The sequence below is a fragment of the Mizuhopecten yessoensis genome, unplaced genomic scaffold, assembly GCF_002113885.1.
Source record: "Mizuhopecten yessoensis strain PY_sf001 unplaced genomic scaffold, ASM211388v2 scaffold357, whole genome shotgun sequence".
Taxonomy (NCBI): domain Eukaryota; kingdom Metazoa; phylum Mollusca; class Bivalvia; order Pectinida; family Pectinidae; genus Mizuhopecten; species Mizuhopecten yessoensis.
Window position 1 is genome coordinate 509,076 of NW_018403506.1, and position 72,089 is coordinate 581,164.

Genomic DNA, 72,089 nt, shown 5'->3' on the forward strand with positions numbered 1-72,089 from the left:
CTGTTCAACCGGTTTTTTCATAAAATCTGTTATTATAATGCAGGCCAAATGTACAAGGCCTGATATTAATGATGCTGAAGTTATCAAACAAAGCATTATGACGTGTTTATGCGTGTCACGAAACACTTTTTAACATAACTTTTTAATGGTTGTGTGTAATTGTCCCAAGCGTATGTGTCATTTCGCGTGTTAACTCAAATACACCTGTAAACGCGCAGATATTGATGTCATTTCGGAAGCGCTATCAACAATTTAGTGTATTCCTTGACTTGACGATAGGTAAAACTGGCTATTATTGGTGGGCTCGTCAGTTTCCTTCCAAACTCGTTTGTAAGTTGTGTTTGTATTGGTCTATATATATACACCACTCTCTTGCATACCTGGAGAGAGGTAGATCCACAAAGCGCCAGGTAAACGATTACTACGCCATTGTGCGTGCTCGGTCATGCGACACGCCTAAGGGTCACAGAACACAGTCGACTGGAAACAGGTACGAACGGTGACAATCTGCCTCGTCTCCACACTTTTCGTTTCGGACCAAGCCCCCCTGCCATTACCTCGCGTTTGTCGGATTGAGAAACACAACCATCGTCCAGCCATGGGGGACAGAATGTGTGCCAAAGTCATGATGGCTTTAGCTACCATCATGCTTCCGATTGTGATTGTGTTCATGGCAGTGTCGTTTGCTACAGACTATTGGCTTGTATACACGGTAGACAGGACGATCCTCAGGGCTTCCGACAACGCCTTATATACTAGTTCTGCCACAAATTTGGCTGATGGCAAATATTCCCACACCAGGAGGAATGGTCTTTTCAGAACCTGTTACCCTGGTAACGACACACAGTGTAAGTAGACGCTACTTTTCATATTTATATTTTCATGAAACCATTTGATGAAAGGTATTACCTCTGCCCCACCCAGAAACAGTCAAAATGGCGACCAGGTGGGCCGGCTTATATTATTACACGTACTTTACATACAAATAGTTGATGAAGATTTAGTTCAGATGTAAATTATGTAAATAACAAAATGTCCGTCGTTAGAAACATTGGCTTGTATTCTTGAAACTTGTAAACTGGATTGGGTTGACAGATGTTTACATGTTGAATGTGAACATCCTGATCAATCGATTCACTTCCTGTTCAAGGAAAATAATATGAACAATTTTCACATGAATTAAAACCGGTCAGTGATAAAACATGATGTGGTGTGTTTCCCGGGGGTGGGGACTAGTTATATGTACAGGTGTTGATCATGTCCTTTCGTTGTTGAGGCAGCCAGGCGTAGCTCGCGACATAAAGCTGTCATTAACGCTCATTGCCGTAATGTCTGACATTCTAGAGTGAGGCGACATCTGTTTGTACTAATTGTCAATGTTAATACATTATAAGAGACAATGGCCCATGAACATTGAGTTAACAGCTTATATACCGATGCAGTAGTACTGTAATATTGCAATCGATTGTTGGGATCCTGTTCACCATTTTTATCCTATCCATTGGTTGTTAACCCTTGTGGCCCCTTTTGGTACCTTCGTCCTGAAGCCTGCTGTCTTTGTAGGTGCTAAATTCATGAAGCCTCCTGTCCTTTTGGTAATCACTTTCCTAAATGTAGCCTTCCGTTCATTGAAATTGAGTTCTTGATTCATGAAGGTCTTTTTGTACCCGTATTACTGACTCCTTATCATTTGCTGAAGCCGTCTGATCGTTTGGGTACCTTACTGCCGAAGCCTTGTCCATCTTGCCCCTTATTGCTGATGTGTTTTGCCCTTTTGTACCTTACTCATGAACTCTTCTGCTTTTTTTTACTACCTTTAAAAAATGTGTAACTATTCCTGAACCCAGCTGTCCTTTTTCCATTCGGTGCTTTTTGTACCTTATTCCTGAAACCTTGTGCCCTTTTGGAACCTGATTCCCGAAACCTTGTGCCCTTTTTGGTACCTTATTCATGAAACCTTGTGCACTTTTTGGTACCTTATTCATGAAACCTTGTGCCCTTTTGGTACCTTATTCATGAAACCTTGTGCCCTTTTGGTACCTTATTCATGAAACCTTGTGCCCAATTGGTACGTTATTCATGAAACCTTGTGCCCTTTTTGGTACCTCGTTCATGAAACCTTGTGCCCTTTTTGGTACCTTGTTCATGAAACCTTGTGCCCTTTTTGGTACCTTATTCATGAAACCTTGTGCCAATTTGGTACCTTATTCCCGAAACATTTACGTTATTTCTGAACCTTCTTTGCCCTATGGGTTCCTTAGTATCGAAGTATATTGCCCTCTTGGTATTGAAGTATATTGCCCTCTGGGTACCTTGGTATTGAAGTATATCATCCTATGGGTACCCTGGTTTTGAATTATATTGTCGTCGGATACAGATGTCTGCCTCTAATTGGGTCAATGGTTTTTTTAAAGTTGAAGTATATTTCCAGACTCGCACTGACGATGAACCCTTTTGCCCATTGTACCATAATGTCCTGCAATGAAGGAGGTTTTATTTTCTTTTTTCTATGCTATTTCCGACTGGCTAGCTTGGAGCCGTATTTATTTGTTCACCGTATTGTGGATGGGGCCGTATTTATTTGTTCACCGTATTGTCCACGTTGTGTTTGTGTATGAACTGTATTGACAATTAAGTACCGGACGGTTATTGCTAGCTGTAGCTTGTTTGTATATTCCGGTGCGGACTGTCAGATCGATGGCTTGGACGGTTTGACGTAACAATGTTCCCATTCGAATACTGTGTGTGTAGGTCTACTGAGGTCAGGGGTTCACTATGCCAGCAGCTTATGAGAAGTAGCTTTTTGTAATAGACGTACCTCTTTGATAAAACGTACATGTATTGCCCCAAATTGATAATATCATACGATCGGTATGTGAAAAAACAACATTTGTCAAATGTTAGATGCGAGATGTTTCTCCTCTCTAAATTTAGCACAAAACACTTCATCAAAATAAATGTTGAACGTTGATGTTCAGCCCGAAACCCATCTTACAGTATACGATATCGGGTAAAAACCACAACTATCGACGATCTGTGTGTCAAATCTACTGATGTGTGAAGATAGATGACCTCATTCCTGTGGAAAATTATACCAAATAAATACCAGCACGGTTTCTATTACCCCGGTAACCTAAAACCGTATACAGACGCACTACAACACGTAGATTGGAATCAGTCATCCGTGACATGTCAAGTCTTCTCTTTCTGGACCGAGTATTACCTGTGTACGTGAATTTGACCCTTTGGTTTCGCTGAATTCATTGACGCCCCTCCTTTCCTCCCAACCTTACATTTGTAAGTATCCCCGCCCCGTACTACTCTTTGAAACTAAGGATGCATTGGGTACTTTTTTCTCTCTCTCCGGTATGGTATGACTATGGTTTTGATAGAGCATTTCTGAAATTAAAAAAAATATGCGGAATTATGTTAAAAATAATACAAATGAAATAAACCGGTCGCACTACACTTACATTCGAAACGAAATTAAGGGGAGATTACTGTATGTATAAGAGTGAACTTTCTAGTGTTTTGCCTTTGTGGGTACAGCGTACAGGTGTCCTTAAAGTAGAGGCAGGTATATATATATAGACTTGGGTACAACGTGGTTCAAAATTAAAATAACCACCTTGTGACTAGTGCATTTTGATAGATCTACTTGAAAGTCCATTTTGATTTTAAAAAATGACGCTTTGCATGCAGCGTATTTGTTCTTAAATTTCAGTTTAGTACAAATGACAAGAAAGTATTAATATGGCCATTCTGTTGTGTTAATATATCGTTCACCGATGATCGGGTTATAAGTTCTACGTCACTTGGAGTGAAAACCTAGGACACCACAATATAGTAAGTTGTGTTGTCCAGGTACCGCTCCGGTACGTAATTCTAGCCGGTTACCTGATCGGTTGTTACCTCGAATGAATGCCGTATTTCATAAAGAGTTTCCCCGTAGAGTGTAGAAGATTATCGCTGAAGATAAGTTTTCCCATGGTCAAGTATGGTTAGCTTTATGTATCAGCTTGATTAAATTCGACATGGTTGATCGTATTCATCTTTCATAAAAAAAAAATAGATAAAAACATGGAGTGCTTTGATATTCAAAATAATGACGATCAAAATGTGTAGTCGTAATCTTCAACAATTTATTTAGCGACGCCCTGAGAAAATCGTTTTGGTCACTGGTCATTTCCCCCTGAGCTCGAATGGACACGTTCGGGCACCAGACAGTACATGTCTTTGTCCCTGGTCTTTTGACTGACCACGTGGTTTCAACATTTTACTCGGGCTCGTCGGAAGGCCGAATTCCTAGGGGGAAATCAACTTTAAAATTGACGTTTCAAACGTCCCCGCTTCGGAACACGACACCCCTCATCCTCAAATACTGTTCTGAGAGGAATGTTCCCGACATTCCGATCATTGCTATGATAATAAGGCAAACGAAAGCTAAGTATTTTTCATCAGAACTTGCAGTATACCTATACCTACTTCTATAATTGTGTTGGATCTAGATCAAAATTGGAACTTTATGATGTAGAAATTTTACCTTTTTAAATGCGTTGTGCTAGAAAGTTACAAATAAATGGAGAGTATCGGGCCGTTTTTGTGAGATATTTATGAAAATGTCACATTATAATTTTATTGTAAGGTGAGGTTTTTGATCACACAAAGCTCTCTTTGCCTACAATTGACAAAATTACACAGTAGTCTTTTGTGTAAAACGCGGGGAAAATTTGGTTCCACCCAGCCGTGTCGTTGTAGTGGTGCCGTAAATCGTCAGGTGCACACCGTAAAAATGTGTACACTTGTACCTAACTTCATTTGAGAGTTTAGACAGTTTAAACGGTAACTTTGATCTGATCATACAGTCAGATTTGCCGACACCTGTGTATAATGTAGTTGTGAAAATATATTGCGTGTTTACATTTCAGTACTCAATGTCACACCTACAAATATCACTTTTAGCAATTTAATTAGTGAGATTATGTAACTTAAGTCTAAAAAAAGCTAACAATACTTCAACGACAGCTTTGACGAGAGGAGACTCGGAAACATAATACGACACCCTGTTTCCAATCGTATACACTGTACAAACTCCCACAGACGCTGCGTACTCATAATAAGTTGTCAAAATTGAAGTTATCCACCCTTATTAGTCATGAAGACGGATACTGTACAAGGCGTGACCACACCCTTTAGGGCGTTAGGAATGACCTCTGTTAAAACCTTTCTAATAGATCATCATATACCTGTAACATAAAGGCCGAACGTGTCGTATGGAAAAACAAACTCTACCTAAAGCCCAAATATTATTTAAATTACGCTGGACGCTTTAGTTTCGATCTCGCCCACGTATTGCGTACTTACTTAACCGGTGTGTCAACACCTACTAGATGTATACACATACAGTATACAAAGTATAAAATCTATATATATATGTATGTATCTCAACATGTACGCGGTTTTCTCACGTTTTCCTACATAACAACTATCCCGTAATGAGATTCCCACAAATACATAAACTGACATTATGTCCCAATCACCTGTTCGCCTTCTAACATTTTCCCAGCGCATTCAGGATGCGATCATTTTAATGAAATTCATACGGTTTATGCAAATTATTTTCACCTGCAGTAAGACGACCGGGGTTCTCATTTCGATTGATCTTTTTAAGGATCCCCTTACCACTAACAAAACTGAATCTATGATATGGATTTTCATGATTCATTTCTTAAAAGAACCTCAATAGCTTGCGGGAAGCTTATAAATAAATAATTAAAATTGCAATAATAAATAAAACAAAAATCCACAATACTCTTTTGTGGAGAAAAAAAAAAAATGCATCTGAGCCAGACCGGGATCGAACCGTGGACCTCCTATTGAAACACGGTCGCTATTTAGGTTTTTTTTAACAAATGAGCTACCTGGGCATTGCTAGTGTCCTTGTCCAATCTTTGAAGCTATACCAAAATGAAATTAAGGGGAGTTGCTGTAGGAATATAAAAATAAAACTTTAATATATATTATAAAACTTTAATATATATTGTCAGTGTTTTGCCTGTTTTTGGGACAGGGAGTGAGCCTTAAAGACGGACACTATATATAGCTATACTCCTAAACCAGGTCCTGAACACCCTTTGCTTGATACGTTATTTCACAAACATATACATGTACATGACTGTCTCCACCTGTTCATTGTCAATGATTTACCCATGATGGGCCATGATCCTATTCATGGTGACAGTTGACGGCAATGATGTCCAGTTTATATCTGACCAGCGGCTATTTGCTGTCCAGACCACATCCCGGACTAGGGCAGGACTAATTTGTGTCTGACAGGCGCATATTTACATTTCCTGTGTAAATAAACCGACCAGTCGTCATTTTTCTCTCTCACAAACGACAAGAACTGTTACTCGACTTGCTAACACATGTGAAGCAATATCGACTGTTTCTAAAAATAATACAAGTTACAATGTAAGCATGTCAACAGACAACTATTGACGTCGGGAAATAGTTATATCTATTGACTGAACTGAGTAACCAAACAACTGTTACCTTGTACATGCGAATGTTTTCCAGTCGGAAAATGTCGCTAATTGGGATCTAATCATGTCATCTCATTAAATTCCAACTTTGACGCAATTTTCCGGATAGTTTCAAAAAGACACTTGTCGCCTAACGGGAATGTACGGTACCAATAAGAAAGCCCAACCTTTATATTCCCCCAAAAATATGTGCTCCTCCCCACCCCTCTACGAAATTGCGTATTTTCTTCTATGTCGCCTGCTAAGGGGACATTGAAGAAATAACACTTTATAGACTGCTCCCATTTCCAACCTTGGTATTCATGTTTTTCTTTTCCACGATGTCGCCCTCGGCACTAGTCTTCATCTCATCTTCTCTACTATGAGAACATTAAGCCCATAACAAGCAAACAAAAGTCTGTTTGAAATGTATCGCAAACCAAAAACAAACCAGACAAACTGATTAAAAAGAAATTGTCTGTGTTGTTTTGAACGTGAATAGAAGGATTGAAATGTATATTGACATTTCTGATGGTATGAAACCCATTTGACTGAAACTTATTCCATGATGCCGATTCCAATCGTGAAATAAGACATGGGCTATGCTGTTAGACTGCCACACACTACCGGCACTGGACTAGCACCAATACACCATCACATGAATTGTTTATTTATAGGTACATATTGCATTACCTATTTAGGTGACTTGCACAGTTTGACACCGAGATCGTCCACAAACTAGACTGTTGTGAGATGGCCTTCCGCGGGTTAAGTGAAAAACCGCGGAGAGACACATCTATAAATATCGGTAAACCGGTCCTGTTCGACCGGTTGACGTAGAATTTGTGCAAACACATGTATACAAATAAAAATCGATCCATTGTAACTCGTGTATAAATATGCTCTGTAGACTTAACGAGCACAGGTTTTCTATCAAAGGCGTTTCTCAAAAGACTCGATCCTAACAATTGGTTTCTGACAGAGAGTGGGTGCATTCACTAAGTAATTAATGGGAGGGTCGGAGATCATATACCTGTTCTATTTACATAAAATTATATAAAAGTATTTTGGCATTCATTGCACGTATCGCTGATTATATGAAGATTTCGATAGAATACATAGTATTGATACAAAACAACTCGGAACCTTTTACAATCCAAGTTTCTTCACCCTGGTCTTGTTGGATTTAGTGTTGTTTAACGTCCTATCAACAGCTGTAAACATAAACATTAAAACCACGTATAACCTCGTAGAGCATACGATTATATAACAATCGTGGTAAGAAAATTAGTTTTAAGTCGTACTGACAAAGAAAGTGAAAGCGATTCACATGCATATTCACAACCACGTTTCCTTGAATAGACAGATACATTTTACAACTTGAATTTATTTTCCGTCGAGACGTAACTATTAACGATAAGAGAACGAGATCATTTAATTCATAGAGGTTGGAGAGTGGCTGGCAAGTTTGAAAATCGCGGAATAAATAATAGCTAATAAATAACGCTGTTTATTTTCAAATCAAGCCAGAAAAAAATATTTTCACACAATGAAATAATGAGTTGTAATAATTCATTTTGATCTATTGCCTGACCTGTCAATGGATCAATATGAAATTATTACAATGATATACTTTTGATTTCTCGCGATCATATTTTGAGACACTCCTTAATTGTACATTAACCACCCCACTAAAATTCCCCTTTTCATTAAATATTCAAGTTGCTTAAATTTCCAGGTAATATGTTGCGGGCGTTTGAGTCATACTTTGAAACATTTGCTAGCAATCCAGACACTTGCCTCCTTATGACAGGATACAGACACCGCCGGTTCCCCTTAGGACGCAAATAGATTTGCATTTGACCGCAGTTCGTTGACCTGAGGCAGACGACTCCTCGTCAAAGCACTCTCCAATGACAAATTAACTGCGCTAGGCATTATTACACTAGGTTCATGTAGCTACTAAACGAGACTGGCCTAAACGGACGGATGAGCAATATGGGTAATAAATGTTTACATGTTCAGTTAGAGCCTTCAGCGTGCTACACAACGAAAAGAACAAACGCACAAACACAGACCAGGTTACGTGACTTCATTATTAAATATTCTTTTGCTCACGTGCATTAAGCTACGGAATACGCGTGATAAAATAAACGGAACCATATGTATGGCTATCATTACTGTTACCATACATGGCTGTCGTACATGTGACTATGTATCATACGGGTGGCTTTCGTACAAGTGGCTACCATGTATGTGACTGTTATACGAGTGGCTATAATACAATAGGCCATCATACATGACCATCATACATGTGGCTATCATACATGTGACTATCATACATATGGCTATCATACATGAGACTGTTATACAAGTGGCTATAATACAATAGGCCATCATACATGACCATCATACATGTGACTATCATACATGTGGCTATCACACATGTGACTATCATACATGTGGCTATCGTACATGTGTCGATCATACATGTGACTATCATACATGTGACCATCATACATGTGACCATCATACATGTGACTATCATACATGTGGCTATCATACATGTGACTATCATACATGTGGCTATCATAGATGTGACTATCATACATGTGGCTATCGTACATGTGTCGATCATACATGTGTCGATCATACATGTGTCGATCATACATGTGCCTATCATACATGTGACTATCATACATGTGACCATCATACATGTGACTATCGTACATGTGACTCTCATACATGTGACTATCATACATGTATGGTAGTCACATGTATGATAGCCACATGTATGATGGTCATGTATGATGGCCTATTGTATTATAGCCACTCGTATAACAGTCACATGTGGCTATCATACATGTGACTAGCGTATATGTGTCGATCATACATGTGACCTTCATACATGTGACCATCATACATGTGTCGATCATACAAGTGACTATCATACATGTGACTATCATCCATGTGACTATCATACATGTGGCTAGAGTACATCTGACTATCATACATGTGGCTATCGTACATGTGGCGATCATACATGTGTCGAGCATACATGTGTCGATCATACATGTGACGATCATACATGTGACTATCGTACATGTGACTATCATACATATGACTATCATACATGTGACTATCATGCATGTGACTATCATACATGTGGCTATTATAGATGTGACTATCATACATGTGGCTATCACACATGTGACTATCATACATGTGGCTATCGTACATGTGGCGATCATACATGTGACTATCGTACATGTGACTATCCAACATGTGACTATCATACATGTGACTTTCATACATGTGACTACCATACATGTATGATAGTCACATGTATGAGAGTCACATGTACGATAGTCACATGTACGATAGTCACATGTATGATGGTCACATGTATGGTGGTCACATGTATGATAGTCACATGTACTCTAGCCACATGTATGGTAGTCACATGTATGATAATCACATGTATGATAGCCACATGTATGATAGCCACATGTATGGTAGCCACATGTACGATAGTCACATGTATGATAGGCACATGTATGATAGCCACATGTATGATGGTCATGTATGATGGCCTATTGTATTATAGCCACTCGTATAACAGTCACATGTGGCTATCATACATGTGACTATCATCCATGTGGCTATCATACATGTGACTATCAAACATGTGACTATCATACATGTGACTAGAGTACAAGTGGCTATCATACATGTGACTTCCATACATGTGACTATCGTACATGTGACTCTCATACATGTGACTATCATACATGTATGGTAGTCACATGTATGATAGCCACATGTGACTATCATACATGTGACTCTCGTTCATGTGACTATCATACATGTGACTACATACATGTGACTAGAGTACAAGTGGCTAGAGTACAAGTGGCTATCATACATGTGACTTCCATACATGTGACTATCGTACATGTGTCAATCATACATGTGGCTATCTTACATGTGACTATCATACATGTGACTCTCGTTCATGTGACTATCATACATGTGACTACATACATGTGACTAGAGTACAAGTGGCTAGTGTACAAGTGGCTATCATACAGGTGACTATCATACATGTGGCTAGAGTACATCTGACTATCATACATGTGGCTATCATAGATGTGACTATCATACATGTGGCTATCGTACATGTGGCGATCATACATGTGACTATCGTACATGTGGCTACCATACATGTGGCTATCATACATGTGGCTAGCATACATGTGGCTATCATACATGTGACTATCATAAATGTGACTATCATACATGTGACTACATACATGTGACTAGAGTACAAGTGGCTAGAGTACAAGTGGCTATCATACATGTGACTATCATCCATGTGACCATCATACATGTGACTATCTATGTGACTACCATACATGTGACTATCATGCATGTGACTATCGTACATGTGTCAATCATACATGTGGCTATCTTACATGTGACTATCATACATGTGACCACCATACATGTGACCATCATACATGTGACTATCTTACATGTGACTATCATACATGTGACGATCATACATGTGACTATCATACATGTTGACTATCATACATGTGACTATCGTACTTGTGTCGATCATACATGTGACCATCATACAAGTGACCATCATACATGTGACTACCATACATGTGACTACCATACATGTGACTACCATACATGTGACTACCATACATGTGACTATCGTACATGTGGCTATCATACATGTGGCTAGCATACATGTGGCTATCATACATGTGACTAGAGTACATGTCGCTATCATACATGTGACTAGAGTACATGTGACTAGAGTACATGTGACTAGAGTACATGTGGCTATCATACATGTGACTAGAGTACATGTCGCTATCATACATGTGACTAGAGTACATTTGACTAGAGTACATGTGACTAGAGTACATGTGACTATCATACATGTGACTCATACATGTGGCTATCATACATGTGACTATCATACATGTGACCATCATACATGTGACTATCATACATGTGACTAGAGTACATGTGGCTAGAGTACATGTGGCTATCATACATGTGACTACCATACATGTGACTATCGTACATGTGGCGATCATACATGTGACCATCATACATGTGACTATCTTACATGGGACTACCATAAATGTCACTATCATACAAGTGTCTATCATACATGTGACTAGAGTACAAGTGGCTAGAGTACAAGTGGCTATCATACATGTGACTATCATACATGTGACTAGAGTACATTTGACTAGAGTACATGTGACTATCATACATGTGACTATCATACATGTGACTCATACATGTGACCATCATACATGTGACTATCTTACATGTGACTATCATACATGTGACCATCATACATGTGACCATCATACATGTGACTGAGTACATGTGACTATCATACATGTGTCGATCATACATGTGACCATCATACATGTGGCTATCATACATGTGGCTATCATACATGTGACCATCATACATGTGTCGATCATACAAGTGACTATCATACATGTGACTACCATACATGTGACTATCGTACATGTGGCGATCATACATGTGACTATCATACATGTGACTAGAGTATATGTGGCTATCATACAAGTGGCTTGAGTTTTTTGGGTTTTTTTCGAAATGACAGGAATATTTTTAGACTTATTCAACAAAAACACCTACTTTGTCAACGTACGTATATTCATATAAAGTTTAAAAACACATCTTGACGGGCCAATACACGAGTTGACGTTAATTATCTATAAACTCTATTATATATAATTTTACTACATTGACCTAAAGTGTACATTTCATTGTACATGATTTCTGTCATGTTTACACATTGTTCAAATATTGCTAGAGATTTAAATAAAGTAGGGAACACTTAACTCTTGTTTTTTGGTGACCGTGTGCGTTGAGTTAGATCTTAAGCCGAATTCACTCAAGTAAAAATATTTATGTCGGGTCTGTGATTTTATGTACTTACCCTTCCACGATATCTCATAAAAACACAGACGGAGGCAATACACATTCTATATTGTACACAATAAACAGGAATACCATATAGAATTGTTATCTTTATGATAAATTTATTGATTAAAACTAACAATGCTGATATTTTTCATAAACATCGATTATAAAAAAATGTATTGAAATTTTGTGTAAAGGTATTAGAAATAGCAGAAACACTCAAAACAAAGTGTGTAATTTCCATGTACGTCTGATAAGGTAATCTAGCGTTGCAGGCTAACAGACGTTTATATCAACTGGACCATGTACGACCCTAGGTGTGACACGTTTGACTGGACACAGCACATAGTACAATCAAGTGTTGACTGATTGGACAGGTTCTTCGCTCTGCTAATAATGCATCAACGATTTCCGTTTTTGATACAACAGGCGCCTGTGTACAACACGGGCGCTTGATACAAAATAAAGCGCATTTGCTTGATATAAACGCAGGCGCTTGGTATAGTTTAACACAGGGTAATGGTACAATGTAACACCGGCGCTGGGTACACGTACGATAAGTAGCAGGAGTTCGAATCTATAATACAGGCGCTTTGTGCCATGCGAAACATCGAAGAAGGGGACGTCTGATGTGGGGACCTTTCCAATACGGCATTGATTGGGAGGGGGATGGGGTGGCGACTGATTATGATCAGGAAACCCCTCCAGTAATTAAGGCGTTGGTTTGGAGTTGGGACAGGGTGGGTTGAGAGATTGATGTGGGAACCCGTCCAAGGAGGATTTGGGACGGGGTGGGGGTAGTGCTGATGTGGGAACCCCTCCAGGAAGGCGTTGAGTTGGAGTTAGGACAGGTTTATTTATTGATTTCAATCCAACAGGCCATATGGCCAACTTACAAGTTTATAACAGGTTGTTAAGGGTGGGTTAGATGTGGGAACCCCTCCACGAAGGCGTTAGGTTAGATTTGGGTCTCGGTGATTTCTGCTTATGGGACATTGGATATTGATAAACGGAAACAGGAAGTACATCCCTAGTTGAAAATCCAATGTAGGGAGACAGTATCACAATTTCCGCATATTCTTTTGTTTAATATTAAATTGATGAATATTGTATGTTTATTACTGACAGAACAGCGTGTTCTCTCTGCAATATTAAAGTATTTCAAAGCAATCCAGGCATTAATTCAGGTGGGTTTTTTTATCAATGAGTCACATGTGTCCATTTTTCTGTACTTCAGGAAACCGGCTACCTATTTCACTACTGTGAAGTTTTTCAAGAAATATAACTCTTACATGCAATGTGTATATGGTTTTATCATAAAATGTCAATTTTTAATCGTTTCAAGATAATTTATTTTACACAATTTCAGCATTTATTAAATTGATATACATTAATGCAATACTAATCTCTGTCGGTACAAATGTATCATTTTTATTGACATTATTTTGCAAAATATGAAAGACTTTTTCTAAATTCCCTCCATTTTACATAACATTTCATTTAAATCCTTAAAATTCTGACAACCTATATCTTTTTTGTGGCAGAAAATTTTCTTTACTTCAAAGCAATATAACTACAAAATTTGAAGAAATTCTACTGAGAAATGGTGACACAATCCTATTACCTTAATGATCTGCTAACCCCATTGCTATACTTTTGAGGCCTCTATTTTCCCCTTCGGTTGTGTCCTCGAGAAACCCTTGGTTAGCTCCTTGTCGTCTCATAAATCTTTTACGAAATCCTTTGAACGAAATACTGAGATAAAGTAATCGATTATTATTCAGGTTATAATCAAAGAAACGAAAAGGACTCGTCACGTGACGTTTGTTCCACGTGATTGATTTCTGTTACAGGTATACACGTGTGTACATACTATTGATCATCCTCGGGGTCAATCATATAAACGCCAATATATAAACGGAATACATCTTTATTTATCATGTATTTATTGTCACAGAGAAATGAGAAGTAAAGATATTTAAAAAAATATTACAAAGTGAACACCATTACGTCAACATTTTCTCACTTAAAACCATTGTTTCATTTTGTATGCATACATGTGATGTGTTGTGCTAATAAGATTGATCACTTACTCAAGAATTTTCGTATCGTGGCATGCATATCTAATAAACCATCAATCACCAAATGACTAAGCTCATTTATATACATACGAGGATAAAAGTAGTGTCGTTTGCTCGGATAAGTTAATAAGAGTTATGACCCTTTTCTTTCCAGTCCTGGATGGAGCTGCCAATTTGTTGGACCAGCACTGTTTCCATTTGTCGTATGACATGCCGCAAAGTACCAGTTCTTACACCGAGAACTACATCACGAGGATCCGTACGTATATACTATACCATTCAACTGCCAGGACGATCAGTTGTCAAGTTTTCCAATTTCTTGTCCTCAAATCGTATTGTGGTCCTTTCTTTTAAATGTGAAAGGCTGGTCTTATCAAACTAAATCGTTGTAACGTGTTAGTGAAATGATTTCGATGGGGGTTTTCTAATAACTCAAATGGATTCTGTTTGTTACATCTGCCAGATGCCTTGCTAAACATTATATGGTTTCATTTTAATTCCATTTTTTATCAAACTCGATTGAAATTTTGAGGCTTAAAGATTTACAAAATTATCGCAATTGTGGAAGACACATTTTGACAATGATATTGATATTGATAGTTATTGCAACCGGAAGTTGTCAGAATATCATATTTTAATTCATTTTAATTATATTTGGTATATGGTATAACCACTTACATTTGTAACTTAAGGACAGGAAAAGTACTGGTATTATTTTTGTTTTTATATATAGATCTGATCCGATGCTGGTTGGCCTTTTTCATCCTGGCCCTAGTGGCCTTCCTTACAGCCTTTGTGTTCGGCCTGATCCTAATCTGTGTAATACGTCACAAAGCGCGCTGGGCCTATTTCGCCTCCCTCTTCTCCTTTATTGCAGGTAAGTTTCATTATATTGTCAGTGTGGTTCATGACACTGGATACCTTGAAGTTTGAATTTAATATAGCTATGATTTTAAATATTTGATAAAAGAGAGATTTTCTTCAAAGCATTCCTTATCAATTACTTCTTGCTATGTATTTTGCAAAGATAGAATTGTTCAAAAAAATATTATTTGAAAACAAAATAAAAAATAAACACGAAAAAGGAAAGGAAATACAAAAAATACCATTATAGAAATTGGGATCTATATACTGAGAGATAAACAACTTGCTAAGAAAATCTAAACCAGAAAAATCCTCTTTGTTTATTCATCTTTCATGTAAAAGGGAAAATGCTAATACTCAGAACATGAACTCATGCAATGCAACTGTTCATTTTTAACATTTAGTTGTGTTTTAAGACTGATAACATGCTTGATATATATATATTAATATTTTTGATAGCGTTTTCCTGTGCTGCATCAATTGCTTTCTTCCACGGCGCTGAGTACATGGAGAAGAACAAGATCTCGGACGCTTCTGCCCACTTCCCCTTCACATGGACGGCTGTAAGTCTCGCCCTCACTTTGACATTAATGAGTACCCGCACCAAATGTAATATAATTTAGCAAAAAACGCAGGATAGATGGGGCAAACTTACTGGTATAACTGCCTTATGTGTCTGGTAGTGTTTTAAAGAAAGTACACAGTATGTATATTATTCATACTCTGCAATTAGCGGTGGCGTTAATGCTCCATAAAACTCATTTCTTTTAGAAAGAATAGTGAAGGGCATTGCCATACCAAATAAAAACACGCCAGACAGTGATAATTTAATTCACAATGAAATTGAGTTGTTAAATAATTCCATCGTTTGATTTGCAGCCCTTGAAAAACGCCACTAATCGTTCTAATTGTATCTTTAAATATTGCAGCACCTGACGAATGTCACTAGTAGTTCTATGATTGTATCGTTAAATATTGCAGCCCCTGACGAATGCCACTAGCAGTTCTAATTGTATCGTTAAATATTGCAGCCCCTGACGAATGCCACTATTAGTTCTATAATTATATCGTTAAATATTGTAGCCCCTGACGAATGCCAATAGTAGTTCTATAATTGTATCGTTAAATATTGCAGTCCCTGACGAATGCCACTAGTAGTGCTATAATTGTATGTTAAATATTGCAGCCCCCGACGAATGCCACTAGTAGTTCTATAATTGTATGTTAAATATTGCAGTCCCTGACGAATGCCACTAGCAGTTCTAATTGTATCGTTAAATATTGCAGCCCATGACGAATATCACTAGTAGTTCTATAATTGTATGTTAAATATTGCAGCCCATGACGAATGTCACTAGTAGTTCTATAATTGTATCGTTAAATATTGCAGCCCCTGACGAATGCCACTAGCAGTTCTAATTGTATCTTTAAATATTGCAGCCCCTGACGAGTGCCACTAGTAGTTCTATAATTGTATCGTTAAATATTGCAGCCCCTGACGAATGCCACTGCTCGTTCCTATGGTTACTCCTACATACTTGGATGGGTCGGTGCGGTTATGGCTGGTCTGACTGCAAGCTTCTACGCCATTGCTGGATGCCACTTCGATGATAGTTCCTACGAGAGGAAAGAGCCGGTCGCTAAGGATGTCTACGTTCAGCCCGAGAATGGCTACTACCCGTCCGGCTACAACTATGGTTATTCCGGGTATGGTGGACAAGAAATGTACGCCCAACAGCCCTACATGGTCCAACAACCGCGCTACCTACCTGTGACCTACGGCGACCCCTACTGGTCCGCCAAGTAGAAACAACATCAAACCATTATATGCATCTTACAGGTGACAAAGACGGCCGGACCTTATTTTGAGGGAAGCTAGCTGTTGAAGCTTATCCTAAATTTACTATCATAATCCAAATTTGCTAGCATGGATGCTTCCACGAAATGCATAATGTCTTCAAATGACGTCATACTTTAAAAAAAAAGGGGGGGATGTGATCAATTGAGTCAAAGTCCCAGTATTTCTGTTAATTGTTTTCAGATGGTAGATTTAGAAATTTATATATATATTATTGTGTTCATATTTTTCATCTTCATCTTATTAAGATACTCATTCAACTAGAACGGTTGTACCAATGTGCTTGGAAGAGATTTGTGCGTTTGTATACACAAGATTTTATTAAAGAGATTGTAATTTTCTCTCGATACTTCTCAGAAATATAAAACTACTAACATGTAGGTATACATTCCATAACTTAACCCAGGGTATACCGAAGTTGGCCTCTGAGAATTATTGCCAAAATGTTGACCAATATTTGGTTCAAAAGAGACCGACGCGAAAATGACTGTCCGGAACTGGGAGACCGGAACCGGAAGTAACATTTGTACCCTTCTCTATTTACGCAACCATGTTCATTGCATCAAGTCTCACTATATTCGATGTACATATAATATAGAAATGTATATACCCAATTATGTTTTTATATAGATTATACAAAAAAAAAAGTATATATGTTTTCCGTTCTGAACAAGACATTTCATGTTTTGGTAGTTTGAATTTATTCAAATCTACAGCGTTATTTTTACATCACTATTATTCTATGGGGGTAATTCTTTTACAATGAAAGTGTAGTTTGTTTACGATTTAAGTCTCCAGCATAAACGCCTTAATAGTAGCTATCCATGCAAAGCTTACTATTAATACAAATTTTATTGTTAACATATTAAAATGTTCAGAATCGTCTCTCAATAAAAAAATAAAATAAATTGATGGGCATAATTTTGTAACCTTGTGATGATTTAACTTGAAATACGTAATATTTGACTAACAAATTAAAAAAAATCCATTGACCATGTGACAAGAACAACATGTCCGTTTTGCAAATATATACCTTGTACAAATGTCTGTGTTCAGTTTTTTTTGTTTCAATTTCATATATTTACGTTTCCACTGCAAGTTTCTCTCGGCATTACCAGAAAAAATCTTTCATGCTGGTATGAGCATTGAAGAAAATACGGCGTTTAATCCTTACTTTTACATTTAAAATATCTTGTTATTGTTGACATGAATATAATTATAAAATCCCTTAAATTTTCGATATTTTAGTGGCTATGTCATCAGTCGAAAGACGATTCCTGTATCGCCCTTACGTCACCAAAATGTTTGATTTTAACGGTTTTCTCACGTTAGTCGAAGCGGGAGGGGAAGCTTCAAAATGACGCTGACCAAATTGCGTTCATAGCTCTATCAACGTACTGCTTATTTAGGAACCTGTAGAGGGAATGTATATATAGGACTATGAACGCAATTTGATCAGGGTCACTTTGAAAAAGTTGACATTCAATAAAATAGTGAAATACATTCTCACAAAGATGACCACAATTACAAGATGCACTCTCAACAAGGTTAACTCTAAAAAGGTCATAATAACTGCACTGGTGTCGGAGCTTAGTATGCAAGATATTAAGTTTACGATTTCCGATTTTAAAGTAAATAGGTGGACTTGACTGAATATTTGATGTTAAACAGGATTTGAATGAATTAATAGAGGGTAGGGATCGAACCGAATTGTCTAAGTTATTCCAATAGTGAAGAGTAGAAGGTAGAAAAGAAGAATTAGTAAGAGATAATCTGAAAGGAGGAATCCTATAGTTATTATTGTTACGTAAAGCGTAACGATTATTTTCTCCAGATAAAGGCGGCAAAAGATGATTGAAGTAATCGGGAGTTAATTTATTATGCATCTTCTGCGATTAGATAAAGTTTCAAGACTAGTTTCGTAATATAAAGTATACACTGCCAAAACTGAAACTATGCATCGGGAATATGTTTTTTACATAATAGCTTTGATCCGTCTTTTATGACAAGAAAAATCATACAATACGGAACTGTTATGAAATTAAACCTACGTGTAAAAACGAAACCGCGTTATCAGGAATTGAACTCTGGACCTCCGATTGTTATTATGTTGCTCTAATCAGCTGAGCTACCTGATTAGTTGTGGTGCCATGGCAACGGCACCGCACTACAGTAGCATCCGAAACGAAATAAGGGGAGGTTACTGCATGTACCAAAAGCTACAGTTGAACTCTCCAGTGCTTGGTCTGCATTGGGACAAGGAATTTTAAGAAGATTTATGACTACTTGACAAACATGAACGAACGTAATGAATCGATGACAACTGTATACATGAAATTATGGTTTCATTCCCCATTTTGAATTTGCTTCTTCACCCTCACCAAATAAGTCATTCTCCTACAATCAACATGTGTGCCAATAACTCAAAAAAAATAATCTCTGCAACTCGTCTATAAATTGCACCGGGTCGACCACGCCGCGTACTGAGTTTATTTTACTAACAAAGTTTATCTCAAAACACAAAATGACATCGTTCTTCAATAAGCAGACCTCGGGAGGCTTGACCAACATACTTTAAACAGCCGGTCTGGACCACGGTGCTATGCACCAAATTGCATGTCCAACCATTACAGTCGCTGTTTAAAATACAACAATTGCTGTAATAACTACACATAGAACAGTAGATAGCATTGTATCGCTAATGTATCTCCCGCGGAGACTTTACCACATCACGCGATGTTACACACCCGATCGTAAAAAATTATACAAACTATGTAAAAATAAATTTACTAAAACTCGATACTACTAAAGGTGTTGACATGTCCAACGTGGTCGCCTGAAAGACCCCATTCTTGGTATCCAGGGGTTACGCTCACTTTCGCTCTCTGCACCCCTGGGATATGTCATAGCAAAATTGAAGGCACGAAGATAGCTGTTTGATTGGTCTCAGGTAAAAAAAACCTGACCAATCGCTAGGCTGATACCTGTCCTTTGACCATTACAAAGGAAAGACGCCCGACTTCAAAGCCTGTCAATTTTTACGGTTACGTTAATGTTAAGGGCGGATTAATGTAGGCGCAAAACCCCTCAACCAACCAACCAACGGTTACGTTAATGTTAAGGGCGGATTAATGTAGGCGCAAAACCCCTCAACCAACCAACCAACGGTTACGTGATCGCGAGAATCTTTTGATGTAGATCAAAGTATTAAACCAGTGTTCTTGTCTCCTCAACAAGGTGGTACACACTGAGCCTTCAATTTTGCTATGACATATTCCAGGGGTGAAGAGAGCGAAAGTGAGCATAACCCCTGGATATCGAGGATGGAAAGACACAGGGCTTCACCTGCACGTGCATCGCCGACTTCGACTGGCGCCACCCAGTGGCACGCATTCCCGTAGGGGAAAACAATTTCGTTCTAATTCGCGGACACAACCGAAAGATTTTCTTGCAAACTGGAATAGATTTCCGCTCTGCTATGGTGAATTTTCTCTAACCGCCATGAATAGGAAACATAGTCGGTGCTTAATTGTTCTGTATATCAGTATGTCTGTACCGCTACATTTGGTCATCTGTCGGTGCAAAGGAATATTTCTTCGTCGTTCTGTGTACTGTTATATTACAAGTTTAAGGATCCTCGTCCCGCTACATTGTGGTGTTTTTTTCGTATATAATACAGAAACAACTGCAGCACTGCTGTGCCGGAACTCCTCCTATCGCCAGCTCGCTCGGTCGGTAAATGCGATAGACCAATGTTCGAATTCCGGTGTAGCCAAATTCATTTTTGCAGTCAGAACATTGTTGTTGATTAAAACAGTTTCTGATACTTTACAGTTTCTTGGCAGTGGTACGAGGATCCTTAAATATGTACCACAAATTGTTTATATTACGTCACGCGGAACGTGCAGCAATATCGGGCCAGTATTGTACACGTTTCTGCCCTAGGGAAACATGAAAATATATTTCCTCGATATATCTTTTTTTAGCAAGAGCAAAAACCCAATGGAAACATGTTTGAGTTTCCCTACAACAATGTCGGTGAACGAACACAACAGGAAAACTTATCGTGACTACTCGAAGCCGTCGTCGGATGTGTACGGAACACCTCGGGCGTTACAGATCTACTAAAGAGGCTCTGAGAAAAATATTCAACGAAGAGATTTGATAGCGTGATGGACACTGAGGTAGACTTAATGTAGTGTGTTTTATCAAATCAGATACACTGAAATATAAATGAGGTAATTTATTTGTTTATACAACTGGAAGTCATGGGATATCTGTTGTCTCGTAACTGCCATGCCTTTTCGAGTGTGGATAAGTTTAATTGCTCACAATTCACATTTTTCACAATTCCAAAACCTCCGAATAATAAATCGCAGTAACTTTTGTCTCGGATTTCAATTTCAGTGAAAGCTGCCAATTGGCCTGAAAGCTCTCGAAAACATCACGAGAAATTGTGTCGCACGCAAAAGAGTATAGTGTCTAAAACAGATTGGCGAGAGTCACTTGTAGTTTCTGTTTCGTGGGACAACTAAGCGTCGACATCACCAACTGAATTAAAATGGTGTTTATTTCGATGGAGAGTTCATATTAACCACAAAAAGGATTAATATTACATATGGTCAATATAGTTAACAAAAGAGAAAGGAGGTGAATCTTATTTCGATTCAAATCACCTCAGCCGTCTGAAATTCGAGATCTAACAGACAATGATTTTCAAAAGCCAGTTGAAATACTCATTGATTCTACAACCTCCGCAAGCGTATTTACAACAGCCCGGGATTGACAGCGTCTCCATGGTAACGGCAATGTAAAGGGAAGTTTTTCAAACTGGCCCAAGCGGCGCCGGCGCAAAGCGCCGCCGGGGTTTGATCTGTATACACTTTGTCCACTTCCGGTGCCTTTCCATGCGTGAAAGCCTTCTGGGAAATTGAGGTCACATACTGTCTACAAACATATGATAGCAAACCCTACAGTATCCGTATTTATTACAGTTTGCACGTGAAATATTAAGTCACCATTTGAAAAATACATATCTTCAATACAGTATAGATACACGAAATATTATTTATTACATTTTTGCCAGTGAAATATCGGATACTATCACTTGATAAAACTGATATCTTTCACACTGTAACCAATATCAAAAGTAATATTTTCGCAGTGTGAAAATATCACTTTTTGGTATTGACCAATCATAATGGTATCTTCTATTCGCTGCATTCAAAGACAACGATTTTTTGTTCTGATTCAAATGAAGCGACGGTAGAATAAGTTGTTGTTATGGTAAATGTTTGGTACATACACTTAAGTATATACATACATATACAATTAATATCATTTGTATAAGCAATCATACCAGAAAATAGCAGAAAAATATTTCACTCGTGTGGCTAATATTTTGATATTTTCACTCGTGCTGCGCACTCGTGAAAAATATCAAAAGATTAGCCACACTCGTGAAATGTTTTTGTTATTAATGAAGACACCATTAAATATCCTCTATATTTTTACAAGTGGAGACGTCATTCTTAGTATTGTCCAATCTGAACGGTGCATCCTATTTTCTGCATAGATTTTCAGTTTCAAGTTTAGATGAAGTGACCGCAGAATAAGTAGTTTTGTTGTCTACCTTTACAGCATACATTATTGTTTTTACATAATAACACAATTAATATAATTTTGGTCTACACCTACATGTACCTCACGATAGTATCACGACATGATCCTCACGATACGTATCACTGTATGATCTTCACGATAGTATCACGACATGATCTTCACGATACGTATCACGACATGATCCTCACGATACGTATCACTGTATGATCTTTACGATACGTATCACGACATGATTCTCACGATACGTATCACGACATGATCCTCACGATACGTATCACGACATGATCATCACGATACGTATCACTGTATGATCGTTACGATACGTATCACTGTATGATCTTTACGATAGTATCACGACATGATCCTCACGATACGTATCACTGTATGATCTTTACGTAACGTATCACGACATGATCCTCACGATACGTATCACGACATGATCCTCACGATACGTATCACGACATGATCATCACGATACGTATCACTGTATGATCGTTACGATACGTATCACTGTATGATCTTTACTATACGTATCACTGTATGATCTTTACGATACGTATCACTGTATGATCTTTACGATACGATGGGTATCACTGATTGATTCTTACGAATCAATATGTTTCACGGTATTATCCTTACGATACGATACGTATCACGGTATGATCCTTACGATTCGGTATATATATCCCGTTACATTTTTCAACTTAAAACATCAACTTACTTTTGTATGAATTTAAGTATTTTTGGGTATGAATGCAGAGCGGAACAAATTTGAACTGAAGGTTTCCAAAACAGTAGGTACACCTTTTTTTAATTGATAGATGATTTTATCAAAAAATCAAATGTGATACACAAGGAAGCATAAAGTATAACAATACGATACGAGTCGGTGATTCGTTTCAGCCTTAATTCTGACGTTAACTGTTGTCCCTGGATTCAAATTAGCGTGGCTGCCCCGTGCACGAGGAGACTAGTGAGGACCCCTGCATGATTTGCCTTTTTTTTTTTTTTGTGTCTTCTGTTTAGGATACATTAAAGAAATGGTCTGCTGGCCACATTGCGACACGTGTGGTCTGTATCTTTTCTCACTTCTGTGGTGATTTCGGCAGTGTCTCCAGTTGAAAGCCATATATATATATATTTAAAACACCTTTCTATTTTAGTCAGGCTATGAAGCGATAACTCAAGCTGAGAGCCAGATGTATTTAATAAACACCTTTCTATTTTGGTCAGGTTATGAGTCGATGACTCAAGCTGAGAGCCAGATGTATGTAATAAACACCTTTCTATTTTAGTCAGGCTATGAAGCTATAACTCAAGCTGAGAGCCAGATGTATTTAATAAACACCTTTCTATTATATATGGTCAGGTTATGAGGCGATGACTCAAGCTGAGAGCCATATGTATTTAATATCTTTCTATTTCGGTCATGTTGTGAGGTGATGCCTCCAGTTGAGATCACGTAATAATCTGAACAAAATAGATAGTTATTCATTTGATATTTGTTTGTTTGAACTCATGTTTATCACGTGTAAATTGAATAGACGGCGAAGCCAGCTATGATTTATTTGGGAGCCTGAAGTTGGTTCCTAGTGCTAAGTTCCTAGTTCCGTTTAAGATAAAAGGAACTGGAGTTCCCAGTGAATTAGAACAGGCTGGTTTTGATGTTTTTCTGAAACAGAAGTATTATATTGGTCCAAGTTTCATCGATAGTATTTATTCAGTTTTAAATAGGATCTGGTTCTCAGTTCCGTTTATGTTAAACGAAACGGAACTACTTGTAGGAACTATGAACTAGAACTAGGAACTGGAACTAGAACTAGGAACTAGGAACTAGAACTAGGAACTAGGAACTAGGAACTAGAACTAGAACTAGGAACTAGGAACTAGAACTAGGAACCAACTTCAGGCTCCTGATTAATTTACTCGTTGCAAACTGAACTTATTACGTCATAACCTGACCAAGATAGAAAACTATGCTATATTTGCAGTATTTTTCAGTGAATCGTTCACAACGATGTTAGTTTAGTTTAAATCAATTTTATTGAACAAAAGACAAATGGATTGGACAAAAGTTATTGCAACTTACTTACGTCCTTTCCGTAACAGAAAATATATATACAAAATTAATGAGTCACGTAATAACCTAATACAAATTCATATATGTATATATATATAAGATGTTAAAGATGGGTAACAGCAAAAGAGGTAATGATAGGATTAGGGACACCAACGTATAGTTTTTTTCTAACGATGTTAGTCTGATCAACGAACCTTTTATTTCATTTTCAAAACATATTAACCTGTGATCAGTTCAATAAAAGTAATAGCCCGAAATTTGCATGAGCCTTAGAAAACTCCGCCCACATCTACTGTTAATGACGTCTCTTACTTGTGTCTCGTTCGCGGAAAATCTGCATAGCTCCGCCTACATGAATTGTTGACGTCATGTCTCCAGTTTACAGGAGTAAAGGTTAATAGTTTTTGAGAGAAACTCAGTGTAGACTGGAAATATTTCATGAAAGTGTGCGCGGTAATTTGATGGAACAACAGGATTTGTCCCCCCTTATGTACAGCAACCTTCCCTTAACTTCGTTTTGAATATAACTGTAGCACAGTTGGGCGGGGACATTTCCATAGACAAGGTAGCTCAGTCGGTAAGAACGACAGTATAACAATATGGGGCCATGGGTTCGAACCAAGGTCTAGTATTTACACTCGGAACACTGCCGTTAATTTTTCTTTTCAGGAAAAAAATGCTGGAAGAGCAATTTCCGATATAAAGTTACAGTTTTGGGGATTCTTAAATGACAAATGTATGTATTGCGATATGATATGTGTACGTTTTTAGTCAAATAGATATAAACCGCATAAAAAAATGCAAGTGTAAGTGCTTAATACGATCATTTCACTGTTCCAAAAGGTGTCGGCACTTTCCTTTATTTAAATCAACATCGTGGTTAAGTCTGGAAGCTTATGATGTCGGACATTCAAGATCCCTTGTGTGTGAGTTACGTGTATCTTTTAAGATCCAAGGTGTTATAGTTGAATCTGCTGGTGGGTTCTCTGGTGACCACATATACTAATTTTGAGCTGTGGCAAGGTTCATGGTTTACACACTTAACAGATCTTTTTATTTGAAATTAACCAGTAATCCTCTTAATTTTGAAATCCATAAATTAAGTTTTTTTTACGTACCTGCACTTTTGTTTCAAAAGTAGCTTAGAAACTTTGAGTTTCCCTTTTTTTTCTTTGCTCCTAGCTTCACCGATGAGTCCTAGATGGACGAAACATCTATTCCGTCTTTTCGTATTGCAGAGTTATCTGCTCTTGTGAGCAGGTATTGATAGGTACGTCAATTGTTTGTGAGGGTAACGTCATAATTTGCTGAGAAAACGACGTAATTTTCTCACACAAACTAACGACGTAACAAGCAATACCTGATCACAAGAGCAGATAACTCTGCAATACGAAAATACGGAATATGATGCAGTTCGATTCATTTTTTCATGTTGTATATCAATTATAAATTTTTATAGGTGAAGTCATCTGTGCATGTGACTTTCATGTTAAATGTGTACAAAGTATAGCCACATGTAGTACTTTGAGATCATTTTTTTACGAATGATTTATTTTAGATTACGGTTACATTTTTATTGTTCAGCCTATTGCTCCTATTTTGAAATTTTTATTTATTTGAAAAACTAAAAAACCCTGATTTTATTTTATGATTGTGACAAACATTCCGTTTTAAATTTGCAGTGTTAATTTGAAGACATTATTATTGATTGAAGGACGTAGTGCGATTTGCTTTTTATCTGTGTCAGTAAAACAAAATAATTTCAAGCTGCAAATGTGCAAGTTGCAAGCTGCATCTGCGAAGCAGTGGATTCTTACATAGTTTGCAAGTATGGTTTGATTCCCCAATGAAACTTTAAATGAAATCGTCTGAATGCTTATAATCTATTGTAATTAAATGCTGTGAAAATAAAATAGAACAGAACTTTGCTTTAATTGCTTTTATTAAAGACATTTTATTTGCACATTCACGTAGTTCTAAGGGGCTTGACTTTCTTTTTTCCGCTGATGTAAATTCGACCATTCGGATTAAAGTATTTGATATGAAAAAGACGAATAAAGAGTAGCCACATTTATTAAATGGGTCGATCGTCCAGGTAGCTCAATTGGTAGAGCGTCCGTCTAGAGTTCGGAGAGCCCCGGGTTCGAACCCCGGTCTGGTCGTGCAATTTTTCTCTCCTGTTACAGTGGTGCCTGTGACCAACCCTTGTTCCAAGTACTGGGTGAATACTTTGCAATGGGGTATCCGAACCTGGGTGGTAAATAGTTGTATCTTCGTTGGCTAAGACTAAGATAAGGAGGAAGGAATGTAGCGGAACGGGACTGGGTCGATCGTCGGCGACCAGGTAGCTCAATTGGTAGAGCGTCCGTCTAGAGTTCAGAGGTTCCCGGGTTCGAACCCCGGTCTTGTCGTGCATTTTTCTATCTCCTGTTACACTAGTAAAAGTTACGTACATTACCATCTCAAAACTGTACATCCACCACTGTTTATCATTTAAGTAACCATACCATAGCACTTTGTATGATAAATAAAACTGTGAAAACGATTTGCTGATTTTGTATCTTTACTGTAAGCAATAAGTTACAAAAAGAAATGCTACAAATTTGCTCTTTTCTATTTGGCCATGACGGCAAATTAATGATTGCATACAAGTGTGGTCAATATGTTAACATTTAATTTCAAAATCGAACTGTAAATACAATAATGTAAAATATAACAACAGGTACACAGGACAGATCGCTGGGCCTTTCTGCCGACTTGGGCCTCTTCAGGCAACCTGATTTGATATCATGAAACGCTATACACCATGTACTACAAAACCTTCAAGTAGAAATGACATATTCCTATATCTCCATTTTTCCAGATGACTTACTGAATTTGTTGCGTTGACTTCCTGGGTAAATATTTAAACAAACAGGGATAATGACATTGATAATAGAAAATCATAGCGAGGTTTCATAGTTCTTTGCACAAAACAATTACCCTTTTTGAACAGGAGTGATTATTCGGCAGGTAGCGAAATGTAGCGAGCGTCATTTATACGGTTTCCCTGTTTGCATTTATTGACATTAAGTTTCTTGACCGACACACACTGCTTGTTCAACGTGGATGACTCCATTCAGATGACGCACCTCCAATCACTTGCCATCGCCCGCCTGTGAGGTTATTTTCTCGCGACGCCCTATTTCGACAAGCACTTAATAATATCCCACTGCCAAACACACAGGAGACTACTCCGAAACGGGTTTTTTCAACATCGTCGTCACACCCTCCGATGCCAGATCAAAATTTGAAACATGGATAATTTCCCCATGCCTCTAACTTCGAGTCTTCGTCTTTATACATCCTATACATCAGCTTGCAGCGGGTACACCAACAGTACCTAGGCTGATAAGAGGAGCCACCGTTCGACTGAGATTCTGGACCATTTCCATCCTCGCAAAATTCAGCCATGACAGCCGGTTCTGGGGTTCGAGGTGGAAGAATTGTTTCCTCTGACATAGAATATTCCCGCTCTAGTAGCGGATTGTGATTCTCGTTCTCCTGGACTTTTTCATCATCATTATCTTCTATATCACTAACAACCGGGGAAGTTGGAGACTGACGTTGAGGTAGGTCATCATGTTCCGTCATATTATTTTCCGTACCGAGCATCACTTCCTCATCTGACGTTTTATCCTCATAGTCCATACCCAAAAAGATGCTTTCTTGTGAGGCAATATTTTCCGAAGGGGATTTGACATGTCTTGCAGCAGCACTTCGACGAAATTCTCCCGGAATATGGTGACAAAACGATTGTATCGTTGAATTACCAATGCTAGAAGACGTATATGCATCTGGAAGTGACATTCGTCTGGTTGTCCTTCGGGATGCTTCAAACTGACCCGATTGCTGAACATATGATATATTGTTCGTCATCGCTTCAGTGCGAGGGTGAACGAATTGGGTAAGCATGTTAGCAGGCAAAGAAGATTTTCGTCGATGTTGTGATTTATTTGGCTCTGGTTCTGGAGCGTTCTGTGCTAGAGAATTATTTGACGCTCTGAGAGCTTTGCGGGCACTTCGCGAGAAAGGTCCTACGTTCTCAGCCAGCTCCACTTGTTTTACACCGATATCCATTCCCATGATGCCACTAAGTCCCGAAATCGCCGAAAATGAACTTCTTCTATTCGACTTTGCTAGTTTTTCTCGTATATCTTTTTGAATCAGTGGCGGTTTTGAATTTCTACCATTTGAAGGCGAAGTATTTCCATCTATTTGCTGTTGTCCTTCTTGATTCAGTGACAGAACAGTTAAGGAGTTGGCGTCTTGCTGATATTGGTCATAGACTACGTTGCCATGCAAGCCCAGCACCGGTAATGACATTTTTCTCCTCCGACCGCGCATAGGCGTGGCCACGTCCTCGTTCGTGTTGGGGGCCGTTCCTTCAAAATGATCAAAGGGAGAACATGATAATATTGCATATCGGTTAACTTTCGCCCAGTCAAAAATTCCCCCATCATTGACGAAATTCATATTCGCCTAGTGTTAATTTCGCCATCCACATGTATTTACTGTGTGCATTTATACTCGCTGTCATAATCAAATCGCCCTTATTGCCGAGGGCGAAAAAAGAGAAAAGTACGGCGAAAATGTCCTGGTATTAAGTAAATATTTCTGTAACATAAATGTTTACATAACAAAATAATGTAGAAATTCTGACATCACAAAAACATGTTAGCTAGTTTCAAATCTATATGCATTGGCTAATGTTGAATACCAGTATCGCCTTATTGACATTTACTGCAGCAAAGTTCACTAGATAGGCTTTTTGTGTAGCAGCGACAAGAAGCAACCAAATAGGCTATAATTGTAGTTGAGATCAGAATTCAGGTAGCAGAACACAGTAGAAATGGCCCGACTCTGATAAACAAGGCACATGTCGAGGAAATGTAAACACAACGGATTTACCCTACACAACACATGTATACATGTATATATATTTGTAAACTGCATTACATTTACAATACATATAAAGCACTGAGAAGTGTATAAACCTCTTTTTTCTAGTTATTAAATTAAAAATATTACCATGGTTACCACATCAAAAATTACCAAAAAATGCCAAAAAATGCTATTTTTAACCCAAAATTTGACCCCCGCAAGTAGTAATTTTTTTCCTAAGCTCTGTCTGAAATTAAAGATTACCTACCTGGTTGCAGAATTATCTGGGTCGCAGTAAAATTGTAGAACTTGATTTTTTGCAATTTTGCGTCGTGTGCTGTTGTCAAAATTTTACCTCCTGTAAAGCTAGCTTTTCATGTGTACGCACCCTTTCGTATTATGGCCAAAATTTTATTCTCGAACCAAAGAAATCTTCTTTCTTTTTTACAAATGTGAAGCTCACATAGCCCACTTCATCATGCTTATACCAATTTTAGTACAGTTTATTTTTATATTTTTTTACATATCATTATACAGGGGTTAGCCATTTAACAAAAATATCACCCATGGCCACAACCCTCTACTGTACACTGCTACCTCACTAGATAGGTTTCTAGTGTAGTTATGAAAAGATATATTGACACGTACCTGCTTGTAAACGCCTGCTGGCCCGAGGACTGGATAACATGAGGGAATTGTCTGCCACCTGCAACGTGACAGGATCCCTCGCTGGATATTCGGTATTCCCACTCTCAAAAGCGGGAAAATATCCTTGCTGGTCATCTGTACTAAAAGCACCTTCATTTATATTTGAAAAATCAAAAACTGATCCTTCTTCCCTAGGACTTTCGTGGTTCCGTCTGTCGTAAACCCGCTGTAGCATCTGTCGAACGGAAGGAGAAAGAAGGGACCTTGCCGCCATTCCATCCGAATCGTACATATACTTCCCTCTTCCTAACAACGCATGTGAAGTTGGAAAATGTGTCATAACCCTTTCCCCGCCTTGAAAAGATTTTCTTCTTGGTCGTACACGCATTTCCATAGGCACATCCTCATTACCAACTTCAGGAATAGACTCTCGCCGACGACGCAGTTGAGGCGACATGAATCCTTTTCCTACAATGGCGTCATTATGTTGAATGGAATTTATTTTTTGTTGAAAATAAGAACCTGCCTGGATTTGGCTCATACTGTCATCAGCATTTTGAATTGACTTCCGCCTTTGTTGTGCAAGAGGAGATAAAGGAGAATGTATCATATCTTCATCCAAGTCTTGAATGAACTTTCTTTGTTGTCGTAGATGTGGAGACAAACATGCTATCCTCATATTCTCATCATTGTCATGAACGGATTTTCGTCGTTGTTGTAGACACAAAGACAGGGAGGCCTGTCTTTTTGTATCAACAGAATCATGAAGGAACTTTCTCCTTTGCTGTAAAAGTGGAGATAAAGGCGGATGTGTCACAATGTCTTTCGCATCTTGAATGGACTTTCTTCTCTGTCGCAAACGTGAATGTAAAAGTGCCTGTTGCATATTCTCATCATTGTCTTGAATTGATTTTCTTCTTTGTTGAAAATGTGGTAACACGGATGCATGTGTTGCAACATCTTTAGGATCTTTAATTGACTTTCTCCTCGGTCGAACCAGTGGAGACTTCAAAGATTGTGCTTTAATTTCATCAGCATCTTGAATCGACTTTCTCCTCTGTTGTACTTGTGGAGACCTAGGTGCCTGCCTCGTAACGTCCTCTGAATCCTGAATGAGTTTTCTCCTTTGTCGTACATTTGGAGACTTAGATGCCTGCCTCTTAGTGTCATCAGCATCTTGAATGAGTTTTCTCCTCTGTCGCACTCTTGGTGACATAGATGCCTGCCTCTTATTGTCATTAGCATCTTGAATGAGTTTTCTTCTATGTCGTACCATTGGAGACATAGATGCCTGCCTCTTAGTGTCAGGAGCATCTTGAATGAGTTTGCTTCTATGTCTTAATCTTGGAGACATAGATGCCTGAGTCTCGATGTCATCAGCATCTTGAATGGACTTTCTTCGTTGTTTGATTCGTTGGGACACAAAGTGTTGTCTACTAATGGAAGTAGAGTCTTCAATTGGGTTTCTGTTTTGCTCTTCAAATGTAGAAATCGGCGGTTGCATATCGGCGTCCTGATACATATCAATCACCAGCATCATATCGTCGTTGCCTCTAAATTGCTCTTGCTCGTCAGTGGCCTGAAGTGACTTCCTCCTTTGAAATGAACGCGGATATATTGGATCTTGCATCTTCATATTCGCGAAACCTTTAGTCAAATTCAACGGTGGTAACATTTTTTGGGTTAAGGGAGACAGTATTTGTGCTTGTGTTATATCTTCGCCGTTGTTGATAGCGCTATGACATAAGCTTGGAGAGTTAAGGACTGTTGTAACCTCGAATTTGTTATCGGCTATTTCCGGAGATTCCAATGAACCGTTCGCGTTGTAAATTAGAGATGTTCGTCTCGGTCGATCGCTCGATGAAAGCGACCCCTTCCTGGTTTTCTTTTTTTTTCGAAATGTTTTCGGAGATTTACACGTTCCGATTTCCTTGTCATTATTTTCATCGTTTGACTTCTGCAGTAGAAGTTGATCTAAAGCATTGTTTTTATCGTCCTCTTTATTGCAACTGCTCACTACAGACGCCCGCCTTTCACCAAGGCAAGTAAACAATTCATTGACAACGGGGGAAGCTTTCGTACTCAGGTCCTCGTCCGTACATATAGATGTCCTTCTTTTCGGAGCATTGAATGGAGATTTTTCATTTGTTCCAGAATTCTCGTTGTGTACAATCGACTTCCTTCTACCAGAGGCATGGGTGACTTTAGTTACTTTCGACTTGCACATATCATTACCATCAGCATCGCACGTTTTCCGATTACATAAGTGCGTCATGCGTATCTGCTTTTCCTCACTTTTTACAAACGATTTTCTTTGTTGAACGTTTGGAGATGCAGATTGTGATCTTGAATCTTCATTTTTGATGATAGATCTTCGCCTGCCACGACTTTTAACTGTCATAACCCCATCTATCTCCACATATGTTTGATGCTGCTCTTGATGAATAACCACTGAAATCTCCGTTTGTGTCACTATTTTCTTCGTCGTTATTTGGGAATTATTTCCACCCAAGGTTTTTTTTTCTAGTTGAAAGACAGGTGACGTTTCATTTTTATCAGCAACGTCTTTTCTCCGTTCGAATTGTGTAACGACGGTTCCGCCATGCGTTTCATCCTCCCCACTTGTCACATTTGATTGTCTCCTTTGTCTATTTAACGGTAAAGAATTTTCATTATACTCGCTTTTCATCATGGATTTTTTTCTACTTGAATCTTTTTTTGATTTATGAATTTGTGTTTCATTCTCATCTGTCTTTGGGCAATCGTTTTTTTCCTTTAATGCTGAAAGACAATGTTCAATTGTTTTATCATCCCCACTTTTCGCAAGAGATTTCCTCCTTCGAGATATTTTTGGTGAAGGCAGATATTCATTTTCATTTTCTTCGCTTTTGCTCTGAACCTTCAGTCTACAAGAAGTCTGCTCAGCAATATCCTCATTCCATAATGATGCCTTGCGTCCAGAATTATTTGAAGACATTTCTTTCGTTGGGTCAGCTATGTCAGAACCCTCGGCAAAGGATTGCCTTCTTCGCGACAGTTTCGAGGAAGCTGCATTTTCTTCGCCTTTTGATTCAATTTTTTGTCCGACAGAAATGTTTGGAAATTTGATCAACTTTGTCTCAAAATCATCATTGCTACCGATGTTTTCATGTTTTAGTAGAAATAAAGGATCAACCTCTTCTCCACTTGTCATGAGAGATTTTCTTCTTCGGAATAATTTCGTAGATGATTCAAGTTGATTTTCTTCTTCTTCGCTGTTAACTATATGCTCTTGTCTAGAAAATAACCGGCTTTCATTTTCCTCTTTCTTTATCAAAGACTTCCTGCGATCAGCTACCTTTGAAGACTTGTTTATTTCGACGTTGACAGTGCTCTCGGCCAAGTCATTCCTCTGAATGGAATACGTGGAATCTGTCTTTTGTGTCTGTCCATCTCCAATAACTGTAGTGGACGTCCTTCTAGACATTTTTGGAGATGGCAAATGTAAACTTTGATTTTCCTCTGCTGACTCTCCTATTCCCAGTACCTTTTTTAGAATCGACTATTTTTGAGAACAAAAAAATCAATCAGTTTGGTTGAATGAAATTTGTTGACTTTGCGTCTAAAAGGTCGCCGCTTGAAACGATATTATTGCTTTCGAGCATTTTGGATGAGTAATAGTCTTCATGATGTGATTCTCCAAGAGCCTTTTATTTGTTTTTTGATGCCTTTATATGTCTTTAAAACATTGAAAATCTCTTGTAGAATTCTCAGAAATATTATGGTTCAGTAAGATCCTCGATGGTCACGACATTATCTAAATGATATATGGATTGATGATCCTCTTGTGATATGAAAGCTGTTTTCGATCATGAATGATGAATGTTCCCACCGATGACTGATTTTGTTGTTATTGTTGTTGTTACCTTTGATTGTCTGTACTTCAGCATACCAGTACTGTGTTTATCCTGGGTAAACACCTCAGATAAAAATGCAACAGTCCTGGAAAATAGAAGGAATGGAAAACATATTCTAGTGACATTTAACAATATCTTTGCCAAAAATTAATGTTATCATGTATTTTACAATTCATTGAATAACTGAAAAGATATAAATGTTATCATATATTTAACAATTCACTGACTTACTGACAAGATATTATTTGACTTGAAGCGAGAATGTGTTATTATATTGGAAGCGAGTTCTCGACATGTTTCGAAATACTTATTGCTATATTGCCTTTATCCATAATTAGTTTCCAAACATATATACAATTAAATACACATAGGTAAATATCGGCCTCATCTTTTAAGAAAAATCAAACAATAACGGGTTGACTGGTATCTTATAGCAGTTTTTATGAAAATGTAGTCAATTGAAATATAAACAATGCAACACGTTGCAAAAAAAAACAGCAAGAGGAACTACAAAACGTCAAACAAAAGACGAAGCTTGTGTATCCGCTAGATGATAACTAAAAAGCAAATATACAAATTCCTTTTGTTTTCTAAATGCTGTAGTATAAAATGCTTAAAAAACGAGTGCGTTAGTTCAGTTCAGTTCAGTTTCTTGCCAGCTGACGTTTTCAAACGTTGCAATTTACTGCAATTTACTTCGAAACACAGTTGGTTACTGAAACTTCATTAATTCAATGAAGGCCAGCAACCTATGAACGGCTTCGTATCAATGCAGATGGAATAACATAGATTTAACAAGAAATAACTTTTCGCTACCTGTATGCAGTAGCAAAGTGGTTAGACTCTGTACTAGTGGGATACATCTATCCAGAGAGTTCTGATTACGGGAACAGTCTCGAGAGAAGCATGTTATTTACTTTGTTGCATGGGCATATGCGGTAGAGTTTTTTTGTTTTTTTTTACTATGAGCCATTCTCAGGATTCCGGAAGTTACGCTCTCTTACATTCTCTTCTTCACCCACCCCTTAAATATGTCATGACAAAATCAAAATCCCTGCACGTGCAACCATGTGGATGATAAAAGCAGACTAGTTTAAAACATCTCCAGCCTTATGGTAGAAAATGACCGGCTTTGAAGTTAGGTGTCGCTCCTCTGTAATATTCAAATGACAGGTATCAGCCTGGCGATTGGTTAGATGTTATTGTTGGTGGTTTCATTACCTGAAACCAACCTAATAGAGAACCACACGCCTTCGATTTTGTCATTACATATTCCGTGGGTGCAGAGAACGTTTGTACCCCTTGAATTGCGGGGATGCTACTTAGGGAATTAAACATAACGATTGTCATATCAAGTCGTGAGTTGACAATCATTATGGTTATAATCAGAATATGAATCTGACGACGAAAACCAGAAGATAATCAATTTCTGGAAGAAACTTATAATGAGTGTACTTTTCATAAATCAATATCAGAAGGAACAAGAAATATACGTTTGGACAGATTTTATTGCATTCCTTCTTTAATATCCTTTGTTTTCATTCAGCTTTGTGGAAATTGCAGAGAGTCCCTAATGTAAAACTTAAAGTCTTAATAAAATCCCGCAAAAATGTTTAAGCATACTAATATTATCAATGCGGTTTTGTTGATAAATTTATATATCTTGGTGCTGTAATGTACAGAGAAGGAAGAGGTAGAAGTGATATCAAGAACAGGCTTCAGAAGGCAAGAGGAACATACCACCGACTCCGAAATATTTGGGGTACACAGACTTTTGGTAGAAAGACAATGATATACATCTGTTCAAGTCGCTTGTTAAACCTGATTTACTGTGACTGTGAGACCTGGAAAATTACAAAAGCAGAAGAAACTGAACACCTTCCAATACCAGACCAGTGTCTCAGAAGGATATTGAGAGTAAGATGGCAGCAAAGAACACCAAATGCGGAAATTAAACAGCTAGCCAACATAAATGACATCAGCTGCGAAATAAGGAGAAGAAAGTGGAACTGGATTGGTCATATCTTTTGGAGAGAAGGAGTAAATGACTGTACAACAGCTTTGGGATGGGCACCAATAGAAAATAGGGCAAGAAGGAGGCCAAAAACAACCTAGCGAAGAACAGCTAAATAAGAACACAAACATATAGGATGATGTAACTGGAACACCGTAAAAACAACAGCGCAAGACAGATTGGGTTGGAAAGAAAGCGTTGGAGAGAAGGATTTAAGGTTACGGGTTTGTCGTTGTTTGTTTGAAAATCAAGAATATATGTAATTTGGAAATGTATAATTATTTAAATTGCAAGCAATAAATAAAGTAATATAATTCAATTTAATTTATGCATAAGTGTATTTAACTGTTTTCACGAGTCCTAAAAGCAGACTCAATCAGTTCCTTACCTTAATAGGCATATTCGCTTAGTATCCACTGCTTCAACATCTTTATAACAGCTGTATTCTTCATAGACCGACGGCCTCTCCCAGATGGTCAATTAAAGGTCGTCTCGCGAGCGTCGAGTTTATAACAAGTCATAGTTGTAGCGTCATAGACATGCGCACATGAACCAGAATTGTTAATAGTGGTAATTAGTTTTCACATCCTTTACGTAAATTGTTAACAATAAAACGTCACTGCCTAACAGAATAAAGTAATAAACAAGTCAAGCTCATATACCGCATTACGGACGTAGACGGATCCAATTGATTGGGGGAAGGGAGGAGGGGAATTGAAGGTGGGGTCCAAGGGTTGAGCCCCAGAAAAATTATAAAACCAGAAAAGTAGCGTCAGACAAGAGATTAATAGTTAACATTGGTTATTCTTTCTTTCGTGGTTTTTGTGCAAATCTACTGGCTCAGTCTTCGTTGGTTAGTAAAACACCCAGGCCGGGACATACCAAAGTCCTAAAAAATAGTAGTTGTTATTGCCCGTTTAACGTTCAGCATTTAGGGGATTGGCAACAACTGGTTCACCCGTTGTCAGTACAATGTGGCCGGGCGGAATGCTGTGCTGGGTTCCTTCGGCATGGTATTTCAGTGAGATAGCACTATAACGTCGGCATCAGATCTGCGCTATCACAAGGAGGCAAGCACACCAATATGCCCCGTCTCCTGCATACACACACGCAAGCACGCATACACTACACACATGGAGGTATGTTAGCTGTAAATAGGACGTTAAACAAAATTACACCATCCATAAGAAATAGGTGGAGATATATCCCAGTTACAGTCGACTAATTCAAGGTCTTTTTCCTTTGGCATTCTATTCCGTCTTTTCGTGTTGCATAGTTATCTGCCCTTGTGAGCAGGTATTGATTGTTACGTCAATTGTTTTTGAGGGTAACGTCATAATGTTTTGAGAAAATGACGCAAACTAATGACGTAACAATCAATACCTGCTCACAAGTGCAGGTAACTCTGCAATACGAAAAGACGGAAGTAACCCAAAATCATCATGTTAGGGATAGTTTTCGTTCGTCGCTACACTGATGATTTTTGTTTGCTTAATTTTGATCTATGAGCTATTCTTAATGTGCTGCGTCCAATGGGACAGATCTATCTATATAAGATAGGGTCTTGCTCACTATGCTTTAGTAAAAACAACATGCGGACCAGAGTAATACTACACATGTCCGTGCCTTGTCGTCAGTGTGGCGTAACCATGCGCCAATAAGAATTGATGCTGAACGTTCTTGTACAATTTTGTCAGGCTGAGCTAATACAGGTTGAAGGAAATTTAACCATAAATACAATATTTTGGATATCAGTTAAGCATAGTTGGGCCAGGACACTCCCGTTAACCGGGTAGCTTAGTCGGTTAGAGCGAAAGAAGTTAGTCTGATTTCAGGGCTCGAATACCGGTCTAACCCTGCTTAAATTTTACACTCAGAACACTGTTAATGATTTTAATTTGTTTGTGTAATCTTATTTATTTCATTTTTTTCATAAATGTCCCGAAAGATATCATTTTTAATTCAGAAACGATTTGCCACAACCATAGACATGTCACGGAAAAACAATTGCCAATACTCAGTTTCAGTTTTTGGCAGTGGTACGATAACCCTCCAATCGATAATCATTACTTTGAAATACCTTCCACTTTTAACAGACAAGTTTTGTTTTGTTGTGTTTTTGTATTGTTTAACGGCCCTTCGATAAAAACAAAAACAACAAAAAACGGCATTCACGAAAATAAACACATCAAATCAAAACTAAATACCTTAAAATATGTAAAGGACTAAGAGATACATCAATATCGAACAAGTTGGCTGCACAATATATCATATTTTATTGTAAAGATCAATAGAGTGTAAATAGTCATATATTAATTGCACAGAAACTGTATAGAATCATCTTTTCACAGACGGTACATCATAAAATCTGTCACGTATTTGTTTGAAATCGGCGCATTCAATCATATTGAAATCAGCGCTTTCAATCATAAAGTGTTTGACTGTAAATGCTTGATCGCATGCATGACGATAAGGCTGGTCTTCCTTACAAAAGTAAAAACAATTCTACTCGTTATTAAAACGACGAGTGGTGTTGCATCCAAATGACTAGAATCTTGCTGTACTCATTAATGTAGGCGATGAAAATATGTTGACGTAGCGCACTCTATGTTATTTTCTCTGAAAGCTGATGTTTGTGTAACACGATATGCAATGAAATCCCCTTAGACCATAGTCTTAGTCACCAAGACGCTTTACACGTGTAAGATAAGTTTAAGCGCCCTGCTGATGAATGGTAAGCAAGATCGACAGTTCAAGATTGGTTTGTTTGTGTGTTACGTCTTAGTAACAGCTGTCTATGGTCATTTAAGGACCAGTCAGGTTTTGGTGGTGGAGAAAATCCGGAGATCTCGGAGAAAAAACATCGACATACGGCCAGTACCTGGCGACTGCCTCGCGTAGGTCTAGAACCCGCGACCCAGTGGTGGAGGACTAGTGGTAGCAGACACCTTGACAAGCTATCAGTTTTTGAAAACGTTAAAAAACGATAAAAAAATATGTTATTTTGCACACAAAGTTAGTTACGTCAGCCGTCTTTTTGACCTTATATAAACAAATGTTTTCCGTATATATCTATTTGTTTGACGATGGTACAGGTACAAATAAATTAGTCTAACCCTGATGACACGTATTTGAACAATGTCTGTATATACAGAAACGCTTTGCAGTGGTATTGGCACAAACTGTCAAATGATGTATCCTTAAAACCGTAAAATGTGACAGAATTGCCGAAAACAGTGGCAACACTGTGAATTACAACACGAATTCTCTATTGAAAGGCTGTGTCTATTTGTGTCTACAGAATATCTGAAAAACAATTTAAAATGTCTTTGTTTGACTAAAAAATTTGACAGTCAGCTATATATTACTCAGAACGGATGCATTATATTTATTTGAGGTCTTGGGCGAGAGTTACCGAAGAATTATTTGAAAGATCAATATTTTAAATATTGAAAACAGTGTTTTGCTTGTTTGTGTTTTACATCATACTACGTGACATCTATGATCATTTAAGGACGTGCAAGGTTTTAGTGATGAAGGAGAACCGAAGTACCCGGAGAAAAAACACCGACCGGCAGCCAGTGCCTGGCGACTGCCCCAAGTAGGTCTCGAACCCGCGACCCAGTGGTGGGGGGCTAGTAGTAGCAGAACACAAAGCAAGGTGGCGGAGTCTATGACATGTAGACATGTATGAAATAGTTTCCACATCCATGAATTTGTTCAAAGTGTTAACAAGAATAATGCCAGGAAATGTTACCTAATTTTAGCGTTCCGAATGTTAACAAGTACTACATCGGGAAATGTGACGTTGATTCAGAGGTTCAGAACGCAAATAACTGCATTTCGCGAAAACATGTTACTGTAATGGAATCAGTTTTTAGAATGTCCTCCTGGTAGAGTTTAGTCCATCCCCTACAGACCACAGCTGAAAATTTGCCATCAAAGAATATTTTGAAATATCTACAGGGACATATCTCTTTCTGTGGAATTGATGCGGATATTCTTTTATGTGCCATAGCATGCGTGCTATGGTATATAAGAATGGACAATCTAATCCAAAACATTTCTTGAAGTCGATCAGTTCTGAGGTATTTTTCGTGCGACACTAAAATTTGCAATTAAGACCTCCATTCAGTGATTCAGAATTCGCTTTCGGATTTGCCAGAATAAATCCAAACAAATTTAAAATATATATCTATTTATAAACATACTTGAATATGATGTCCGTGTAAAAGGATGCGCTTAGTTGATCATGATTTGGTTTAGTATTGTTTAACGTCCTATCAACAGCTATGGACATTTAAGGACGGAGTTGATCATGGACTGATCTGTTATTGCTATATGTCTCATTTACAGCTATGATTATTTAACGACATGCTGGATTTTGATGGTGGAGGAAAACACGGAGAAAACCTGTAGACATTAGCCGGGGACTGCCCTTCGTACGGTCGAGGACTATATAGTGATCGTAGATGGTCAGACGCCTTAACCATTCGGCCACCCAGATAATTGACCTCAGAGTCCCTATGTTGTGAGATTCAGTTAATTGTTAATAAAAGAACAAGAAGATAAATATATATATGAGGGATCAGATTTTTATTGCAAAATATAAAATAATCGTTAGTTATGATCAATGTTAACACACAGAATTATGTTCGAAGGAAGAGAGCCGTACCGTGGAAACAACATACAAATAAATAATGTCGCGAAAAATGTGACGTACATTAATTGCTTAACATATTTCGCCATAACCATAATACATACCCTGCCATGACGGCGTATCTGTTCTAAAATACATTAGGGATCCCTGTCCTACTGCAGAAAAAAACATAAGAGAATTCCAATGTAGTATTTGTTTTTAAATATACAGTGACCTCCCTTTAATTTCGTTCCATATGTAAAATTTTAACTGTAGCGCGACTTGGCCCAGATACTTCCCTGGGTTCGAACCTCGGTCTGGCTTCGTTGCAACAGCATTGTTGTTGATTTCTTTGTTTACCTTATGTTTATCGTTTTTCATCAAAGTTCCGATAGGTAAGTTTTCTTTACAGACATAATCTATCAAAGTTAAAGTCATGCCAGGAAAAAACTATCCGATGCAAAGTTACTGCAGTAGAATATGGATCCTTGATATGTAAAAACAAAAAACAAAAAAATGCGCTGACGTGTCGAGACACGTGGACATCACGTGATTAACCGCATGAAGGTGTATTCGTATTCAACATCAAATAAGGTGAAGCGTACCAATGCATCAGTTATAAACGCGAAGAAGAGTACCATATTTAACATATTTTAATATATATTATCCCTTAAATATGCACACAAATGAAGCAATAAAATATTATTTTTTTTCCAGACTGAGTTATTTCCTTTGGTAATAGTAAAGTATTTGATTGACAATATAACGTTCCCCAGTACTTAAGGCTATATTTGTTTTTATTTTGTTTTCGAAATTTGCATAGACGCTTCTGTAGAAAAAAAATTAAACAGATTTTGTAAACCAGTGTTTCATAATAGTAATAAAGTATTCTAGCATTGTTGTACTGTTTACCTTAAACACTGAACGAGAAATTATATCACATGTGTAGTAAAACAAATATCGTACGTGTAGTTAAATGGAAAATTAAAAAAGCACGTGCAGCAAGTTAAGAGACAAAACTGTATAGGCATACACATCAGTTTGAAGAAAAATTAAATCGTTTACACGTAAATGTAAGTATAATTGTAAGCACGTATACGTGTAAACAAAACCATTTGTAATTATGATTTTAATTTTTTTTTTACGTTCTATATTTTACAAAAAAGATCCTTTCGTGCTTATTAACAAAAGCCATTTTTCTGTTTGTGCTCTTTGTTAAGTCATTTGCAAACTTAGATATTTTTTACAAAATGGTTTTTCTTATTTTTGTACGATTAAACACGCATAAGAGTTATCGCAGACATTGAGAATTGTATTCAAAGATGAATAAAATCTTCGATTCGTACAAAATACTACTGTTTTCGTGACGTAAATTACCTGCAAATCGAGAAAGTATTCACACTGAATTTGAATAGAAGTGAATATGGATAGAAAGAGGATTGCATACATAGAACGTAAGAATGTTTGCTCGATTTACGGGTAATTAACACGCACTTTCCTGGAAAAGTGATTTAAAACGTTTAGCATCATTGCTGCTTAAAATACAAACAATAATAAAGAAAATAACAAATATTGAAACAATAATGTACACAATTCCGTAATTCAGTTTTCATTGGACTAATGGCTAAAACCATATTAAAATGATTCGATCTCTTGTGGTAGCAAATCATTTTTTGTTGCCAAAACATAAAATCCGTTATCATAGAAAATTGAATTCATTTGGTATCTGTTGATAAGAGGAGGCAATTTTCTGAGTAAAAAAAAAAGAAGACTTTCCCCCCCACAATTCACAGGTGCACTTCCATCAACAAACGTCACCATCGCGACATCAGTTTACAATGTATGTACTGTAACCAGGGTAACGTCATCAATACTGTCAAACATGTCATGCGCACTTGCTGTAATGCAGGGCAATGGGTTCATCATTAACCGTTTCTCCCCTGAAATTTCATAATAAACTATTCCAACCTTTGAAATGGAAGCGATCAAATGTTGTTTTCAGGGGTGAATGTGTTAAAACGTATTGTGTGGGAGAAAATTAATGAATCTGTCCTGTGCGATGAAGATTAAAAAATTTCAACCCTCGGGATATAAGACTTTTGAAGTTTAGCACTCGGCAGAGCCTTAATCGGGTTGAAATTTGTCTCCCTACATTACACAAGAGTAGATTCTACTAGTATGTGTTCAGAAGACGTTTAATGAGTAGAGGAGATATCGTGATCTTCTCCAAAAACGGGCCAAATCATGACAAAATGCCAACACCAGGTTAGATGTCCACAAAAAAATCTTCAACTCAGGTTAAAATTGGTTTAATTACATCCCAAAGGTATGAATGAGAAAGGAATGAAAATTATCCTTTTCTCCCAAAGTATTTTTTAGCTAGTGTATATTGGTTGTCTGAAATATTGGCAGTTTTTGGCTGACGTCTTTTTACGGCGACTTCCGGTTCCGCTCCGACAAACACCAATTAGTTCATGTATACATCCTGAATTACAACTCTAGAGAGAAATCTGCGTAAAGTTTTCTAACAGCATGCATGCTTATCATAAAAGGTTAAAGAATAGTTCTGGACCCCGTCTGTGATTTGCGGAGTTTATTGGAAGAATGTGTGTAAAGCATCATACACAGATGGCATACGGTGATACAAAATGTACAAATCTGTTCACTGTTTGTTACACAGTGATCGACATGAAATAGCAACATTTCTAACAGTTTGTATATAGGTGTTGAACTTAAGGCATAAATACATGTAACATATCAAATCAGTTGAAGAAAAGGAATCGGAAGACACTCACCAAGTAAATATATTACAGTCAAATAGGAAAGGGCGCACACTCGCCGTGTGACACTTCTCGCTCTCCAAATAAGTACATACAGGAAAAATGGAGAGAGCGCATACTCGCCGTGTGAAACTTCTCGCTCTCCAAGTTCAAACAGGCAAATTGGAGCTGGCGTTTGCACATCTCGCTCTCCAGGTGAACATACACGTTCAAACTAGACTGGGCGCTCACCCACCAAATAATAAAATATGCAAGGAAACTAGACGCAGCACTCCCTCGCTTTCCTCTCGTTCTGGCATAGTGGGCACAGTCGCTGATAATAAGTTAGTTCACAAGGAACGAGTTGATGAAGCCTTAAAGCAAACTTTGGGAAAGAGCATAAGATGGTCAACGAACACAATCTGAATGGCCCTTTATAGGCCACAGTGTGGCGATGTGAAATGTGTGAAATGCATGTCATAGCCCAATAAACAGTCACAAATATGTATATGATAAAAGGCAAATAAAGATTGTAGAAACAACCCTAAGGAGTAAGGTGCCTGAGGTAAAATCCCTTTATACGTTATGGGTAAACCCAGTAAATTTAATTTCAATCATATTTCCATACATTTGTTATAAGTACGTTAAATAGAAAATCATTAAGGATCATCGTTCCACTGCAGGAAAACACTAGAGAGTTCCACAGTAATGTTAACGTACATACAGTTACCTCCCTTTACTGTCGTTTGGTATATCAATGTAGTTCTACTGGGCCAGACATCTTCTGCTGACCAGGTAGCTCAGCTTATTAGTGCGATAGTGTATGGATCGGAGGATCAAGGTTCGAATCCTGGCCCCGAGATCATGAAACTATCTTAGTCTAAAATTGTCTTAAATTTGAACTTGACCAATCACAGATAACGTCATGAAAAGTTATGTCATATGTGATTGGTTAAGCAAAAACTTTAATGAAAGTCTTAAGATTGTTTCGTGATTTTGTACACACAGGACACATTTTTTTTTTCTTTTTCCTTTTCTTCCTTTTATTTTTGTAAAAGTTCTGCAAGGTTTTTTTCAAATGCAAAGTTACAGGGTTTTGCAGTGGTACGAAGATCCTTTCGTGATCTTATTAAAGAAAAACATACAAACAGTTGAAATCAAAATAACACTTTCTCTCACTTCTCTTGGGGGGAATCTTGATGTTTGGAATTGCGTTTTCTGATCATTTGCTGATACAACGGTTCATATTGTCAACGGCAGCCGTTCCCAATCCAAACTTCCAAATTTGGATGGATTCCATTCATTACAAATACATGTATTTTCATGCCGTCAATTTTTGTCTCTTATAAACTAAATACCATACAAATGAAACGGGATTGTAACACTTCTAAGCATAACCCGTACTAATACAAAATTATTTTCGGGAAATTAAGAAAACATCGAAGCGAGGTGAGTGAGGCAGTCAAAATCCGCAAACGTCATGGTAGGAAAAATATATATATATAAAGCTCTTAAAAGTGACACATTTCAAACGTCAATCAAAATGTCGTTAAAAGTTCAGAAGAATAACAGGTAAGTCGTTAATCAAAAGTATTGAGCAGGTGTAAAACAGTTATCTTGGTTCCATATATGATTAACAATGGGGTTTGCCTCCCTGATACAGCAGGTGTTCATTGTCTTTGAGAGACCGAAGCTAGAGCGTAGCACTGACATTCTGCAAAGTGTCTCTATTTAAGCGAGCAATCATCTTCCCATACTTTCAGAAATTCTTCGGCGTCATTTACGAGTATTGCATTATCTATGGAAGCAATATATGCAGCAAGCATTGATTTAAGTTGGTGAACATTAATAAACGCCATGTATTATAACTTTTCAGTTAAAATTACTTATGGTCGTGAAAATATATCCATCAGGAATGGACAGCTACACCCCGGAAGAACCGGGCTGATCATAACAGTTTTACTTCGGAGGGACAAGATCTTATTTCTGACCACGTTTTCCTTACATGGTAAATGTTCCTCTGTTTAATATTATCTTAATCACTTTTTTGCGAGGTACATTAGCTATAGATTATCCAACGATACGCGCCCTGTACTTGTTAATTTAATGGGAAGAACCAATGCATTTTGAAACATGCGCACAGGATACTTTGAAAAGTAGTGGGTGGTCAAGACTTGGCGGACATGCTGCGACCAAACCGCAAGTCGGAGGGTCCTCGAGCACGGTCCTTATCAGACACACTCGGAATGTCTTAGTCCAAACATGGGGGTTAGATGAAAACAACTGCAATTAGCCGAGGTGATCCGACTGTATCGAACAGTCTCTAAAATATCACGAGGGCGAGGTGATCCGAACAATCTCACAAGGCATCTGAGTTTTCATAGTCATATTTTCTTGATATCGCAACCTTGGTGTATCATTTCGGACATTTCTTTTTAAAGATCGCCGAAACAGTACGTGACAGCGCGTGACTTGGTTCTGTGAGGTGTATGCTTTGTTATATATACATATGCATCGTAGAACTTCACAGAAATAAGACCCGGATGTACTGGCGATATTCACCTGTTACCAGCAATGATTTCCGATGTATTGAAGATACACTGATGTTACCGACGAATGGCTACCGGTTCGTCCTCCTCCGCACCCGTATCATCTATGTCTCCCATATCTGCTTTCCGTTTGTGTGACGTCAGCAGGAAGACAATACCAGCGATGACGAAGAACACAAAGCACATCCATGACAACACAAATGAGTATCCGTATGCGTGGTTCGCCTTATTTGGAATTCGTTCCGGAAGATGAGTGTCGGCGTATTCTACTCGTCTTATGAAAACTTCATTCTCCACTAACACACAAGCAGCTGAAAATAAAATTCATTTATTAGTACGTGCGTGTTGAGAAAATATGTATCTTACAAATACAGAGTTAATAATCAAAGCAATTTTTCTGATTGGATAAAAGAATTACTGAATCTGTATTGATGTCTTATTTTACGGAATGATTTATAAACAAAATATCGAGAAATCTGGAAATAACATAATGTTTCAATCTCTACATTTAAGTGTAAAGGACGACAACTCTTGGTGAAGCTTGATCGTGTTTAGGTGTGACAAAAAAAAAGATAACAAAACAGTTTTACGTTTCCGACTTAGAGTGGTCTCCCTTCGATTGTTATTTTTTTTGCATGGGGTTATGCGATTCGCTGAGTAACGCACCGAGTAGGCTATACCATATGCCCAAAAAAATGCACGCGTAAAGCGGGAATCTGGACGCGAGAGGGCACGTGACGCGTACTTTTTTATTTATTTTTTATTTGCTTACGTAGCAGCACGAGCGTATTTCCAGAACAGCGGCAATACAGTATGCTATATTATATTATAATGCTGAAGAAGTTTCCGATTTTATAGTCTGAAAAAGTGATTGACAGACAGACAAACGCTCAGTGTCTGAAGCAGCGTCAGAAAAAAAATATGGACGAACTCTCCTGAATTTGACCCAAAAGGTTGCAAGGACCCAAACAAGTTTTAATTCGGAATCTACAACGATGCTTAAAACTGGAACTGGCTGTGAAAAGGCACATGGCAGGTTCAAGGGGTTTGACTGTGGAAGGTATGGACTATAATTCTCGAAAAAGACATATGGAAGAATCTTGCAGACCCACAGGAATCGGTTAGAAGGCATTAGACGAATAGATAGAAACTCAAAAGTGCATCAGATTCAAACGTCGAGAAAAAGATTGAGAGCCATGAGCCGCGCTGTCTAGAAATCAAAGACTTCCAAGCAGATATTTTCGGGAAGGAATGGGAACGACACACCCCATATCAGTATCAGAAAATCACATCCAGCCCCGGTCACATGGCTCCACAAACGAGCAGGATGACGCTTATCACAAAGGGCAGAGAGACAATTGGCCAGTAACGGATGCAACAGATATAAGTAGGCCAGTGAAGGACTGAATGGCCCGCTTTTGCAGCTGACTAAGTAGTCCGAATTATTCTGACGTTTTATCAACTTTTTTCATATCGGTCTGTCGTCGATTAACGTCAGAACTCCGGCCCTCTATAATATGCGGGAAATATGCGACCCGTGCCCGGAGCGCACTTCAAACTGATATCGTCACTTTCACACACATGTCGCACATGGATCGAAAGATCTATTCTTTATGCACAAGATGAACATAAATTACATGCCTCAAACAACTAATACAATCACTAAAAACATATTTTTTCAAACTTACTCTGTTTTACTCTAGTTTTTTGATAGCCCCGCCTTCTAATGCCACGTGACTAAAGTCTCGCCGGCTTACGTCATAACTTGGGATAATACCTTCGGTAACGCGAGATCTCGTCAAGTCATGTGACATTGCTCATGGCCTAATTTCCATTAAAAACATGGGTTGGTATAGAAAACGTTGGAAAATACTTTTAGTAATGATCTTTGAAACATGTTATTGATATCACCTAGTACATAAAGATTAGATCTTTCGATCCATGTGCGACATGTGTGTGAAAGTGACGATATCAGTTTGAAGTGCGCTCCGGGCACGGGTCGCATATTTCCCGCATATTATAGAGGGCCGGAGTTCTGACGTTAATCGACGACAGACCGATATGAAAAAAGTCGATAAAACGTCAGAATAATTCGGACTACTGCCGAAGCAGACAGTACCCCCAAGTTAAGTAGAATACTCGCATGGCTCACAAACTACATGCATAGAAGTAAATCGTATTTTATAACACAATCTTTGCTTGCTTTCCTAGCTAAGCGATACATTTAAAATTATGAAATGAGACTTTATTCATTTTATAACATTTGCGAAACAAGTTCTTGCAACTTATATTAGTTACTCTTGTTTGCCCGGATGGTAGCGCGCACGGGTTTTAATGTGGGAGGAAACCGGAGTACCCACGTGGTCGGACAGGTGACCCCATACCTTTTCACGTCCGATCAGGGAATCGAACCCCGGTCGTCTTGGTGAAAGACGAGTGCACTGTCCACTGCGCCATCCGACCGTCCTATGTCTACAATTATCTTATATTTATTGGTATATTATTTTTAATATTCATAGGGTCTTTGTCGAAGTTGACATTGATAAGCTTGTGAACGTGTGTCTAATTCGTTTGAGAGAAGTTGTGATATAAAATATGTTAAAATCGAACTTCCTTTAATTTGTATTTTATAACATTCCGACTATTTCAAATATATTTAAGGAATTATTTCCGTCCGGCGTATGTTCTAGACCGGACTGCAACGATACGCATATCTCATGATACGATACGTATTGCGGTACGATGCTTACGATACGATATGTATCACGATACAAATATCTGCTTAAAAGGTCAACTTCATAATGATTAAGTGCAGGATTTTATCAAGTTTTATCATACACCTCAATGATAAATACTATCAAACTATATTGTGTATGCTTTTTAGTGTTTTTGAGTATGACTACATAGTGGACCACACCTTAACTGAAGCATTAAAAAAACACAAGTTTGATAAAAAGTAATTGATAGTTTCAGTACTGTTAGTGTATCGCCATACAGACAAACAAAACAATTCGATACGATACACAAGAAAGTATTGCGATACGATACGATACGAAATACCGTTCCAGCCCTAGGTTATATAAACCTCTTATAGTATGTTGACATGTGAGAATTCCGATATCTTTTGAAAAACATTACCAATCGCTATAATTATATAGATATGCAGGTTTAATCATAGCGCTACATTTTAACGTTCACGTGTTTCAAACATAAGTAATTGAGTATCGCGCTACATTTTAACGTTCACGTGTTTCAAACATAAGTAATTGAGTATCACCGTCCAGGGACGAGGTGGATAGCTAACAGTACATTTCATTATTTATAATAAAGGTACCTTCCATCTATTTTAGGAAAATTAAATACAAAATAAATCTGAGAGGAGATAAGAGTTTGCGAGTTACCTCCCTTTGGCAGGTTTTTGTTTTTGTTTACATTGGGAGTTGGGCAGGTTTTTGTGTTGGCGATGACCCTTACCTACATGTACATGTACGTTGCCTTGGAAATTGGCAGGTTTAGTTATACACAGCGAACATTAGACGATTCTGTTGACGAGAGAGCTGTTACAAAGATCGTGAGGTTACTAGGATCCCTAACACAAATAGTAACAGGACTTGCCCTGATTACAATACATTTACAAGCGTCGCGGTGAGGTCGGTCGGTTCATTTTCTCTGGCAGGGCCGTTAGTAAGGTCACTTTGTTTGTTTCTAAATACATGCATGAAATAGGACGAATAACATGTTTTGCTTTTTTAATTGGGATAAATGGATCGTAAGGATAATTAAGCTTTGAACAATTTTGACCGAGGTTGGCGGACTGCCATTCTCTACAACTTGTATTTACAACATTGATAATAATCTCATTCAACCAAATTCTTATTGTCTCCGCAAAGCTACGCCGCGTCTAGTTGAACGAGACTACATTGATAGACACTGTTCCGTGGATCGAAGGTCGCTCGCTATTCATCTTCGAAATTCCTAGGGTTACGCTCTCCGACCATTTCTGCAAAGAACGTAAGTGAGCGTAACTATGAAGGGAACGTAAGGGAGAGCGTGACCCATGGAATTTCGAGGATGTTCGGTATCAGGCGCCGTCGTAAGGTTTGTGAGATTTATTGAGACATCGATTAAAGTGTAACAAAACTTGAATTTCCTTGCATCGGCACTTTTATAAAATGCACTCTCATTAAAATGTCATGATATCGTCTATACTGGTGTCTAGTGCCGTCCGTCTTACTGAAATATCCTGGAGCCGACACTTCTAAGATAAAGCGCTGTCTTGCTATAATGTCTATTGTGTTAATATCTTCCACAATAAAGCTTTTTGAGAGTAAAATACCACAAACGCACGTTATATTTAATAAGCGTTGGTATTTTAGGTTTAAAAAAAAATCAATTCATTTTAAAAAGTATTATTTGTAACATGAAAGACGGGAACTTCTCGTGAGAATCTTGGAAAATGATTACCCAGAACTGGCTTCACCGCTGTGGATTTGTGGGCAATGCCAATGATATTTATATTATACTTTCAAAGCAGGAAAACATCACCATATCTGTTTTTGTATCGCCAACGAAGCAAAAGTGGCATATATTGAAGACCCCTTCTGTTCATTGGCATCCTCAAAACTCCACGGGTTAGCTTGCTAGCCGTCTCTGTACAGAACTCAATTGAACGTAACCCCTGGAGTCTCAAGATGGTGAGCATCGTTGGCGTCGTCGCACAAATGGTTTCCGTGTATAACACTTGAAGGAATACTTTGATTTCCATGAACTTCTCGACATATATCTATGATATCAATCACCCTTCCAGGTTTAATTTTTAACCAAATCTGAACAACTCTGCAAATTGAGTGCGGCCATCTTGAATTTTGTGAAAAAGTCATGTTTTTCGTGCGATAACCCTAGAAACGATGCTGTGATTTTCATGAACCTTGTGTATATGCCTATGATACCAATTACTCGTTCAAGCTTGATTTTGACCTGATTTTGACCTGATTCTGAATATCAATATTGCGCCAAGTGCCATATTGCCCGTAACATGTGCCACTTCATGATTGGTAAGGGGGCGACTTAAGTTGGAAATGACCAGCATAAATCACTGCATTCTTGGCAACACTTGGGATCTTTGTACAGTGCATTTTCTCTCCACTTATTCATACCTGTCATTAATTAAAACAACGTCACACCTATAATTCATTAACGCATTATCATACCTGTCATTAGGTGCATAAGAGCGGTCAGCCTCTTTAGGATATAGCGCGGCCGTCTCAGGGTATATATTGCAAATATGTGTCCTAGAACCATCACGAGGAGGGCGATAATCCCGAACGCAGAGCCAGTCCTCATATAATCTGTGAATGGAAAAAAATAACATGACGAAAAATAAAAAACGCAATGAAGTATTTTCGGAACGAAAATAAGTATCCAACTCCAGCAGTTGCATAGGGCAAGCCAAATTAAACTGTAAATACCTGAAGGAGATATATAATGTACTGTAGGATAAATATCATAATCTAATTGAAATATCTCTATTAGTTTAGGAGATATCTTTAATTCAATAAGCGATATCTTTAATTCAATTAGTGATATATCTTTAATTCGTTTAAACTTTTTAAGTTTTCGGTGTATATATTATGAGGGTTAAAATTCTGAAGGACAGACACAAAAATATATGTTTCCTGTAACAATGTTAGAATCATTTATGGTAGGTATGTAGGTAACAAGTTTAGTTTTTAAAAATAATTGTATGTGGTGTTTATATAGGAGAGTAAACTTGACTTTAACCGTACTTCTTTGAAAATTGCCTTTAAAATTTGAGGATAGGCGACATTAGGGTTATATGAAAGAAATTGCTCGACTTAGGCTATCAGCTCACAAATTAAACATTGAATCTGGACGTTTTGTTGGCACTGGTAGAACTAATAGATTATGTACAAAGTGTAAACTTAATGACATAGAAGACGAGTTTCATTTTGTTTTAGTTTGCACAAGATAAACAGATTTAAAACGGAAGTATTTAAAATGTTACTATAGAAATAACCCACGTGTATATCAGCTTGTTCAATTACTTAATACACAGAATATTAAAGAATTATGTAATCTTGGAAAGTATCTGATAGCGGCAAATAAGCGCCGGTCAGATATATGACATTTTGTATGTGTGTATTGTTCATTCTCCTGTGACCAATGTGGCTATTTGTACATATGTAAATATCCTGTTTGTTATATGTTTACACTGATAAGTCGTAAGACTTAAAGTTAATAAAGAACTTGAACTTTAATTGGGTAGGTAGGGTTACCGGAAACACCTTTTTTGTTTGGCCTAAGGTAGGGATGACGCACTCATTTAAAAATGGTTGAAACAACACGTTCTTAAATCGCAAATCACTCAAAGTGTCTGAGCAATATTTGGCGAGCACTCAGACAGACCAACAAGTTTGGGACTAAAAAACTGTATATTATACTATCTGGCATCAACGAAATCCATAGCAATATTGGCTTCCGATCAGAATGAAAATTGAAGAACTCAGGGAAATTCAAATTCTCGGTTGAAAACTTCCACGAAAATAACACTGCCTCGAAAATTACCCGGTACACAGTAACTGCCACATTTCAATAAATGCCTGAGGCCTTACTTAGAGTAGGCAATTACAAACTATATATTGATTAAGCTATACAGGTGCGAAGCTGACCTTAAATAATGTACATGGTTTTGTGGATGAAAACCAGAGAACCCGGAAAAAAAGCACCGACCTGTGGCTAGTATCTGGCGACTGCCCAACACAGTCAAGGAACCCAAGATATTAAAATATTTTGATGTCTCGTGCATAGCGAATATCAAATCAGGAAGTGTACCTAATTCCCGCTGTTCTCCAGTATGTTCGTCAACAAATCACCAATGCGAACTAATTGGTTTATTATTTTGTGACCAAGAAGTCTCATAGAGATCCAGCGAGAGACTGGCGGAATGCGGCGAATTGTGGTAACAGAAAAGAAGTTATTAGAATGATCGTCAATTGGATATCCAGAAAGTGGAAATCTAAAGACTTATCCCTGTGATACCGAGTTACCGGAAGTCTGTATCCCTGTACCATTGTTACTAACCGGAAGTATAAACTTGCTACGTACCGATAAACCGAAATTCTATACAGAATTGCCCTTCTGTTACTAACCGAGATACCTAAATTGGTTAGACTTGTCCCCATGTTATTGAACGAGCTACTGGAAGTCTACAGAGTTGTCCTTTTGTTACTTACCTATATACCTCAAGTCTTGAAACGTTTTCCCTGTGTTACCAACCGATTTACCTGTAACCCATCATAACTCATCGGGATACCGGAAATTAGTAGAACTGCCCTACAACTACTAAACGAGATATCGTTAGTCGACAGATCTGTCCTTTTGTTACTTTCCGAGATACCTGTCCCAAATTTACTTTCCGACATACCTAAAGTACTTGTTCCACTGAGTTTGTCTGAAGCCATGTCCTGTGTTACTTACCGAGATACTGGAAGTCTGTAGCCATGTCCCTGTGTTACTTACCGAGATACTGGAGGTCTGTAGCCTTGTCCCTGTGTTACTTACCGAGATACTGGAAGTCTGTAGCCATGTCCCTGTGTTACTTACCGAGATACTGGAAGTCTGTAGACTTGTCCCTGTGAAGCTCAGTATTAGTTGGGAACAAATTATGTCGGACGCATGTCTCATCTGCAGAAAAAGAAAAGATCGAAAATATATATAAAAAAAGATTACATAATTTTAATGGTTGCGTCCTTCTTCCTAAATCTTTGCATGAATAATTGAACAATCAAGTATTGATAGAATGTGTATCAATCGTCTTGCTCCATCTCAGAATCTTAATTTCCTTTTTCGTAGCATATTGATTGATATAGCTTATCATCAATTTCCAATGAGTTGCTTACGGGACCAATATTTCTCATCATATGTAGTAGAGATAGGCGATTTAGTCACGAAACCTTCGGCGATGTGTAGGCTTGGTCATTTCTTCATTTCCCTAATCAAAATAATAGCATTCTGGCAGAGATTGATAACCACCTGCAAGTTCGGGGACGGCGGAGGGCGGAGGGGGAGATCTAGAGGTACCAGCTGTATCCCTACACGTGATGAGGCGACTAATTTTGGGGGGGCTTTGCAGAATCGCAGATAAGCTTTAGTGCTCTCTAATCAAGGAGACCAACACTGATATTCCGCCTCCCTCGCCCTCGTTACCTATGGGACATATATCATCCATTTCCATTTTATCCAAAATTTTTTCTGCGGTATCTTTTGATTGCGTGCATATGGTTTGATCGTTGTCAAGATAAAGTACCCGGAGGAAGTGCAATGCTAACATGTACGAGTTATTAGTTTCAGTGAGATGACGCTTTAAAACGGTCCTGAAGTGTCACAGTCGATTGCAGTAATAAAATCGATTTAGCTATCGATGTTACATTAATCCAAAATAATCACGTGAGTGCATATTCGTGGACGTATAGGATGATGGACTGGGGTTCTACTCGTGACACGCTGTGGCAATTCGACAACAAACACCAGTAACTCTCATATTGACAACAAATATCGGTAACTCTAAAGTTGTCAATAGACACTCAAAACAATATAAGTACAACACATATCGGTAAGTCTTACATTGACAACAAGCAACAGCAGCTCTTAATTTAACAGACCACAGACACTTGTTATAACGAATCAAAAATATGTATGTATGATTTGTTGCTTCAGTTAACGTTGGACAAGGAAAAGAAGTTGGAATCATTCAAATACATTGTATATCTATTATTCGTTATACTGTCACTTATCCATCCAAATGTTGGCGTTATAATTGAGTTTGGCGTTATATTAAGGGAAATGTATGTAAACAGGAAAAGTTAAGAACAAAGGAGCATGTAGTATTAAAAGAGCGTGAACGTGGAGTGTCAGTATTTTTCTAGCCCGGTAAACTACTTTAAGGATTGAATCATGCTATGTTGAGGTTTATGGGGGCATGAACTTCATGTGGTCTACTTTATGAATTGCGGTTATGGAAAACGCAGTTGATAACAACAGGTGATGCAAATAATATTTGAATATTCATCACAAAATTTAGAAAATGAATTTCATGATTTTGAATACAGAAGACATGAGTTTACAAAATAAATTACAAGATTGGCTAAGTAAACAAATCGCATGATTTCAAATATACGAATTAGGAAATTTCGAATATAAATAAAATCATTTGGATATGAATTTCAAGTTTGTCAAAATAAAACAGAAGATTGAGAATATAAACAAGAGGCTCATATGGCCTGTATCGCTTTCCTGGATATCTAAGCAATCATGGCAAAATATTCTCCGAATGAGATCCAAGGGAATATGCCAGACCCCAATGCCAATTCTTGTAGTATGTCTACATTAGCTTTTTCATGCCCAGGAATTTAATGTATGGTTATGGGGTGGGGATCTCAATTGTTCCCAAGCTGTGATTCAGAAACTAGATCCCTAGGGTTGTGGCCAGACCAAAGGAACAATTCCAATATCATGACTGCATTCGTCTCTTTTTGTCCAGAATGTGTATGTATAGACTTGGGGTGGGGATCTCAACCGTTTCAAAGTTATGGCCCAGGGGTTAAGTCTGCAAGGGTGGGGCAGAACTTGGGGTCAATTATAATAGCATGGCTGCATTCGTCTCTTTATGCCCAATAATTGTATATATAGTTTCGGGTGGGGATCTCAACCATTGTACTCCACAATTGTATATATGGTTATACCGTGGGGATCTCAATCATTTCCAAGTAATACACTTTTTTTTGGCCCCACCCCAAAGCAAGGGGAGGGGGGGGGGGTGTTGTCAGCCCCACTATTTGTACAATTTTGAATCCCCACCACCTAGGGATGCTTCAAGGCAATTATGGTTGATATCCAGTGCAACGTTCTACAAAAGAAGTCGTTTGTAGCAATATAGCCAAATTGCCCCCTTTGGCCCCGCCCCTCAGGCCCCTGGGGGCCAGACCCAAGGTTTATACAAAATTGGTTCCCCTTCACCAAAGGACGCTTCAGACTAAATATGGAACACATCCTTTCATTCCTACGGTAGTAGAAGGAGTTTAAAGAATGTGCTATGTTTCGACTATTCGGCCCCACCCATCAGGCCCCTTGGGGCCGGACCCACACTTTATACCAAATTGGTTCCCCTTCACCCAAGGATGCTTCAGACCAAATATGGAACAAATCCTTTCATTCCTACAGAAGTAAAAGGATTTTAAAGAACTTGCTGTGTTTCCCCTATTGGGCCCCGCCGCTCAGGACCCTCTGGGGCCAGACCTATGGTTTATACAAAATTGGTTTCACTTCACGCAAGGATGCTTCAGACCAAATATGAAACAAATCCTTCCATTCCTACAGAAGAAGAAGGATTTTAAATAATTTGCTATATTTCCCCTATTGGGCCCCGCCCCTCAACCCCCAGAGGGGCCAGACCCATCATTTATACAAAAATTGTTCCCCTCCCCCTAAGGATGCTACTGGCCAAAGTTGGTCAAAATCTGCTCAGTCGTTTATGATAAGTAGCGATTTTTAGGAAAAGTTGACGGACGCCGGACGACGGACGACGGACGCCACGCCATGGCATAAGATCACTTGCCCTTCGGGCAGGTGAGCTAAAAACAAGAAGAATCGCTATATATTTGATTAGCTTTTAAAAGAAAGGGATAACAAGCGCGCATTTTCAATTTGGCACATGTTTGAAACATCATCAATCTATGGAAATGAAGGTACGTGGTTGAACACTTGCCTCTTATTAGACATACAATGTCTATGTTCAAAATTATAAGTATTTCCAACCGAAAGTTATAATTTTGATAAGGTAGCCAGCCCTCCTGTAAAGTAAATAAGTACCCGCATGATACGCCTCCACAATTCGCTGGCGGTAAGCGAGGTGGCAAATTAAATGATGGATAGTATAGCAAGGCGAACCAAGGGGAGCGACATCGATAATTGCTGTAACGGGATACATGAGGGATATCGATATTTTACTGTTTAGTAACGATTTAGTGGCATTATATCGTGATTTAACTGTAAAGTGATGTATGAATCCATTATAACGAGGTTTTACTGTTTAGAGATATGCGATGGGCATTTGGTCAAGGTTTTACTGTTTAGAGATATACGATGGGCGTTTGATCACGGTTTTACTGTTTAGAGATATACGATGGGCATTTGGTCAAGGTTTTACTGTTTAGTGATATACGATGGGCATTTGATCAAGGTTTAACTGTTTAGGGGTATACGATGGTCATTTGATCAAGGTTTTACTGTTTAGAGATATACGATGGGCATTTGATCAAGGTTTTACTGTTTAGGGGTATACGATGGTCATTTGATCAAGGTTTTACTGTTTATAGATATACGATGGGCATTTGATCAAGGTTTTGCTGTTTAGAGATATACGATGGGAATTTGGTCAAGGTTTTACTGTTGAGAAATATACGATGTGCATTTAATCAAGGTTTTACTGTTTAGAGATATACGATGGGCGTTTGATCACGGTTTGTTTAGAGATATACGATGGGCATTTGGTCAAGGTTTGTTACTGTTTAGAGATATACGATGGGCGTTTGGTCAAGGTTTTACTGCTTAGAGATATACGATGCGCATTTGGTCAAGGTTTTACTGTTTAGAGATAGACGATGGGCATTTGGTCAAGGTTTTACTGTTTAGAGAGATACGATGGGCATTTGGTCAAGGTTTTACTGTTTAGTGATATACGATGGTCATTTGATCAAGGTTTAACTGTTTAGGGGTATACGATGGTCATTTTATCAAGGTTTTACTGTTTAGAGATATACGATGCGCATTTGGTCAAGGTTTTACTGCTTAGAGATATACGATGGGCATTATATGGTTAAGTACAGGACACTTTATCGAGTTTTTACTGTACATGATATACGGAGGGGCTAATATTGAAGTTCTACTGTAACGTCCTTGGCACACATTAGATAAACAATGTCTGTACGAAAACAGGTGATGGACCGGAGTTAAGGCTAACTGCCATGGCCGATATACCTTTTATCATTGGGATATAAGTATAATATACAATGCGCTGTGGTGATTGACTAGCTTAGTGCTTCGAGTTACATACAGACATGATAGAAACCACATGTCGGTACAATACAGTAAACAAAGCGCCACAGAGCCTACACTGAAAGTCAATTATCGAAAGAGCACATCTGGTGGGGGTTAACGTAAATACGGGGACAGCCATGTGACCAAAACTGTCGACGGGGATTGGTCTTAGTACGGGAAGAGCCATCAACTGCTAGGGGCAGGCGTAACTACTGTTGGGGCTGTGTGACAACGGGCACCGTTATCAGTGCCCCAGCCTTCACATCAAGCTACCGTAAAACGGTAAAATCTGATAAATGCCTCCCCGGGGACGGTCGGGCTCTATAGCGATACGCGTCACAACATCATGGTATATGGCTTCAATGGCGGGGTTATCACGGGGTTATGAAATATGCATCGCGTCATGTAACGCGAGACAAAACAGACAAAACTATAGACAATAAGCTATTGTATTAACCAACATCGTCACAACAACCGGGGCCCTGATGTTACACGTATGTTCAGCTTGACCGGTAAAAAAAAACACTTTGTATATTAAAAATATATATATATATTAAAAATTTAAACCAAAGATCATCGGAAGACAAAAAAAAACTTGATAGAATTTATTGTTTTTTAAAAATTTCTCAAAAATCATATTTTGAACTAGTGCATTAACGAATCGTTATTGTAAGCTAATCACGCAGGCATTGAATAACCGGGTCCTGATTTTAACACGTACTTCCGTTCCACTGATGACGTCATTTCCAAAATACAAGCGTTTGACGAGTTTGAGTAGTTCTGTTTTATGTGAGATATACACGCATAAAAACAACAACAAACGGAAATGGATGGGACGTAATGAAATTTTAGGCAAAGCAGTATTAGTTTTGTATGTCAACATACCATTTTGACTTTGTAGCAAATAAATTCCGCCTTTGTCCTGATATTGCTGAACACTTTAGAGGAAATATTTTAGAACATAATCGTAAAATTCCAAAATTGAAATATTAAAAATACATGATATTAATAATTGACCAATAACTATGATTAACATGCATGACGTAAGGTTGTTTTATGGTAACAGGAGAGGAAAAATGCACGGCCCGACCGGGACTCGAACCAAGGTCCTTCGATCTCAAAATGGACGCTCTAACCAATTGAGCTACATCGCCAGCGGCGATGGACACAGTCTAGTTCTGCTATATGCCTTCTTCCTTTTTTTTAGTCTTTGGTCCCGAAAACAACACTTTATACTACAACCCATTTTTGGAGCCAAGCACACACCCAGTACTTGAAACAAGGGTTGGTCTCAAGCATCACTGTAACCATCCTCGATATTACAGGGGTTACGCTCAATTTCGCTCTCAGCACAGGGCAAAAGTGAGCGTGATCCTGGGACTATCGATGATGTACTGTTACAGGAGTGGAGAATACATCAAACTGTTCTCATGATCAAGCATGAATTCTATGCTCAAACAGTTTGGTGTAGTTTGGTTTAATTTTGATTAACGTCCTGTTAACAGCTAAGGTCATGAAAGGACGTGCCTCCATGTGTGTAGTGTATGCGTGCTTGCGTGTGTGTATGCAGGAGACGGGGTATGTTGGTGTGCTTGCCTCCTTGTTATAGTGCAGATCTGATGCCGACTTTATAGTGTCATGTCAAGCACATCATTCCGCCCGGTCACATTATACTGACAACGGTTGAACCAGTTGTTGTCATTCCCCTTAATGCTAAACGTTAAGTAGGGAATAACAACTACCATTTTTTAGGACTTTGGGATGCCCCGGCCTAGGGACAGAACCCATTGCCTTCTGCACATGAGCGAACGCTCAACAATCAAGCCAAAAGTGAGGTGTTGCCAAGCAAGGCGCTATAAAATAATATGTAGTTAGAGGTAGAAAGAAAGATAAGGATCCCAAATATTGCGATCGGCGCAGCAGCTTTATTTTGGTCGCTTTTGTGTCCCCAAATAGAGGACACCAACGCACATCCCCAATTCTGCAGGGGGTTCCCATATTAGTCGCCTCCTCCGATACAATGCAGAGGGTAACAGCAGGTGTATTCTTTTCCCGATCCCCCACCTGCAGGGGTGATGCTCAAACAGACTTTCTTATATCTCACTTAAAGCATATAACATGGTTAAAAAGTCATGTGTAAACATTAAACACAGTTAAAGACTTTCCAATTATTATTGTTTAATTTTTATTAATCTTTCACTAGCACAAGGAATTGGGCTTCAGCACATAATCTTCGTTTGAGCATGATAACGGTTTATGAACACGGACCCGGGACTCGAACCCGGGACCTCCGAACTCTAGACGGGGGTTCTAACCAATTAAGCTATCCGGTCGCCGAGGAACGACCTAATCCAGGTCTGCTGAATGTTACTTATATTTCATTTCTGACCAATTTATTGCTGAGTGCGCATGATTCACTTATAATTCCTCAACATATGGTGGCACTCTTTGCACGTAATGTACGTGCATTTTGACCTTTCTTACACATGTCGCTAGGTAACGAAGTGTGGTCGTGTTAACGTGATTACATAATATTAAGTATGTATGATAGGGCTGCACATTGTATCGATACAATGTTAATATATATAGAACATATCTATCAACACATTACTGTTACAAAATAATATACAGCCAGCCCCCTTCCCCTCCCCTTCAATTCGAACCTTCCATATTCCTCCCCCACGACATCCTCCTCCCTCCCCTCCAAGCCAAACCTTCACATCTCCCCCCTCCATTCTTCTTTCCGTCAAAGTCACATCACCCATATCCCTCTCCCACAGCATCCCTTCCCGTTCCTCTAACACTCACTACCTCCAATTCAACCCCACCATATATCTCCCCCACGACAAGATACAATATTTTTTATTTAACGTCGCACATTCAAAACTTTAAACATTAGCACTGTAGTGCTATCCTTGCGACAAACATTGGATACAAATAAGATGAACAGCATGCAGGTGATTACAACTCCCCCGTTCCCTCCAGCTCGGATCTCTCCATACCCTTCACGCGCGCCACCCTATCCGCCCCCAAACGACAGCCTTCTCCCTTCCCTCAATTTCGCTCGACACGTACCCCCACACCAATTCAATTTCAAATCCTCCATATCCCTCCCCATGACACCCTTCCCGTTCCCTCATCTTTAACCTTCCATAACTTCCTCCACTCATGCGATCCAAATATATGAACTCCGTCGTCAGTATAAATAATTAATGATTTGATAACTGACGCCACTCAAACTCACACAGAACAATTTGACTACCGGTCCTGTTCCCTACGGTATATATATCACACGACGGAATACGTCATCTGCGTTCTACTTGTGTTACAGCCAGCCGATCGTGCTAAAGAATCGGGTTACACCAAACGTTGAAATAACACTGACGGTTGTTGCGTCGCCGTGCTCTGTCTGCTGCCTCCTTCATTCCCCACAAAGACAAACGTTCTGCAGACTACACCCGATCACACAAACCAATATCATGGATACGGAAAACGTAAAGCGTTCTCTGTTGAATGTAATCGATACGTAATTAAAACGAAGTCTGGATAAGATACTTGCAGCAAGCGTCTTGGCTACATGCTAAAAATGTAAGCATTGTCTCGTTCTTAACAAATCGACTATCGTTTCAATATACAGAATACAGAAATCGAATACCAGACTCTTGAATAAAATGATTAGATTTCAATAAAAAAAAATCCAGGAATGTGTTCATCAACGCTCATCTTCATGAACATGAATATAAAACGTGTTTACCTTAAAACCAATATTTCATCGATATGGTCAAAATTATTAAAATTCATAATCATTTTTTGGTTACAATCAAACAAACATGCAATTTAAAACAATCTTAATGGCAACTTACCATCTTAATTTAACTTTTTAATTAAGAGGACGTATTGTCAGTAAATAGGTCATTGAGCGGTAAATATACCGGAAGTGAGGTCAGTATACCGGAAGTGCATATTTGTTATCGCTGCTCCGAATAAACCACGAAACGATCACATATTGTAAATAAAAAACAACAATTGCGAAACAAATTCTAAGAACGTATATGAATCCTGAATGTTAGCTCGCGGGGGGTCATAATGTGGGAGGAAACCTGATAACCCGGAGAAAACCCATCTGGTGGAGCCGGTGATCCACATACCTTTCTAACGTCCGATTGGGGAACCGAACCCCGACCGTCTTGGTGAAAGGCGAGTGCGCCATCCTACGCGCTCCGACCAGATTAGCTTTATCCTACGCTAATTAAAATACCAGTGTAAGCAGAGTCTGCAATTGTTTTAACGTCTGATATGTAAGGTTTTACAAGTGAAAGGCGACGCGTTGTAGATGTAATAGCACAGCCAATTAATCATCGCTGTCTACAGACATTTAATGAACATAACAGACATGCACATTTTTTGCACATCAGAAAGATTTCAAACCATTCTGTTACTGTATTCAGAGTAAAATAGGATATTAATTAGGAAAAGGATTTTTGCTGACGACCTTAGACAAATTCAACAACGTCGGCTCGCGCGTGCAGGTTCCCTATCGTGGGAAAGAATGCGAGTTATTTTGTAAAGTTGACGAACAATGTGTCGTGTTTATTATTGATTAGCAGTGTCATCTGCGTGTGTGTTCGGTTGGTTAGTGCTTCCGCACCAGCACCTCGACAAGCAACTGTGAACAAGAGGATGATGTTGTTATTTATATAACTAGCGTGACGCCATAGACATACGGATTACGTCATTGTTAGTTCTGTAGCTAATCATATTGGTCAGAGTTCACTAAACATGATTACACAATTCGTCACGTGAAAAATACGTATTTTGAAAACACGTCATCAGTGGTATTGTTATATTCTTCATTAACATTGCGTGAAAATTTGACAGCAGCCGACGAAACGGTTAATTACTGTAAACCATGCATGCTCACAAACACTATCAAACGGTTACAAGTAGTAATGAGTGACTCCGGTTTTTCATCCCCCATCATGATTCCACCGGGAATCGAACCAGCGACCTCCAGCTTCCCAAGTCTGCCTCTCTAACAACTGAGCTAAAAGGGAAATCCCCTCTAGCGCGACGGTAGAATGCTAGGCAACCCTAATCGTACATCCAATTAAAACCTGCAATAGTATTCTTCGCTTGATTGATTGATATTCATTGATATTGATTGTTTTGGTTGAGAGATTCGGATGGCTTAACAGTGTAGGTTCTTGTCCAGGTAATTACTGCACCTGGGACCCAGAACACATGTTCAGATGTTTAAAAAGATGTTTGTCTGCTCGGCTGCTGTCAGAGATGGCTGCCAGATGGTAACCACTCAAACCTCCTTTCTGAGTACGGGATTGTGATCGGCTATGGCCATTTGTAATTGCTAACATTCCAACTATTAATCTTGATGAGAAGTGATGTCTCGGAGGGGAGGGGGTGGGGGGGGGGTTCCAGATAAGACGCTGAAGTAGTCAAGTGTGACGACAACGTAAAAATGAAGAAAATAACATCGCAAAAGTGAAAAGTTTCTAAATATTTTATCGCACTTGTTTAATTAGGCATCAAACACTACTTAACCCCGCCATGACCTTTCAACAATGTTGCGTCACACATAGAAACGTCAAAATCCGGTTTCGTTGTTCATTCTCGTTCCCGAAATGAAAATTGAACCGTTCCTGATCGATGTATTTGGTTTGGTTTAGTATTGTTTAACGTCCTATCAACAGCTATGGTCATTTAAGGACGATCACCCCAGTGTGCAAGATGCATGCGTGTAGTGTATGCGTGTGTGTTTTGGGAGGCTGCGATATGTTCGTGTTTGTCGAAACAAGATACATACTGTGACCTAGAATTATAATAGCATGCATAGCATTTGCAAAACATATAAAGGTCTGTTTGGCGTGTTTCAAGTATAGATACAGTTTAAGAGTATTGCGTCATCGGATTTCATCAGAAACAAATAACCTTTTTTTAAAGTCTTTTTTTTTAATAAGGGTCATTTATATCATTCAATGAACGTAGGAAAATTAGATTTGTCGTTTTCCCGGCTCTGTAAGACTGACTACCAGCCCCTAAGGTACTTTTTTATGAAGAATTTCTCAACTGCATTTTACTACTAGCTTATCTCCCCCTAGTTTAGAACTTAGCATCAGACATCCTAGTGATAAAATTAATTAAAGTTACCTTTTTATTCTAAATAATTAAATATCTTTATAATATCCTGGAGACGGGGGGCAGTCTACGGCTCTGTGATTGGTTGGAATTTTAATATATTACATTCATAAAACGGACTCGGAGCTGATTGAGCTTAACATACATGTATTCGTAGTAATCAAACGAGAATAATCTTGTCGATATTGTAAAATTGGATGACGCGACGAGTAGTCACACTGACGGCCATCATGAGCGACAACGGCACAAAGAGTGTGAATCAAGTGTCACCTCCAGAGAATACGACTGTGTTATTTTAAATCGTGCAAATCACGTCAACATCCAGCCTAACGAGATCGAGGTGCGTGAACCGGAAAGGAAAATGATCGGAAGCAACAACGCGAGCTCGCACGGCACTCTGGGAAATTAACATCCTCACATCATCTAATTTCCTTCTATCTAAAAATCTGCTAATATCCCCGAGGAATATACAAGTAACGAATCTAAAATGAATAGAAAAAATGAGAATATTTCCTCGAGTTTCCATTGGCTGTTTTGTGTCCTTAATACCATTAGTTGGTCTCCAATAGGCCTTAATGAACACCCGTGGTCTCAATAGCAATGAAATGTTTCCATTTAATGATATATTTCCATTAAGTTGGTGAATTCGAGGACAAATTGTGACACCACTGTGGAAACGTGGATTTCCTCAGGTGATTGAATAGCATGCCTTCAGTCAGTTGACATTCAAATACAGTCCCACGCGCTTGGCCTGGCCAGACAAACCGGCACATCGTTTGTTGATAGCTAATCACGGGGTCTAATTATCTCTCACTGCGGGATTGTAAATAATCACGGGAACACAGCAAGTTGTACTCAGCTTATAACACTGATACACTGACATTTGTACTCGCATCTTATTAGAGGTGCGGACGAANTGATACAAAGCGCGGAGGGAGGGGACCCGGGGGGGGGGGAGTACGAGAGGGAGGGGGCTGGGAAATAGCAAGTCATTGGTCATAGGGATACACTACGGAGGACCTAGATGATCAATGCTCATGTCGTTATAATTAATTCAATTACCTTATCAAATAATAAATAAATTGCATTTTTCATTATTATTACTTGAATGAAAACATATCCGGGTGTTGATAATGGCGGATTTAAAATTATATCCGTTTCCTGTTTTGTAAAACTTCCTGTTGGATTAATTCGTTAACAGAAAATTAATCATGTAATGCTTTTAGATTATTTGTAAATATTAACCAAGAAATTTCAAGGCAATGCATAACAAAAAAAATCAGGTTTACCAAAACACAGAGATAAAACGCTGTCTGACTAACTCGACTGGGTCGATCGCCGGCGACCAGGTAGCTCAATTGGTTAGAGCGTCAAGCTAGAGGTCGGAGGTCCAGGGTTCAAATTCCAACCTGCTCTTTTATACTTTTTTACCCCTTATGCATTTGGCGCCCAACATTAGATATATCCATGGAATGTTATATAGGGTCTCGTGTGTCTTCGGGGTCAATTCATGAGTCGAAGGAGGTAAGGAAGTAACGGAACTTGACTTGGTCGATCGCCGGCGACCAAGGTAGCGCAATTGGTTAGAACGTCCTAGCGACTAGATTAGGGAGATGTTGTTCTTAAGCCCATTCGGTAGTGCGTAAGACTAGTGAACCAGAGGTCCCGGGTTCGTTCGACTTCTATCGGAAGCAGAGAACAAAACAATTACCTCTGTGACAGAAGTTCAACGGAAATTAGACATATATAATAACAATCCATAATTTGCTGTTCTATAGAAGAGGAACATGCATTGTGAATTAAGGATCCCTGTCCCACTGCACTGTGGTTTTTCAAATAATACAGTAACCTCCCTTAATTTACTTTTGAATAAAACTGTAGCACGGCTGTTCTTTAGGATACTTCCGTTGACTAGACTGCTCAGTAGGTTAGAACGATAGTGCAGCAATTTGAAGTATATTCAGGGTTCGAATCTCGGTCTAGCCAACTGAATTTATTGTTTGTTTATTTCATCTTAAGTAATTTTTTATAACAGTCCCGAAGAAATAGTTTTCTTTTCTAGAAAAAAAATATCAAATTTATTTAAAGTCATGACGTAAAACAAAATTCCAATACATAGCTACACATTTTTGGCAGTGGTACGGGGATCCTTAAGTTGCTAAATTTGAAGAGGTTATTTTCTGTATGGTTGTCACCACTGTTATGACAACAAAACTTCCAAGGAGTTCCGATTTTCAATTAACAGTATATAAACTTGATTTGTTTTACAACAATTATGAAACAAGATTTTACATCTTATATAAATCACTCTTGTTTGCCCAAATGTTAGCGCGCGGGGGGTCTAAATCTGGGAGGAAAGTGGAGTACCCGGAGAAAACCCACGTGGTCGGGCAGGTGACCCCATACCTTTTTACGTCCGATCGGGGAATCGAACCCCGGCCATCCACTGCGCCATCCGACCACACAATTTACAGTAGACCGGATTACCTGCGGAACTTTGTGTTCTACTACCCCAATACGCTTGGCTTTTAAATAATGCGGCAGCGTTTCGTTCAGGATAGTGGAATGTACGTTGATCGACATGTATACAGATTTTTCATCTCGATTGGCAGTCTGCATAACCCGTCTACTAGATTATTGATAAGTGATTTATATTGCAGGGACTATCTAGAAACGATCATGAACGCAACCCATGCCAGATCTATTAATCCTTTTTCCGATGGGAAAATTCCTTTCCAAGATGGTGTTTGGTTTGTTTTACACTTTTAATCGGCCATTTAGGAGCATTGTTGGTTAAACATGTAAATTGACAGTTCGGGGGGCCGTGGTGGCCAAGTGATTAAGGCCAAGTGATTAAGGCGTCCGATGTTTTACAAGCACAAGCCCTCCGCCACTTGGTCGTACTGGCCACAAGTTGGTGGTTTTTCTGCGGGTACTCCGGCATTCCTCCACCACCATAATTCGACACGTCCTAAATGACTATAGCTGTTAATAGTACGTAAAACACAAACAAGTCAAACAATATTGACAGTTAAAATCGAGCGATGAGATACCCGAAGACCAGGAAAGAATCAATTCTTTGGGAACGAAATAGTTTAAAATCAATTTTACTGCGTTTACCCAGCAAAATGATTTCAAAATGTGCCCAACGCTTCATCGCATACACGTTACCGTTGTTAACAAAAGGAAGTTTTTAAAAAATCCAACCATACCAAGAATCCCTTGTTTGAATGACAACCGGGAAGCGAGATCTGCACATGGAAAAACCCAAGGCATATCGGCTTTTTCATATTTTTATTTGGCCAATTGCTGATTGATTGATTAATTACAATCTTGCGTTGATTAAACATGTTTTGTTACTTATATGAAGGAAGTCGAATGTAAACAAAAAAAAAAGAAAGTTAAATATTCATGACGTTTGTTAAAACTGAAACATCCCATTTTTTCTTTGCTAGCTGTTTCAAGGTAACACTCAATTTTGATAATACCAAATTAATATTGACTACAAATACTTATGCCAGTCTCAAAAATTCTCGCTAATTATTTCAATGTTGGTAATTTCAAAGAGTTGTTTCGGCAAATAATTAATTGCTGGAACACATAAAGACACTAAAGCTTACAAAGCATGAAATGGACATTTTTGGTTTTACGTCTATTTTCGAAATCATTGCGAAAGAAGTACGTCGAATTGCCCAATTTGTGTTACCCGTACACACTAAGTCAACTCCGTAACCATATATATGACCAGTATATGTAGATTGCATCATATTCCTAAATTCATCTTTCTCTCAATTTACCAATTATCTCCGTGTATGATCGTTATGTACCCATAAGTAAAGATGGCAGCGTTCCATGTTTCTGTCCGTTACATAAGGAAGAAACCATTTGTTGAAGAACAAACACACTATCCTGTTAGCCTGTAATGTGATTGAGTAGCATGAATAAGCTTCTTAGTACATATTCATTTACGTACATTGATTCATGAAACAAAAATACCCTTTAAACAATATGACTGGTCCATGTTTATTAAGATATGCAAATGAAGGTCACTAAGTATACATAAGCTTGTTCAGGACAAAATGACCACAATGGTTATTAAGGTATGGAATGAGGGCCTCTAAGCTTACAAAATCTCGTCCAAAAACAAAAAGAGCAATGTTTATTTAGATATGAATGAGGGTCACTCGGTGAACAAAAGCTTGACACAACATTCACTGAGTGACCTAGGATAAAATATGGCCGTGCACACAATTTGCGGGAAAGTTTCAAGCAAATATCAATATGTATGGTGTCCGTTTAATCAGATTTCATATATAAGCCCTTTCCTGTTTCTGAGTTCTCTGAGTCCGCGTGATAATGCCACAGAGGAACTGTGTCTGCCTAATTACACTCGCGTAGGAATAAGTCTCCGTCACACGTCATTCAAATAAATAGTCTCCGGTGTATTATAACTTCCGAACGCGCAAAGTCTGAGAGTCTCCGGAAACACATGGATTCTCTCTTATTTGTCAGGCCACGTTAAAGTCACGCGCGCACTTCTGCGTAACAACAAACTGACTTTTAGCCATTCAACAATGGCGTGTCCATGGGGTATCTCCGTTTGTTGCTGTACTTGTTAATTTTTAAAGACAATTAATAACTTGCTGAATTAATCATGTTTTCTGAACACTGAATTTTCGCAACGAAATTATTTTTTCTGTCATCAATATAGCTGTTATAAGACGTTTAAAATAGTTCGTTGACAGATGACAAACTATTTACCCTTAAAACAGTTCTAAATTATTGATACGAACCATAGTGATGCACAAGTTGTAACTTGTTTCTATCTTAAATGGATGTTTTCCCACAGAAATATAGCTTTATAGATGTCTTCTCTTACCTTGAAGGTACACCAAAACAAAAATAAATATTAAAAGTCTCAACCCAAGAGATGGTATTCTTGACTGTTGCCCGAGGCGCTAAAGGTTGATTGAGAATTCTCTAGTAAGGTAGGGGTGGTTTTTCTTCTCTGATCCTATCAACAATATGTTCATAAATAATGAAACTCAGCATTTTTAATCTGTTCATTTCCTGATTGGTTTTTTTTTCACGTTTTAATTTAGACATGGTAACTGAAATTATAGCGTGGGATAGCAACGCTTAAACTGGGCAATGGAAAGACGGAAACTTGAACTGAGCAATCAATGTTTGGCGGAGGATGACAATTTTTGGTGCCTCCATCGGCAGCCGTGATCGCTAACGCGCAGTCAGTACTACTGTGTGCAATCTCTCCCAAGAATTTCGGTTCGATTCCCAGCGGGTACGGAAAAAAGAAAGTAATGTACATGTCTGATAGGGTTAGTTGTTATCCCTCCGATGGCACGGTGGTTTTTCCCCGTGGGTTTTCCTCCACAAATTAACGAACACAACATTTGTTCTCTTAGCGGCGTCGTGATAAAAGCTCTACAGAGCTTGTTTGTTGTTGACAATGTACGCGACGTTAAATAAAGAAAATTTATTTATCTATTTACTCTGAAAGTGTGGCAGAGGACGGCAACCCATAAATTGAGCAACTGGAACTATGGAGGAGTATGGAAACACTTAACTGAACAGATGGCAGAGGACAGAAATAGTAAACTGGGCACTGAAAGTATGGCTGGGAAAAACAGTACTAATTCTTGGAAACTGAAAACATGACGCATGGCTGCATTTATGGCGGTGCTAGCAACACTTCAATGGGACAGACAACTGGAATTATAGCGGATGAAGACAGCACTTTAACTGGACATCTGAAACAACCTAACAGGGCAACTAGAAGTATAGCAACTCCCATCCTCGATATCCAGGGGTTACGCTCACTTTCGCTCTCTGCACAGGGCGAAAGTGAGAGTAACCTCTGGATATCGAGAATGAGCAACTCCGAGGATGCTTGTCAACTGAAAACAGGGCGGAGTTTTGCTGCAATTAATCAGGGGTGACTGAAAACTAGGGCGAACAAAGGTTACCAATCAAACTGGGTAACGGAATGTATGACGAAGTATTGCAACACTTGGCCACTGGAAGCAGACTGGATGATTGGAACGTCTGTGTTTCATGTCGTTGTACAGTAAGCTATAATTGACCGCGTCTAATAAAGTGATATATCGTTAAGCCCTGTACGTGCGGATGTTATGTCGCGGTCAATCTGATGTTTACACGAATGTATCTTGTCCAGCCATCTACGTGTTAGAGGTCATGGCACGTGCTCGTCATTAAACGAACCTCGGACAGGCATAACACCCCCAATCCCCCTCGCTCCCGTAACTCATGACATATACAGCCACGAGAGAAGACAGGAGACTGCACGAAACAACACAGACGGTCTAAGGGATAAGGTTTTACTGGGGCTTTGAATGAAATACAAAGGCAGTGGACATGGAATTAAAACAGTTTTTTGGTGATATACTAAGGTATCGGACATAAAATAGATTTTGGGGTGATATTGTTTGTTTTAGTCAATTCGAAAGACTTCATTTTTTTCCGAATTAATTGATCCTACACATCAGAATTATATAGCAAATGTGACATATTGCTCGCCTCTGAAGTTTAACAACATTTTTTTATTTTTTTATTTTTTTATTTTTTTCCGAATCTCCCTTTTAACTGAGACGTAGAGCCAAATCAATTAACTTAAATATATGCCTTGACTAATTTTAGCTATATTGCAAATGTGAAATACATATTAGGTATACTTTCTAGAGAAGTAGTTTTTTCGGCTTGTATACTTTTTGATATTTGACCCGTTGACGGACCGTGACGTGCGAAAAAATAAACTTTCAGTTTGCCAAAAAATAGATTTATTATCAATTTAACCGGAACCGAGAAGAACTAGCCGACGTCTATTTTTAGATAACATTGTTTTCGATAACATCCCGGACTATTTTGTGACATGGTATTTAACACTGAATCATGAAAAACGCTGACCTTGTTTTTGGCCCATCGATATGCTGGTAGACTACAGTAGAACGGCAGTGTATTTGATCAGGGATCGATTACAAAACTCGAGATTAGCACAATGTCAACAAAACACAAGCACTATAGACAGAGCCAACATGTAGTAATGGGTCGAAAAGTACATACAAACCGTATCAATACATCTCATTGTATCAAAATATGGTTTGCAATTAATACTTTCTTGGCGAAACTATTCTTTCTGTTGAATTCAGGAAGAGATCTGATATTTGTCTTTAAAATATAAATTATGTACAAAAGACTCCAATGTTGCTGTTGGGTTTTTTTTGTATAGAACATCCTTTGGAAAATACGTCGTTATGCTGTAATGAGAAGGTGTCGCTACAGCACAAATACGGTATACAAAGGTATGGAATAATGGTGGTGCATTTTACAGGAATTGTGTAG

The 72,089-nt window shown here is 38.4% G+C and overlaps 2 protein-coding genes across 2 annotated transcripts in view; one reads left to right on the top strand and one right to left on the bottom strand.

Annotated features, from left to right (window-relative positions):
- The first annotated feature begins 424 nt into the window (after positions 1–424).
- Positions 425–18,358, top strand: LOC110446643. The gene is made up of 5 exons (XM_021491899.1): positions 425–848; positions 14,748–14,852; positions 15,327–15,470; positions 15,917–16,020; positions 16,950–18,358. The coding sequence occupies exons 1-5, from the start codon at positions 599–601 to the stop codon at positions 17,262–17,264; spliced, it is 918 nt and encodes a 305-aa protein (XP_021347574.1). The 5' UTR covers positions 425–598; the 3' UTR covers positions 17,265–18,358.
- Positions 18,359–41,072: 22,714 nt separating this feature from the next.
- LOC110446650 (epithelial membrane protein 1-like) overlaps positions 41,073–72,089 on the bottom strand; it is a 37,982-nt gene continuing 6,965 nt past the window's right edge. The window contains exons 2-4 of the mRNA XM_021491909.1: positions 54,069–54,149; positions 51,656–51,793; positions 41,073–46,756 (exon numbers count right to left, since the gene is read on the bottom strand). Coding sequence (XP_021347584.1) covers positions 46,503–46,756; positions 51,656–51,793; positions 54,069–54,149 — 473 coding nt within the window. The 3' untranslated portion in view covers positions 41,073–46,502. The remainder of the gene's footprint in view (positions 46,757–51,655; positions 51,794–54,068; positions 54,150–72,089) is intronic.

What these genes read in the sequence shown, in the direction of transcription:
- LOC110446643 (XM_021491899.1), top strand. Translation starts at nt 599, where the DNA reads ATGGGGGACAGAATGTGTGCCAAAGTCATGATGGCTTTAGCTACCATC. An exon ending in CCCTGGTAACGACACACAGT is followed by an intron (nt 849 to 14,747) that starts GTAAGTAGACGC and finishes TTTTCTTTCCAG; the next exon opens with TCCTGGATGGAGCTGCCAAT. An exon ending in TCCCCTTCACATGGACGGCT is followed by an intron (nt 16,021 to 16,949) that starts GTAAGTCTCGCC and finishes TAAATATTGCAG; the next exon opens with CCCCTGACGAATGCCACTGC.